This window comes from Lactuca sativa, chromosome 8 (assembly GCF_002870075.4).
Source record: "Lactuca sativa cultivar Salinas chromosome 8, Lsat_Salinas_v11, whole genome shotgun sequence".
Taxonomy (NCBI): Eukaryota; Viridiplantae; Streptophyta; class Magnoliopsida; order Asterales; family Asteraceae; genus Lactuca; species Lactuca sativa.
Window position 1 is genome coordinate 97,194,802 of NC_056630.2, and position 72,089 is coordinate 97,266,890.

Consider the following 72,089-nt stretch of genomic DNA (forward strand, 5'->3'; position numbering starts at 1 on the left):
AACACTAAAGATCCAAGATTAACCTTAATCACCATCAGTTCCACGATGAATAATCCTTCTGATCACCACTACATCATATTAGTTCAGTTCATATATAAAATCGTAACCCTAAAATCGTCTGGATATATGTTCCGCCATTGATGAAATGAAGAAGGTAATAAAATACCTTTCCAGATCCAAATTAAATCAATGAAGAGTATGATGTGCATCTCTGTACTAGCCATTCATGAAGATCGTCAATCTCGCGCGCTCTTCTTCAATCCGATGTTCAGTTCAAGCTCATTCGTGATATGCAAGCCAATATTAAGAAAATCGTCAATCTCGATGATCTCACTGCAGGTCATAACAAGAGGAGAATCATCGAGCAGGTGCATATTCTTCTTACAACCAAAGGTACATCAATCACATCCCTAAAAGCAGGCACTACAGAAGACAATTTATAAATGAAATATATTTTGTACATTGGTAACTATTAAAATGGAAATATATAATACACCAACTTACTTGGGCTTTATCCAGCTAGACGAATTAGGAATTCACAGTGTGAATAGTCCTCGGCTATCTGTATAAATTGTCATTGAGTTGAATATAGTTTTTATCTCATTTTTTTAATATAACTTGAAAAGAGAGGCAACAGAAAAGAAAAGGAACGAGATTTGATGCAGAAACACAAGCACAAGAATCACATATAGAGGAGGATCTTATTCAACATTCTAAGGTAAGGTCTAAGGACAATTACTGTTGTGCTTTTTAATATATTTACTTTAGCTTGTGCACATGAATGGACGATTATTGAATGAATGTAATTTCTTCCATTTTTTGGAATTTATGAATCGGAACAATTTTGTTAGCCCTAAAGTTGCTTATGAAACAACAACTTCTTTGCAGGAATAGTTGGATGAATTTTACTAAATTCAACTATATATATGAGAAACTAATATCTTGCTCTTTGATAAAACTATTACAAAAAAAAGGTTGCTAATTTCCTGTATTTCTTCTTGCATTTGCAGATTTGCTCTTAATATTGACCTTGATGCTTAGAATTCCTATAAGATTAAAATTCTCATCAAAGTATAACAGTCATTTTCGTTTGGATTTTGGTCATTTTACATTGAGGAAAGAGGTATATTTTAATTAATCTTTGGGATATTTTCTGTTCCATCTTTGATTTCTGATTCGGTGACCAATAAACTAATCCATTAGTATAATATATAAATGAAAATATAATTTTATTGAAGTATTTTGGTTGCAAACTTTACATATGAATTACATGTGATTCACATGTAAATCACATGTAATTTACATGATTCACATGTAAATCACAAGTGATTCACATATAATTTATATGTGATGTAATTACATGTGATTCACATGTAATTCACATATGATTAACATGTGATTCACATTTTAATCACATGTAATTCACATATGATTCACATGTAAATGTAAATTACATGTGATTCACGTGTAAATCACAAGTGAATCACATATGAATTACATGTGATTCACATGTAAATAACATGTAATTCACATATGAGTACATGTGATTCACATGTAATTCACATATGATTAATTTGTGATTTACATGTAAATTACAAGTGAATTACCTATGAATTACATGTGATTCACAAGTAAATCACATATGAATTATATGTAATTCACATATTTATCACATGTAATTCACATGTAAATCACAAGTGATCACATATCACTTACATGTGATTCACATGTAAATCACAAGTGAATTACATGTGATTCACATGTAAATCACAAGTGAATTACATGGGATTCACATGTAAATCACAAGTGAATCACATATGAATTACGTCTATATGCACACATGCATTTCGTGTAAGTGTTCTTCGTTAATTATTTTTTAAATTTTCTTGTGAATTTCACATTTAAATCTTAAAAAATACTATCACATGTGAATATCACATTATATAATCACATGTGAATCTTACATGATATATACATGTGCGTGTTCTCGCATTAATCAATTTTTTTTTCCTGTAGATTGATTAATAAAAATGAGATTTTTTATAATTTATTTACGAATATTATAGTATAAGAAATATACATATATGCATTTGAAAAAATATGCATATATGCATTTGAAAAAATATGCATATAAACACCTAAAACGTTGATTTTTTTAGCTAAAAAAATGTAGTTTTGAAAAAAAAATTGCACTTTTTTATAAAAATCACAGTATTTTTTTGTTTTGTTTTTTTTGTTTTGTTTTGTTTTTTTTTTAAATGCAGTTTTTATTCTAGAAAAAATGCAGTTTTTTTTTTTTTTTTTTGAAAAAAAATGCGGTTTTTAAATAAATATTTTTTTCATTTTTTTTGAAAAGTTATTGTTTTTTTGAAAGAAATTAAAAAATCTCCATTTTTTTTTAAAAAATCAAATTTTTTTTTTTAAAAATTAAATCCGAAATTTTGAGTTATTTTGTTAATTTTTAGACATTTATATTAATATATTAAATAACACAAAAAAAAAATTAAACATTAAATAAGATTGGTAAGATGACGATCATGTTTTTAACGAATTACTTTTGATCCAACGTTCCACTTTTAGTTCTCTGGTTTTCGGGAAACCTTGAGTTCTCAACCGATCTCAACTCTCTCTCTCTCTCTCTCTCTCTCTCTCTCTCTCTATATATATATATATATATATATATATATATATATATATATATATATATATATATATATATATATATATATATATATATATATATATATATATATCAAGGTTGTAAAAATCGTTTGACGGTAGCTCAACGATCGACTGGTATTAAGGGATTAATCGGTCTTGGCGGGGATTAATCGAGGATTAATCGGGGACCATAGATTATTAATAAAATATTAAAATTAATTAAATATTAATATATCTTAAGAAAAACAAGTACTTCAAAAATTAGAAAATAAGAAAAATTGTAATTTGGAAATTTAGAAATACGAAAATATAAACATTTTGGTATAATATTTGAAAATTTGAAAATTTTGGAGTAAAAAAAAGAAAGTTGGTTTTTTGTATTTTTTTGACATTTTTTTTCACTTTTTTGTTACATTTTTTTTTTTACTTTTTTTCGATTTTTTGACTTTTGTTGACCGATTAATCCCGCCAAGGCCGATTAATCCTAAATTTCTGATTAATGCCCTAATCCTCGACGGTTGGAGAACGCCAAGCGATTAATCCACGATTAATCGTCGGTTAATCCCGATTTCTGCAACCATGATAAATATATATATATATATATATATATATATATATATATATATATATATATATATATATATATATATATATATATATATATATATACCCTAATAAATAAAACTCATTTTCTGCCACATGTCATGTCGTCATTGATTTGGACACATGGCATTTTAATAGATTTTTAGAATTTATTTATTTCCACATGTAATTTTTTGATTTGTTCAGATATCATAACTTATTTCGGTTATAATATTAAGAGAAATAAATGCTTCCTTGAAAAAGAATTGATATATTTATAATGTAATAAATGTCATAATTAATGAGAACTCTAAAATTGATATTGATATTAAATTTAATGTTTAAATATTGATATTAAATTTTTATTTTTAATAAACCCGTGTATTACACGGGTCTTACACTTAGTGTGTGTGTATATATATATATATATATATATATATATATATATATATATATATATATATATATATATATATATGAACACATATTGTGTGGATGTAGGGATTAATATGGCCAAGTATTATTTAATTTTAATAAATAATTAATTAAATCATCCACCCTTTAATTTAGGCAATTACTTTATTTAAAACCTTATTAGACCAAGAGTCGTATCCCTCCCGCTTCTATCGACCTTCTGCCCTATCAGACGACCTTAATTTATCATCGCCTTCCCAATGAGAGCTTCTCTGAGTTTAATTCTAATCAGCGATGAAATATGTTAGTAACACCAAGGAAGAACCGGTTAGCAACAATGGTTGCCAGGTTTCCTTTCCGGCGAGTTGCTAGCAACAAAGACGAGATTAATGGGTCCGTTGTTGCCGTTGTACGCCAATACCACTAATGTTGGACAACCCTAAACCTCCACAGCCGTCGTACACCACCACCACTTATGTAACAAACCCTATACCACATCAAAGCTGTTGTTTGCTGAGGTTTTACAAACCCTAAATATTTCCAAATTCTTGAGAATTCAATAAATCAAAGAGGTTCTGTGTTATCTCACTGTTAATTGGTATTTACATATGTTCTTAAATTGAAATTTCTTGGTTTTTGTATACTTTTTTTTTTTCAAAATGATGAAAGTAGTGAATTATTGTCAATGGTATATGATCCTTCTAGCATCTCAACATATTGGGGTAAAAGGCCATGAACATTGTGACAGGTATCATTCAATTGCGATTTGTTTCAGGATGATTTATTTCATGTCTTGCTTGGGACGTGATAAATAAGAAGGTTAAAGAGGTAAGTATATATTTCATGTTGTTTGCTCATCTGTTTTGTGATTTTGATCTTTGTGAAATCCCAAAAACCATATAACTTCTAAAAGATTGATAGTTACTGTAAACCCATTTTGTTTTGCATTCTTAAAGAAGATATGGTCTTACCACTTCACTAGTAGTGGTAATCTGATTTGTGATTCTTATTGCTCCCTTTATTCTTACTAGTGTGTTGTATTTTTGTTATTTAGACCAGAATAAAGTTGTTTGGGCAATCGAGTTGAAGGAAATAGTAACCACTTTGGGTCCTACTTACATTAAATTATGCAAGCATTAGTCCAAATATTGTCCCCTGTTACAATCACTAAGTTGCAAAAGCATTGTGATAAGGTCCCATTATATTCAGATGACATTGTAATATCTTTAGAAAAATGAAATTTTGGATGCAGTTTGATTGTAATATCTTTAAATAATTGCAAAAGCTTATTCTGCATTGTTGTTGTAGGCTCTTGTAAAGAGAATTGGTCCACCTTACAAAAGCAACATCATTCTTTCATAATATCAAGGTTTATTTTACAAAAGCAACATTATTCTTTCAGAATAGAAGGGTCCACCTTACATAAACAACAATATTCTTTCAGAATAAAAGGGTCCACCTTACAAAAACAACACCATTCCTTCTTTAAGAAGAAATCTGGTAGCATGCATTCTTAAATTTTATATCAGTTTTTGTACTTTCAAAAATTGCATATATCTTTTTCATATGAATGGTTGACATTACTTAGAGAATGAATGAAATTTGGTATTATTCTTTTAGAATGTATTTATATTTTTCATGTTTGTTATAAGTCATTAAAGAATGTATATTGTTGTTTGTCAGAATGAATATTATTATTCTTCAACTCATGATTCAAAAATTTGTTATTTTTCAAAATGTTCATTCAATCAGAATATGTATTTTATTAGAATATGTATTTTAAAATTTTGGTCCACATTCATTCTTACATCCACATAATACTTACCATCCACGTTATAACCTAGCCTAGCCCTATATATATATATATATATATATATATATATATATATATATATATATATATATATATATATATATATATATATATATATATATTAAGGTGCAACTTTAATGCCAAACACCTTATGTATATTTTTGCCCAGTACTGTACAACCACCAAACTCCACCTTAAAGAACTAGAAAATCTAATAGCTTTAACTCAAATTTTCTACACAATCGGTGAGAGCTAGAATGCAATCACATTAAAACATTACCAAATTTTCTACATCCTACCATTTCAGCTGCAACACTAATTAAGTTTCCTAAATATTTAAAAGCTGCGAACCGCAAAAATTTACTCACACCCATTTCTCTTTGGTGCGGATACATCAAATTCATCATAAAATGGAAAAACAAATTGACATAAAATCTTATCAAGTTCTTGATAAAATTTCGATAATCAAAACTAACCTTCAGTCTGGTGATGCTCCTGCAGGGGCAGGGCTATCAGTTGCAGAAAAAACTGTGGTATTAATTATACGACTTTACATTGCAGAAATTCACCATGAAAACCCTTCTTCTTCAAAACCACTTTCTATTGGGAGTTTTATTTCTTATCAGTTCCGACTCAATTTTGATGTGATTCTGCACTTAGAACTTCCTGTGCCGCCTTTTTCTCCGCCTCTATTTGCTTGCAGTTGTCCTCACGGGCTTGATTAAAATTTCTCACAAACAAAAGCAAAGTTGTAACAACTGTAAACATTATCATAAAACAGAAGTTGGAGATCAACTAGTGATCACGTGAAGATAATATCACGAAAGTAGGTCGTTTTGATGATTGATTACCTTTTTCATATGGGCAACGAACAGGATCTTCTCCAAAGTAAATAATTAATGTATCCACAGTTTTATGCTATAAAAAATAAAGTTTTAAAAATTGGGGAAATGTATAGCAATCTTTGTATTTACAGGAATTTGAGATACATACCACCCCAGAGTAAAGTGTGACCAGGGACTTTACATCAGGTTCCGCAAAAGCAAGAAACTGTTGAAGAGACTGAACATGGAAAACAAAAATAAAATAGTTAACAGTCACTTAAACGTGAAGTTAAAGTCACAGGTACAAAAAGTCCAATAACCTGTGGATTAACTTATAACCATGGTGGAAGTTAATGGTTTTTTATTTTTTTTGAGAAAGAGGGAGCACCCTAAGGAGAATTATTATCAGTGGAAGTTAATGGTAGCCCATGATATAAGAAAAGCAAGTTTGGTTGGAAGTTCAGATGTATGATTTGAGATTCCATTCCATTACGTGTTTGGTTGCCAAATAGATGGAATACAATTCCATTCCATTATTTTTTCTTATTGAAGGACCAAAATATCCTCATCATCATCATCATATATAAAGGTTATAAATGAAATAGATATTCAATATTTAATATTGAATTCCATTCTATTTCCTGCCAACAAATTGCATGAAAAACTGCAATTCCTTGGGATCACAATCCCCTCAAATTCCAATTCCTTCCACATATTCCATTTATGGCTCTTATCAACTTTATGTGCATACCTGCCGAAAACGATTAGACACATGTCCATCCTTTTTACACAATTTCTTTTCTTGGACTACTTTGTCTAGTCCTTTTGTAATCGCCTGCATCTCTTCTGCCATGATTTTTAACTGTATCTGGAATAGATATATCATTTTAATCAGCAAAAACAAAACTAACATAACTTCAATTTAAGGAAAAATGTAAATCCCAGAAGGATCACCTTTGATGCAGGTTCCAAACTGCCAAGTTCCTTGGAAAAGTCTAGGACTTCAGGCAGTTTGTCTGCAAGCACCTAAACATATATATCCAACACAGATACCATAAACAAAATGAAAGAAACACAAACAAATAAATAAAAAAATCTTACCTTACAAAGATAATGCATGAGAGTTGTTTTATTACTCCAGGCACACGTTGTGTTGAGTTTTAGGAAGCTATCCAGTCTGAACTTAACAGCAGCTCCTAAAACCAAAACAATTTTCTGTAACTCCAAATAATAATAATAAAAAAAAAAGTAGTAGCAGTAACTCACCTCTTGTAGTTCCCTGGTTCAAAGCATTTCCAAGAGAAAGAATTGTCTGCATGACTCTCCTCAACTTTACAGAACTAATAAGCTGATATAACCACCATCAACATATATAAAAGAAGTAAAATTTAATCTGATCTTATTGTCACTAAACAAGTGCATAATTAAAGTGACAGATGACTAACAACTTGCCTGTTCTACTGATAAATATACAACGTTTACACAATTCCTAAGATCTGAAACCTAAATTTGCAAAAAGGAACAGTAAAGTTAAAATACAGTAAATATGAGAAAGCAGGAAATGCAAAGAATAATATCTCCTTACCAATTTACTAAACTGTAACTTATAAGAGAAAACTGTGAGCTTAGCTTCTGCACGTGGAATTCTCATTAGCTCTATAAAGAACTGTTACAAGAAATCAGAAATTTAAGTTTTTAAATTTCGGTCCCCGAGTTCATTAACATACTAATGATATAAATCCAGAAAATGAGTACTATATACCTGTTCACATTTGCCCAATTTTTCCCTTTCTCCTTTATAGCCCTAAGCATAGAAAATATTAGTTATTTTACAAAATAAATATGGATATAAAATATAATGTAAAATATTAATTGTTAATACACCTTAAGTAGTTCCATTTCCTCCTTTGTAGGACATAACTTTATAAGGCTATCCACCTGATCAACATCCATTGCTAATTCATCCAAATTAAGGACTTGTTCCTGTTAACTTTCAAAACTAGAGCATTAAAAATATATATCACAAAATCTAATTTTCGAGTAAATACATAATGTTTTGAGCTTACCATCAATTCAGGGAATGGTGTCTTCACCTTTGAAAGCATGATTTCACAGGTATATGCCCTGCTATGCGAAATCTGGAACAAGCGTGAAATATCAACATATGCTACATACAAAGATGTGTGAAGTCAACCACAAGTACACTTGAAGATTTTGCACACAATCAAGAAGGAGAATAAATTATTACCAGTTGTACTTTTTTGGTTTTCTTAGCTGCTTTAAATTTTCCTTTTGAGGCCTTGTCAGAATTTGGATTTGATGCTGAAAAGAGTGTTTCAAGTTTCGACATATCAATCTCTGGTGCCCTAATGAGGAAATGAAGAAAGAAAAACTTAGTAGGAGATGGATGTCAATATATCAAATAAACAGATGTAGGTATATTAAAGAACCATATAGACTCCGCCTTTATTTGCTTGCAGTTTTCTTGATGGGCTAAATCAAACATTCTCACAAACTTCAGCAAAGTTTCAACAACTGTAAACATTATAATAAAAGTAGAAGTTGGAGATCAATGAGTGATCACGTGAAGATATTATCATGAACATAAGTTGTTCTGAAGTTTGATTACCATTTTCATATAGGCATTTTTTAGGGTCTTCTCCAAAGTAAATAATTAATGAATACTCACTTTTACCCTATTAAAAAGTGCAATTTTAAGAACTGAGAAACATATGGCCATATTTGTATTTAATGGAATTTTTTGATACATACCATCCGAGAGTAAAGTGAAGCCAGGGACCTTACTTCAGGTTCCGCAAAAGCAAGAAACTCTTTCAGAATCTGAACACGGAAAAATAAAACAGTCACCTGAAGGACCAAAATACCCACATAATATATATATATATATATATATATATATATATATATATATATATATATATATATATATAAGTGAAAATGAAAAAAGGTATTCGATATTTATTATTTAATTTAATTTTTTTCCTGCCAACTAAACGCATGATAAACCGCAATCCCTTGGGATTCCAATTCGGTTGAAAGGTTACATTAATGGCTCTTATCAACTTTATGTGGATACCTTCCAAAAACGGTTAGACACTTGTCCATCTTTTTTACACAATTTCTTTTCTCGGACTACTTGGTCTAGTCCTTTTGTAATCGCCATCATCTCTTCTGCCATGATTTTTAGCTGTATCTGGAATACATATATCATTTTAATCAGCAAAAACGAAACTAACATAACTTTCATTTAAGGAAAAACGTAAATCCCACAGGGATATATCACCTTTGTTGCAGGTTCTAAACTGCCAAGTTCCTTGGAAAAGTCTAGGACTTCAGGCAGTTTGTCTGCAATCACCTAACATATCCCACACAACAGTTACCATAAACAAAGTGAAAGAAACACACACAAAATAAATAAATAAAAATCTTACTTTACAAAGATAGTGCAGGGGAGTCATTTTATTGCTCCTCACATGTGTTTCGTTAAGTTTTAGGAGAGTATGCAATCTGAACCCAACGGCAAAACCTAAAACCAAAACCATGTTATTCTAATTTTTGTAACTCCAAAAAGAAGGAACAGTAGTAACTCACCTATTTTAGTTCCCTCATTCAAAGCATTTCCAAGAGAAAGAATTGTCTGCATGACTCTCTTTAACTTTACAGAACTCCTTATCTGATATAACCACCAGCAACATACATGAAAATAAGTAAAATTTAATCAAATTATATTGTCACTGAAGAACTGCTTTATTAAAGTGACAGATAACTAAAAACTTGCCTGTTCTACTGATAAATACAAAACGTTTAGCTTTTCTCTAAGTTCTGTAACCTAAATTTGAAAAAAAAAAAAAAAAAAAAAAAAAAGTGAAGTTAAAATACGCTAAAAGTAAGAAAGCAGGAAATGCAAAGAATAATATCTCCTGACCAGTGTACTATACTGTAACTTATAAGAGAAAACTGTGAGCTTAGCTTCTGCACGTGGAACTCTCATTAGCTCTATAAAGAACTGTTACAAAAACTCAGAAATTAATTTTTTAGATCTCCGTCCCAAGTTCATTAACATGCTAATGATATGAATCTAGAAAATGGGTATTTTATACCAGTTCACATTTGCCCAATTTTTCCATTTCTCCTTTATAGCCCTAAGCATACAAATTACAAAATGTTAGTTATATTATGACAAAAAATGTGGATATATAAGTTAATGTAAAATGTAAATTATAAATACACCTTAAGTAGTTCCATCTCCTTCTTTGTAGGACAGAACTTTATAAGTCTATCCACCTGATCAACATCCATTGGTAATTCATCCAAATTAAGGACATGTTCCTGTTACGTTTCAAAACTAAAGCAATAAAAATGTTTATCAGAAAACCTAAGTTAAGAATTAATACATAATGTTGTTGGAATGGAAAGTCAAATCAGAATCATGATTGATCCCTAAAAATCTGTCAAAAGGAATCTTTATTTTTAATGTGAATATTTGTATAGCTAGCTTGCCTAGATTAGGAGTTCTTTCCATGTTTATTCTTGTCTATAAATTGTAGCCTTGAATGTAATATAGTGGCAGTTTTTAGTTTAATTTTCAAATTCTCTTTGTTTCATGGTATAAGAGCTATGCAACCTCTGCCGGCTAAAGTTGTTGATGCCAAATAACCATTTGTGATCATCTTATTCTTGATTTTTCTTTTCCCACCATAATGACGGGCTATGTTTAATCATCTACCACCCATCCGTCTTCAAACCCAAATTCATCTCTTTTTCCACCATCTGATATCAATCTCTCTCTTCAAATTACCCAACATAAACTTAATGGATTGAATTTCCGTTAATGGTTTCAATCGGTTCTTCTTGTCATCAGAGGGAAAGGGAAGACCGGGTACCATACCAATGAAACTAAAGCCCCGGACCAAAAGGATGCTGCTCACTACAAAGTATGGGAGGCAGAAAACTCCATTGTCATGGCGTGGTTGGTTAATTCTATGAACCCGAATATTGGAAGAACCTATCTCTATTATAACACAGCTCATTAAATCTGGATAGTTGTCCAAGAAATGTATTCCGATCTTGAAAACACCTCACAGTGTTTTGAGATTCGTTCAGCTCTTCGGAATACCAACCAAGGAGGACGATCGGTTACTAAATACTACAATGTTCTAACAGAATTGTGGCAGGAGATAGATGTGTTTTACAACATAAACTGGTCATGTCCTCAAGACGATGCTCTTCATGCAAAAATGCTTGAAAAAGATAGAATCTTTGATTTCCTTCAAGATCTCAACAAAAAACTAGACGAGGTTAGGGGCAGAATCCTTGGCACCAAACCACTTCCCTCTCTTTGAGAAGTATTTGCAGAAGTTCGACGAGAAGAAATTTGCAAGAAGGTGATGCTACATACCCCCAACAAGTATCGATATTGAAGGTTCTGCCCTTGCTGCCTACATATCAGAAGGACAAAAGAATTCTAAGTCTTCAAACGCCAAAGTCTGGTGTGAACACTAAAAGAAGTTGTATCATACAAAGGACCAATGTTGGGGCCTTCACAGAAAGCCCGCAAACTGGACTCCTCGAAGGGTACAATCCAAAACCGCATCTGCACATGTTGCAAAGACTTCATAAGAAAATAATTCTTCTCCCAACCCTTTTACAGCAGATCAATTGGAAGTACTCAGGTCACTCTTACAATCCACTAGTTCATCCTCCACTCCATTAGGTAATGGGGCACAACAAGGTAAACAAATACCTTCTTTTCTACTAAAAAATGGATCCTTTGAAGCATGGATTGTTGATACTGGTGCTTCTGATCATATGACTGGGAGTAAAAATTTACTAAAAGACTTTAAACCAAGCACCAATTACATTACTGTAACAGTTGCTGATGGAAAAGTCTCTCGTGTTACCGGAATAGGTAGTGCTATCTATGATGATGTAAAACTAAATTCAGTTTTATATGTGCCAAACCTCCGGTTTAATTTAATGTCAGTCATTAAACTTCTTAAAGATCAGAACTGTATAGTAACTTGTTTTCCTACACATTGTTAATTTCAGGAGCATTCTTCGGGGAAGATGATTGGCATAGCTAAAGAATACAACAATCTCTACTACTTCACAGGCTCTTCATTCATGTCACATTACCCTAAACACCTTTCTCTTTCTGTTACTTCTAAGTCTAATGTTTTGTTATGGCATCAACGTTTAGGTTATCCTAGTTTTGATTACTTGCGTCGTTTGAATCCAAAACTATTCATCAATAAAGATTGTTCTGGGTTTCAATGTGAAAGTTGTGTTCTTTGCTAAACAAACCAGAAATACATACCCAAGCCATGCATATCAACCATCCCAACTATTCAGTATTGTTTATAGTGATATGTGGGGCCCATCCCATACTCTTAACATAAATGGATCCCGATGGTTCATCACATTCATCGATGGCCATACACATGCTTGTTGGGTGTATGTATTAATAAACAAATCTGATTGTGGTGAAATTTTTAAAAAATTCCACAAGCATGTAGAAAATGTGTTCCAATCCAGAATCCATGCCCTTCGATCTGGCAATAGCGAAGAGTCTTTTGCTAATGATCTCAAAGCTTATCTAACTGAACATGGCATTCTCCACCCATCTTATTGTACAAAAACTCCACAACAAAATGGAGTGGCTGAGAGAAAAAACCGTCATCTTCTTGAAGTGTCTAGGGCTATCATGATAAACTGTTATGTCCCTCACTCTTTCTGGGGTGAAGCTGTGCTTACTGCTGCCTATTTAATTAATAGGCTCCCTTCAAAAGTTCTTGATTTCTCAACCCCAATACAAAGTCTTCAAAAATGTTTCCCTAAACTGAGAGTTCTAAACTCTCTTTTGCCATGTGTCTTTGGGTGTAAAACCTTTGTTTACAATACAAGTCCATCTCGAGGGAAATTAGATCCTAAAGCTATCAAATGCATTTTTTTGGGATACTCGTCAACTAAAAAAGGATATAAGTGTTATTGTCCATCTTTAAAAAGGATGTTTGTAACTTGTGATGTCACATTTTGTGAAACACAAAGTTTTTATCCCACTACATCTCTTGGGGGGGCAAACCTTAGTGAAGAAATCCATTGGGATCCCTTAATTTCCATTCCAACAGTCTAGTGATGGTAAGAAGTCGATATTACTTGTGTATGTAGACAATGTGATCATCACTGGGGATGATATTCACGGGATTGAGAACTTGAAAAGAAGGTTACAATCCTTGTTTAAGGTTAAGGACCTTGGAAAGTTACAATATTTTCTTGAATGCAAGTTGCTCGAAGCAAGCAAGGAATATCTGTGTCCCAACGAAGATATGTTCTCGACCTTTTGAAAGAAACAGGAAAACTTGGATGTAAACCAGCAAGTACTCCTCAAGAGCAAAACTGGACATCTAAAATCAGCAATAATGACCCTCCAGTTGATCGAGAGCAGTACCAACGCCTTGTAGGTAAGTTAATTTACCTATGAAGTTGTTCAACAAATTCTACGGTATTTGAAAGGCACACCTGAAGGGAATATTTTTTTAAGAAAAATGAACAACGAAACATTGAAGGGTTTGCTGATGCAGATTGGGGAGGCTCAACTGATGCCAAAGTATGGGTAAACATAGTAACTTGGAGAAGTATGAAACAAACTGTGGTAGCTAGAAGCAGTGCTGAAGCAAAGTATAGGGCAATATCTCAAGGGATTTGTGAGCTAATCTGGATTAAAAGGCTGCTGGAAGATCTTAAAATAGATGTTGATGGTCTAATGAAGTTGAATAGTGATAGTAAACCCACAATTGCAATTGTCCATAATCCTATTCAACACGACAGAATGAAGCATGTTCGAATAGACAGAAATTTCATCAAGACTGAAGTAGAGAATGGTACCATCAGTCTCAACTATGTACCAGCAAAGCAGCAGGAAGCTGACATGTTCACTAAAGCATTGCTGAAAACAGATTTCAAATGCAATGTTTCCAAGTTGGGAATGTGGGATATACATTCACCAACTTGAGGGGAGTGTTGGAATGGAAAGTCAAATCAGAATCATGATTGATCCCAAAAAATCTATCAAAGGGAATCTTTATTTTTAATGTGAATATTTGTATAGCTAGCTTGCCTAGATTAGGAGTTCTTTCAATGTTTATTCTTGTCTATAAATTGTAGCCCTGAATGTAATATAGTGGCAGTTTTTAGTTTAATTTTCAAATTCTCTTTGTTTCAAATGTTTTGAGCTTACCATCAATTCAGGCAATGGTGTCTTCACCTTTGAAAGCATGATTTCACAGTCATATGCCCGGGTATGCGAAATCTGCAACAAGTGTGAAATATCAACGAATGTTCCAGACAAAGATGAGTGAAGTCAACCACAAGTACAGTGAAAGATTTTGCACACAATCAAGAAGGAAAATAATTTATTACCAGTTGTACTTTTTTGGGTTTATTAGCTGCTTTAGATTTTCCTTTTGAGGCCTTGTCAGAATTTGGATTTGATTCCAAAAACAGCGTTTCAAGTTCCGACATATCGATCTCTGGTGCCCTAATGAGAAAATTATGAAAGAAAAACTTAGTAGGAGATCGATGTCAATATATCAAATGAAGAGAAATAGGAATATATATTAAAGAACCATATAGACTCCGCCTCTATTTGCTTGCAGTTTTCTTCATGGGCTTGATTAAACATTCTCACAAACAAAAGCAAAGTTTCAACAACTGTAAACATTATCATAAAAGTAGAAGTTGGAGATCAATTAGTGATAACATGAAGATATTTTCATGAAAGTGGTTGTTCGATGATTGATTACCTTTTTCGTATGGGCAACGAGTAGGGTCTTCTCCAAAGTAAATAATTAACGCATCCACAGTTTTACACTATAAAAAGTGCAGTTTTAAAAATTGGGAAACATATAGCAATCTACAGGACTTTTTGATACATACCACCATAGAGTAAATTGAAGTCAGGGCCATTACTTCAGGTTTCGCAGAAGCAAGAAACTTTTTCAGAGTCTGAACAAGGAAAAGAAAAACAAAGCAGTCACTTAAACATAAAGTTCAAGTCATGGTTACAAACTAGTCCAATAACAAATGGATCAACTTAAAACCATGGTGGAAGTTAATATTTTTTTCAGAAAGAGGGAGCACCCTCAGGGAAATGGAAGTTAATATTCAATATTTATAATTAGTATTTAATTTCATTCCATTTCCTGCCAACCAAATGCATGATAAACCGCAATTCCTTAGGATTCCAATTCCCTCAGATTCCAATTCCGTTGACAGGTTACATTTATGGCTCTTATCAACTTTATGTGCATACCTTTCTAAATCTTTTAGACATATGTCCATCTTTTTTACACAATTTCTTTTCTTGGACTGCTTTCTCTAGTCCTTTTGTAATCGCTAGCATCTCTTCTGCCAAGTTTTTTAGCTGTATCTGGAATAGATATACCATTTTAATCAACAAAAACAAAACTAACATAACTTTAATTAAAAAAATGTGAATGCCACAAAAATCACCTTTGATGCAGGTTCCAAGCTGCCAATTTCCATGGAAAAGTCTAGGACTTCAGGCAGTTTGTCTGCAAGCACCTAAACATATCCAACAAGATATCATAAACAAAGTGAAAGAAACACAAACAAATAAATAAATAAAATGTCTTACCTTACAAAGATAATGCATGAGAGTCATGTTATTGTTCCTGCCACGCGTTTCATTAAGTTTCAAGAGGCTGTCCAATCTGAACCCAACAGCAGCACCTAAAACCAAAACCAACTTGTTCTAATTTCTGTAACTTCAAAAAAAAACAAAAAAAAAAAAACCAAAAAAACAAAAAAACAAACATCAGTAACTCACCTCTTGTAGTTCCTTGATTCAAAGCATTTCCAAGAGAAAGAATCGTCTGCATGACTCTCTTTAGCTTTATAGAACTCCTAATCTAATATAACCACCATCAACATACATATAAAAGTAAAATTTAATCCAATATTATTGTTACTGAATAACTGCATAATTAAATTGACAGATAACTAATAACTTGCCTGTTCTGCTGATAAATATACAACGTTTAGGCTATCGTTAAGTTCTGAAACCTAAATTTGCAAAAAGAACAGTAATGTTAAAATAAGGTAAATATAAGAACGCAGGAAATGAAAAGAATAATATCTACCGACCAGTGTATTAAAATGTAACTTATAAGAGAAAGCTGAGAGCTTAGCTTCTGAACGTGGAATTCTCATTAGCTCTATAAAGAACTGTTACAAAAAATCAGAATTTTTATTTTTTAAATTTTGGTCGATGAGTTCATTAACATGCTAATGATATAAATCCAGAGAATGAGTACTATATACCTGTTCACATTTGCCCAAATTTTCCCTTTCCCCTTTATATAAATACACCTTAATTAGTTCAATCTCCTCCTTTGTAGGGAAGAACTTTAGAATATTATCCACCTTATCAACATCCATTGCTGAATCGTTAAAATCAAGGACATAACACTGTTCAGTTTTAAAACGAAAATCATCAAAAACATTTATCAGAAAACCTAATTTTTTATTAAATGCGTAATGTTTTTAGCTTACCATCAATTCAGGCAATGGTATCTTCACCTTTGAAAGCATGGTTTCACAGTTATATGCCCGCCTATGCTCAATCTGCAAAAAGCGTGAAATATCAACTAATCTTCCATACAAAGATGTGTGAAGTACAGTTAAAGATTTTGCATGCAATCAAGAAGGAAAATAAATTAATACCAGTTGTATTTTTACGGGTTCATTAGTTGCTTTAGATTTTGCTTTTGAGGGCTTTTCAGAATTTGGATTTGATGCTGAGAAGGGTGTTTCAAGTTCCGCCATATCAATCTCTGGTGCGCTATTGAGAAAATTAAGAAAGGAGATCGATGTCAATATGTCAAATAAAAAGAAATATGAAAATTAAAAGAACCATAAAGACTACGGATCTCCACCTTTCACGTTTTATAGTTCCTGGTTGTTGATTGATGGCATACACGATATCGTGATTAATACTTGGGATAATAATTCCTTTAATTTGATGGTTTTCCAGATATGACCTTTCTCAAAAAGCTCAAAGACGTGAAAAATGCAATCAAAAGATGGAGATTGGATGTTATGGAGAACGAAAACAAGGAAACAAATGAGTTCACAAAAAAAATGAAGATTTGGAAAGCTTAGCCGAGTTTCGTGCTCTTTCACCACCGGAAAGAGAAAATCGGATCACCTTGAAGATAGATTTCATTGTTTTTGAATTACCGTAAGAAATTAGATTTAAAACGAAAATCGCGGCTTGAAAAAAAGGGGAAAAAAGCATTATTATTTGCAAAAATCTACTCTAATAAATAATATAAATAATGGTTTTTTTTTTTTTTTTTTTTTTTTTTTGCTACGTGTCACCGTTTCATTTAATCTGCCAAATTTGATTTTGTGGTTATTTCGAATTAATTTTTTTTCTACATGGCATTTTATAGGTTTTTTTATTTTGATAAATTTCACATAATACTTTAATGTTATAATTACAATAAATTTAGTAATAAATAAATATCAATTTTATTAATAGACTTATATTCTTATTTCAAAATTTATAAATTAAAGCTCATTAATTAATTTGTTTATTTATTTAAATTTAAAAGATAAAAAAACAATTTTAATAATTCATTATTTTTCTTATTTTCTTAAAAATCCAAAGTTCTTAAATATTTAGACATTTATATACATATATATATATATATATATATATATATATATATATATATATATATATATATATTAACCCATGTAATACATGAGTCTCACAACTACTAAATAAATAAATAACTCTACATCAATGGCTTGCATGCAAGTTCTCACATGATTCACTTCAAACCTATAAGAATTGAAGTTTTTACACAAAATATTATCTTTTAGAAAAGTATTTACCATATACTTATACTTTCAAATCTATTTAACCAAATAATTGTATTTTTTATATAAAAAATTAAAGTCTCAGTATTCCTTTCCCGGTTTTCCTCATCTGTTTCACTACTTGCCTAATGCTCGTTGTTGCCACCCACCTCCCGCATTGACTCATATGTCGCCTCCTTCTCTTGCCTCTGCCTCATCTTCGTCAAAGCCAAGATCTTGTTTTTTTGTGTCGTTGGCCATGTCTTTCCGTTTCCATGGTCGATTGTTTCTGAAAATCTGGTGTTTGTACCATTATTAATCTTAGAGCTTGTAGACAGGTTCTTCAATTCTTAACTTGTTAGAATATGGTGTCAAGTCTGGGAACTTTCAAATTGTTACTATAAGATGGAAGAAGCTAGTTGATAGTATAATAAAAGATGAGTTAATTACTTGCTTCCTTGATTCATGCCAACAACCTCTATTGTAATCTACGAGTAGGCCCGAACTTACATAGTTTTAAACTAAGCCCTTGCTTAGGGATTGACGGTTCGATTCTCGACAGAATGTAGGCACGCAAAAACCATTCTCGGACGCTGAAATAGAATGTGACTCAGGGACTCAACGATTGTTCTTCTTCATCTTTGTCCTATTATTTCATTCTTCAACCGCAACAGAAACCATTATCACTACTAGTCTACGTCTGATTCTTGGTTCTTTCTTCCTGGCTTTGATGATCTGAAAGGCTGAATTCTATAAAGTTAAAAGGTATGTTCTTCTTCGGTTCTTCCTCTAATTCTCTATTTCTTCATAATGGATAATTTTTCATTTTTTAATGTTGATTATCTATGATTGTGAATTTGTGTCTTCTGAATTGTGATAATCTAATAGTCTATGATAATTTTGTTATTTTGATTAATCATTAAGTTGAATATGTTTAAACTTTGATGTAGAAAGTAGAATAGTCTTGACTGATTATTCTTTCTCGATTAGGGTTAAATTTTTTATCATATTTTTTGTATTATGAATTGTGTATCAAAATTTTGAGTTATATTTTCTAAAATGTTTGGATTATTGCCCTTATTTTGACAACGGAAAAAGACAGTTATTGGATTTATTTGAAAGACTTAACATATCTTCTCAACTTTGAAAGCTAAATGCATAAATGTTTCCCCATCTCCCCCCATCTTCTTTAACCATTTGGCATAATTGTAATACATAGTGATGTTAGGGTTAACTTTATTTCTTAAATATATTCAAAAAGAACATATACATAAAGAAATTAACTACGACATTTTTAAACTTTTTAGTTTATTATTGCCGATTTCAAACCTGGATAAAGTAGGAGGGTTTATAACATTAATTATAGTAAATGCTAAAGGGCCCCAAATTTTTGCTTCACTTAGAGCCCTGAAACTGGTTGAGCCACCCCTGTCTGCGAGTCACCTCTTTTTCTGTTTCCACTCTCAAAACTTCAATCTTAATTTGAGAGTAATCGTTGCAATTCAATTACAAGTTCAAGAATTATATGTTCTACTTACGTTACTAGGCCACTTTTTTCATGGGTTCTGCATTACATGTGTAGAGAGGTTATATCCACTCACAATTTCTTAAAAAGTGTGAGAAATTAATAGTTAAATTCGAAAAACACCCAAGTATTCCTAGTGATGATCATTGAAGCTTTTAAGTGCATTTCATCAACATAACTTCATTTAATTTTCATTTATGTAATGTTGTTTAATTAATATTTTTCTTTGTAGTTTTCATTTTCGTTTTGTAGCCAAAGAAAAGATGGTGGCTCGAAAAAAGTTTGTGTTTGCCGGAAACAATGATGGAAGGGGTGGAAAGTTGACAATAACTAATTATTTTAAAAGAACTAATAAAACCTAACAAAAAGAAGTTTACAATCTTATGGTAATTAAGTTGTAAACAACTCTATTTTGGTAAATACTTTTTAGAAGTGCCATAGCTTGGTATAAAAGTATAAGAATTTTATGTGTTTGGATCTTATTTTTCGATTCGTTCCGTTTGTGACCCATATCTGTTTACCCTTTTCTTAAATGGGTTGGGTATGGATCATTGTCTATTCGCTCCATGTATAACCCACTAGATAGATAGATAGATAGATAGATAGATAGATAGAGAGAGAGAGAGAGAGAGAAAGAGAGGGAGATCAAATGAGAACCAAAAAAGATTAAGAACCATAAGAACTATCATTTTTAGCTTATAATTAAAGTGTATATTAGTCATATAGCTTACAATTAAAGTGTATATTAGTCATATCTCACATACATGCTTACAAATGTTTTAAAGGGCATTTATGTCTATCACTTGTGTAAAAAAAAGAATGGCATTATTGTAAATTACATAAAATTCTAGTCTAAATTCATAAACAAACAATTACCTGATGGGTCTAAGATCTAGTAACTTCAATTTCTTCCCTTTCAACATTTAAAGCAAAAAACTTCATTTATATCCTTCAACCACCAATCTGATGAACACCATCATTGGCATCGCTTGTTGCACCACCGCCACAACCAGTGACGACGACTTCACTACCACCACCACCAGTAACGACATATCCACCACCGCTAGCATCTCCGATATGGTGTGTTTTCTCATATTCTGATCAGAATATCTTCCTCCTACCATCGATGTCACGTTATCACTACCCCTTCATGTCTAAACATCCATTGTCACCGCTTCCACACACTCTGTTCTGCAGAACTATGAGATTCGGTAGATATATGATTTTTTTATGCTAGATCTACATTTCCTCCTTCATGTCTACAACTTTTTCAGCTAGATCTCGTGATGTGGAAGGAGTTCCGATGAGATCTCGAGATATGAAAGGATTTCCGAGGAAATCTAATGTTCAGACAAAGGAGTTTTGGTGGAATCCAAGCCATGCTGGCATCTAGATGTGCGATTTCCGCTCCATATCTAAGAGATCCACCACCATTAAACCACTATAGAACCACCAGTAGCGTCTTCCTCCTCCAGATCTGTAAGTTCTACCACTAATTGCCACCAGAAACGACAACTACAATGTCACTGACGACTGACGAGGCCAGATACACGAGCACCAACAACCGACGAGACCAGATCTATGAGATCCTTCAAGTGGCAAAGCTAGATCGATGAGATTTGGTGGTGTTGTTACAACCGATGTGCCATAATGTGTCACTCATCATCTTCTCCACAGCAAGTACATTATGATGAGACTCATATGAGTGTTTTTTTAACCTTTGTACAATTATTTTCATGTTTATTTATTGTGTTTTACATCTTACTCCATCTTTGCTACCTATTATGTGTTAAAGGCTTAGTAAAAATCAAAATCAAAAGTCATTTCATGATGCACACAATGTGTTTGATGATTTGCCTGAATGATGTATTTTGTACTGTGAATAATGTATTTTGTACATTAATTTATGTATAAGTGTATAAATTTATGTATTAATATACGAATAACCTAAATCCTACTTTGATTTTTTTTGTATTTATTAATAATATGAGTTGTAAAAATATTGTTAATGGTTTTTTTGATGCACACAAGGTGTTTGATCATTTGTGTGAATGAAAATTATAAAATTTGAAAAGTGTCTTTGAGTTGTGAACATTGTAAATGAGTGTCATAAACTTCTTTATTAAACTGTGAATTAAAGTCTTGAAATGTGAGTTTAAGTAGAGAATATAGTTATGAATGTATAATTTTTGTGTATTAAACTGCAAATTTATTATACTAAGTTGTGAATTTGTGTATTAAACTGTGAACTGACTATATTTGTAACATCCCAGAATAGCAAGAGTAAAGTTGAAGGGCTAAAAGAGTAAATTGGGAAGGGGAACTCGGTGAGTCCATGGGGGGGACTCGGCGAGTAGGGTCGCGACTTTGGTCGTGTGTTAAGTAGCCGACTCGGCGAGTCAGAGGATGGACTCGGCGAGTAGGCGCTGAGTGGAGAAAACCCTAAATTCAGAGGTTTATCCCTATATAAAGAAAATCATATCGTCTCCCCAGCCTCCTTATCATTCCTTGAGTTCCAGAAGCCCTAAATTAGTGAGGAGACCCCATTGTTGAGTGAATTAGAGCTTGGAGAAGGATATTTGGTGCTTTAAGCTTGAAGATTGGAGGCTTGTATCAGGAAGCTTGGGGGAATCAGGAATCTACAGTTGGTTGGGCTCATTCTAAGGGTAAGGAACCATCTCCTTAAGCTATTTTCTTCATGGGTTCATGTGTGGTGGTTGATATGACATCTAATTTGAGATAGAAGCTTGGATCTGAGGATGCTACCTCAGATCTAAGCTTGGGTTGGTCTTGTATGTCATAAAGTCCCTGTTGATGAGTGATTGAAGGAGCTATCTTGTCCCAAACCCAAACCCTAGAGTGAAAATTCCTAGATCTCCTTGGATTCACGTAAAGTTTGCCAATTTACGTGATGGATGGCCTTAGGAAAGGTAGATCTATGGTTTGGATCATCTACATGGCTTGGAAAGCCTCTGTATGGATTCAGACCCGGTGGGACTCGGCGAGTCACATGGATGGACTCGGCGAGTTGCTTGAAGATAGGCTGGAACTCGACGAGTTGGAAGAACAACTCGGCGAGTTGGATGAAGATGGCCTGGAACTCGACAAGTTGGAAGAACAACTCGGCGAGTAGGTTGAAGATAGCCTTAGACACGACGAGTCTGTTCTTAGACTCGGCGAGTCTTGTCGAAGAGTCCCAACCTTTTCTGGTTGAGCCGAGAATCGGTGAGTCAAGGGATGATTCGGTGAGTTGTGTGTGAGTGGACTCAGAGTTGTTGAACTCGGCGAGTCTCGGGGTGACTCGGCGATTTGGGTCGCGGATTGAAGGAAATTCTGAGCATGGGGACTCGGCGAGTCACCGAGTTGACTCGGCGAGTAGAGTCAGTCAGGGGTTGACTTTGACTTTGACCAAGGGTTGACCAGTTGGTTTCCAGGGGCATTTTGGTAATTGTTGAATATTGTTTTGAGTTCAGTGCCTTGGTGGTTGTCCAGTGGTGGAGACCTTATCAGTGATCGGAGCAGCTTGGGTTATCTGTTCAGTCGGCAGTTTCGAGGTGAGTTATCCTCACTATATCAACAGGGTCTACGGCACCAAGGCCGTCCCTTTATCGGATTGAGATCCGGGTATTTGTTGTATGTTATTGCTTTGATATGCTGCATCCTGGTAGCTAGGATGGTATATGTTAGAGACCTGGTAGAGATCGGTATCCTGAGATGTAGGGTGATGCTATGCTAGTGACCTGTTAGGTCGGTATCCTGGCTAGCATAATGATGATATGTTATGTGATCTGTTTGATCGGTTTGTTGACTGTGAATTGTTATATGATTGTATGCTTATGTGCACATGGTTGTTTGGATTGGAGTTGGGTTGAGGCGGGTCCTGCTTTGTGCTGTAGGCCAAGATACCCAGGGCGGACCGGTTGTCCCGAAGGCCCAGCGAGCGGTCCAAATAGGCTGTAGGCCCCAAGAGGGCGGACCAGACGTGCCGAGGCTCGGAGAGTGGACCAGGCTGACTGAAGGCCCGGTGCGGGCGGACCAGTCATACTGTAGACTCAGAGAGTGGACCAGGTGGATTGAAGCCCGGTGCGGGCGGACCAATCACACTGCAAACTCGATGTATATGGCTAGACTCGGAGGGTGGACCAGGTGGACTGTTGGCCGGTGCGGCGGACCAGTCACACAGTAGACCCGAAGTGCATGGCTGTTTTGTGATCAGATATGATATGGAATGTTAAGCGTGTATGGTATATGTGGTTGGTATTTTGGGGATAGCTCACTAAGCTTTCGGACTTACAGTTGTGGTTTTATGTTTTTCAAGTTCTTCAGGAGACCATGGCAAGGCAAAGGCGCGATCGTACCGCTCCTCATGCTTTTGGTCGTGATGTGATTCTGGGAATACTTTAAATAAATTGTATTGAAAACCTTTTTGTAATAACTTTAATGGAATCGGGTTGTTTTTGAAAAATTTAAATTGGTTGGAATTTTTCGGTCGTTACAAGTTGGTATCAGAGCCTTGGTTTGAGTGAATTGGAGGAACACTCGTGTGACTCCAGTCTCAAATTGAGGAGAGTTTTCAAAAGAGAATTAAAAATGGTTTTCAAAATGAGTAAAGGAGGACGCGGAGGTACGATCAGCCGGAGCCAGTAAGTAACCCCAAAATACCATACATGATATTTGTTTTTGAGCTTGATAGAACAGCATGCTAGTGCTAGGCTAGGGATTTTCAGGATTTCATGATAATGCTGCCTGATTTGTGATGCCTGTAGCCTAGGGTTTCCTTGTAGGAGATTTCCAGTGTTACTCTAGTAGTGAGGGTTGAGCGTTTGTTATGCATGTTTTCACTAGGGTGTAGTGGTAGTACTTCATACAAATATGGGTAGGTGTGGAAGGTCGTATAGGCCCGTACTACTGAAAGCACAGGACCCATACGCGTATCAGGGAAACCATGACCTCTAGGGTTGGGTTGAGAGAGTTGGTTCCCGGGATAGTGGGAAGAGTCTGAGATTTTGTGGTGTTTTTCAGTACGGAGATTCCGAGGCATGTTGGGAGTGGATTCGGGTCAGGATCGGGAGCAGGAGAGGGAGTTCTGGGCAGGTCTGTACCGCCCGAGGTTATTGGTCAGATGAACACGTGCGAGTTGGATGCGAGGATTCGTAAGATCCTGCGTGATGAGATTGCTGCGTTGTTCCGGGCTGAGTTGTCGGAACTATTTGGGTCGATCAAGACCGCCATGGTTGAGTATTTTGATGAGCGCTATGCAGCCCTCACAGAGACGGCTGTCGCGACGGCTACAGCGGATGTAGCAGCGGCAGGAGGAGGAGCTGGTCGGGGTTTTCAGTATCGGGACTTCGATAATACGAAGCCTCCCACCTTTGATGGAGTTCAGGACCCGATTATTGCTATGAGGTGGTTATCGGACGTGGAAGGGTGTTTCTTCACGTGTTCATGCCCTACTGATCAGAGGGTGATGTAACAACGCAAATTTTCAAACAAAATTTTCATTTTAAAAAATAAAGTATTTCCATTCAAAACAAGGCATAAATAATTTAAGTGTCATGTCAAATACAAATTGTCTAAATCCCAAGATCATAAAAACATCCTTCAGTGTGTATCGATCATGCCGGCGCCTTCCCACGGTCCTCGCTAGTACCTGAAACACATACATAACAACTGTAAGCATAAATGCTTAGTGAGTTCCCCAATATACAACTTACGCACATACGCCTTTCCAGGCCCTGACCTATCGGTCCATGTGTCTCAGGGGACTTCCGTCCCTGCTGGGTAAACCTTCCGGTCCTACCCACGCCGACCTTCCGGTCCATCACACAACATATTGCCTTCCGGCCCATAACATATGGCCTTCCGGCCCATAATATAATCGCCTTCCGGCCCATAACATACATAGCACATATAACAAACAGCTTACCACATATAGCATACATATCACATATCATATCTGACCTTCCGGTCACACAGTCAAACCCTTCCGGGTACAGTATAGTGAGAAGACTCACCTCGTGAATGCTGAAAGCTAGCAAATCCTAAAATCACTCGTGCATAATCCGACGAGCTACAACCTCCCTATAACATCACATATCTCTCATTAACACTTATATCTTCTAAGTGTGACTATCCCTAAGAAGTCAAACTTAGGTCAACTCTGGTCAATCGTCAACGGTCAACGGTCAACTCGACCGGACTCGGCGAGTCTAGACGTCCTCCAACTCTCTGAGATTCCCTATCTACTCGTCGAGTATCCTCCTTGACCCGACGAGTTACTCCTGGAAGAATCGCGGGGCCACCCCGACTCAACTCGCCGAGTCTGAAGAACAACTCGACGAATCCCAGTTAATCTTCAAGCTACTCGCCGAGTCTGTTCATCGAACTCGGCGAGTCCATGCCATGCAACCGCTCAAACTGCATCCTAAGGTCAGAAATGCCTCGACCATTCCTAGGTCTGGCCTTCCTAGGCTGATCCATCACGTAAAGTCCTCATTTCAATGCTCATGATACACCATATGATTCATAATTTACATTTTGACCTAAGGCATAAGGATTCCAATCCAAAACCTTCATCAATTCCCGAAATGCACAGACATGGGACATTCTGGACCTCCAAAGGTCCCAATACAGGGTTACAATCGATTAGGGGACTAGGGTAACATTCAATCTATTCACAAAAGGGTTCCATAAACCCTAATTCCATAATCACATCAACATAGCAGAGTATACTCGAATTCTTACCTGGATGATGTATTCTCTGTGTCCCCAATCCTCAGAATGTGACTCCCTTGCTGTTCCTTTAGCCAATCCCTTCTCTTCCTTGCACAACAACTCTTCTATAATCAACAATGGCCTATAATCCTTGCTCCAGATGCACACAATCGATTTAGGGTTCTTCTCAGAAGGCTAAAATGAACAATGACGGCCAATAAGTCCCTTTTATACGTCCCAAACCTGAACGGTTAAGGTTTTCGCTAAACAGCGTAGACTCGCCGAGTCCATATCTGGACTCGTCGAGTCCAGTTGCGAACCCGTGACCAAGTCTGCGATCCTACTCGGCGAGTCTAGGCTCCAACTCGCCGAGTCCCCTCTTAAATCACCCCAAAACATAATTTAACAATACCTGAGATTCCGGGCTGTTACAACTCTCCCCCACTAGGATTAGACTTCGCCCTCGAAGTCTCACTCTGAAAATAGTTCCGGATGCTGCTCCCGCATCTCACGTTCCGGCTCCCAAGTCATTTCCGATCCCTTACGGTGTTGCCACTGAACCAACACCAGAGGTACTTCCTTGTTCCTCAGAACCTTGATCTTCCGATCCCTGATGGCCACTGGTCTCTCGGCATAATTCAGGCTCGCATCCACCTGAATGTCCTCTAATGGAACCACTGCCGACTCATCGGCTATGCACTTCCTCAATTGCGACACATGGAAGGTGTCGTGGATCTGCCCCAACTCTGCTGGCAACTCCAAACGATAGGCTACCCGGCTTATCCTTGCAATCACACGAAATGGCCCAATATACCGGGGCCCCAACTTGCCCCTCTTCCTGAATCGAATCACTCCTTTCCAAGGAGAGACCTTCAGGAGAACGAAGTCGCCGACTTGAAACTCAAGCTCGGATCGGCGCCTGTCTGCATAACTCTTCTGTCGGCTCTGGGCGGTCAATAACCTCTGTCTAACTTGCTGAATCTGCTCTGTCGTCTGAAGCACGATCTCTGTGCTGCACATCACCCTCTGCCCCACCTCTCCCCAGCAAATGGGGGTCCGACATCTCCTACCATACAACAGCTCAAAAGGTGGCATACCAATGCTCGAATGATGGCTGTTGTTGTAGGAAAACTCTGCCAAGGGTAAATACGCATCCCAGCTACCCCTGAAGTCTAACACACATGCTCGAAGCATGTCCTCCAGCGTCTGAATCGTCCGCTCGCTCTGACCGTCTGTCTGGGGACGGTATGCGGTACTAAAATGCAATTTAGTACCCAGCTCCTCATGGAATTTCTTCTAGAACCTGGAAGTGAAGCGCACATCACGGTCTGAAACAATCGAGATCGGCACCCCATGCCGAGATACCACTTCTCTCACATATATCTCCGCCAACTTCTCCGCTAAAGAACTCTCGCTGATGGCAAGGAAGTGTGCACTCTTCGTCAACCTATCCACAATCACCCAAATTGCATCAACTCCCCTGGCAGTCCTCGGCAATTTGGTGATGAAATCCATAGTGATCTGTTCCCACTTCCACTCGGGGATCTCCAATGGCTGTAACTTGCCATGCGGTCTCTGGTGCTCGGCCTTAACCCTACGGCAGGTCAAACACCTCTCAACGAACCATGCAACGTCCCTCTTCATACAGGGTCACCAATACTCTTTCCTCAAATCCAAATACATCTTCGTAGCACCGGGATGGATCGAGAATTTCGATCTATGAGCCTCTTCCATCAAAGTAATACGCGTACCGCCCACGAACGGTACCCAAATCCGACCCTGAAACGTCATAAGCCCTCGTCCATCCTTAACGAACTCTGAAATTAACCCCACAACCCGCTCTTTCTTCTGCATCTCTGGTCGCACAGCCTCGGCCTGTGCCCCACGAATAGCATCCAATACTGGAGTCATCACAGTCAATCTCAAACATACATCTCACAATGGAGTGCTCTCCGCCCTGCGGCTCAATGCATCGGCTACCACATTAGCCTTGCCTGGGTGGTACAGGATCTCAAAATCATAATCCTTGACCACATCCAACCACCTCCTCTGACGCATATTTAGGTTGGGCTGATCCATCAAATACTTCAAGCTCTTATGGTCCGTGTATATCGTACATCGAACCCCATACAGGTAGTGACGCCAAATCTTGAGAGCGAACACTACTGCCCCCAACTCTAAATCATGCGTGGGATATCTCGCCTCATGAGGCTTCAGCTGCCTCGACGCATATGCTATCACATGACCCCTCTGCATCAACACTGCACCCAGTCCCGAAATCGATGCGTCGCAATATACTACAAAATCTTCCATCCCTTCCGGGAGAGCTAATACCGGGGCTTCGCACAACCTCTGGCGAAGTGTCTCAAAGGAGGTCTGCTGCTCGGGCCCCCATGAGAATGCAACACCCTTCCGGGTCAATCTGGTGAGCGGCACTGCGATCTTGGAGAAATCCTTAATGAATCTCCGATAATACCCTGCCAACCCAAGGAAGCTCCTGATCTCAGAGGGTGACTTCGGCACCTCCCAACTCATCACCGCCTCAACCTTGGCCGGATCGACCAATATCCCTTCCTGATTAACAACATGTCCTAGAAATTGGACCTCCCGCAACCAGAAGTCACATTTGGAGAACTTTGCATAAAGCTTCTCCGACCTCAATACCTCAAGGACCTCCCTCAAATGCTTCTCATGCTGCTCTCTAGATCTCGAATACACTAGAATGTCGTCGATAAATACAATCACTGACCGATCCAACATCGGCCTGCATACCCTGTTCATGAGATCCATGAACACAGCCGGGGCATTGGTGAGCCTGAAAGGCATCACCACAAACTCATAATGCCCATATCGCGTCCTAAACGCTGTCTTCTGGACGTCCTCATCCCGCACTCTCACCTGATGGTACCCTGACCTCAGATCGATCTTGGAGAACCAAGATGCTCCCTGCAACTGATCGAATAAGTCATCGATCCTTGGTAATGGGTAACGGTTCTTGACCGTCAACTTGTTCAACTCCTGGTAATCAATGCACATCCGGTGTGAACCATCCTTCTTCTTGACGAACAGAATAGGTGCTCCCCACGGCGAGCTGCTCGGCCGAATGAATCCATTCCCCAGCAACTCCTGGAGTTGCGAGGACAACTCTTGCATCTCTGGAGGTGCAAGACGATAAGGCACCTTAGCAATAGGCGCGGCCCCCGGAACCAGATCGATACCAAACTCTACTTGCCTCACAGGAGGTACTCCCGGCAGCTCCTCGGGGAAAACATCTGGAAACTCACGCACCACAGGGACCTCCTCAACTGACTTCGGTCTCTCGGAAACCTCCCACGTATCCATCACATACGCCACAAAACCCTTACAGCCATGCTGTAGACACTGCCTCGCCCTAGCGGCCGAACAAAAAGCTGATCCCGAACGGGTACCCTCGCCGTACACCGAAAGAACTCCCCCACTATGGTCTCGTATAGTCACCAGCTGACGCTCACAGTCGATGACAACGCCGAATCGGCTCAACCAGTCCATGCCCACGATGACACAGACATCACCCATCACAATAAGAATCAGGTCAATCGGGAATTCGACCCCGAAAATCTCTAACACGCATCCCCGGAGAACCTCCGTGGCACAAATCACTCTCTCGTCAGCTATAGAAACTCTCAGAGGCCGACTCAACGACTCACGACTAACGCTGATATGCTGACTAAAGGCTAAAGATACAAAGGATCTACTCGCACCCGAGTCAAATAACACTAAGGCAGGCACAGAGTTCACAAGGAAAGTACCTACGCATATAATAACATAAGCATAACGTCTCGACATTAAAAATAATATACATGAATTACAGCATACCTGCCACAACATCGGGCGCAGCGCGGACCTCCTCCGCAGTCAGCTGAAAGGCCCTTCCCCGAGCCCTCGGGGCCTCGGCCTTCACTGGTTGAGTCGCAGTAGCTCTGGCAGCAGGTGCAGATCCCTGGAGAAGCTGAGGGCACTCGGCCTTCCTATGGCCTGTCTGGTTGCAATGAAAGCAAACAGTAAACCCCTTGGGGCACTCCCTAGCAATGTGCCCCTTCTTGCCACACTTGTAGCAAGCACCAGATCAACATGCCCCATCATGACCCTTGCCGCACTTTCCGCAAGTGCGGCCCTTCGAACCTCCTGTCCTCGAATCGGCGGACTTTATCCGCTTGGCTGCCGGCTAGGACTGAGCCGGTCGCCGGTCCACCCGCTGAGACTCGGCCTCCTCCCTGACCTGGGTCTCCAACTCGATCTCACGCTTCCTGGCATTCGCCTGAAGCTCAGCAAAAGTATGGTAGGTGGAGTTTGACACAAACTCCCGGATATCCCTCCTCAACACTCCCAAGTTCCGGCTCATCCGAGCCTGATCAGTGGACACCAGCTCGGGGCAGAACATCGCCCTCTCATGAAACTTCCGCGTGATCGCCGCAACCGAATCAGTACCCTGCTTGAGGGTTAAGAACTCCTGAACCAATCGTTCCCTCTCCACCGGGGGAACGTACTCGTCCCTGAACATAGCAGTAAACCCCTCCCATGTCACTGCTGTAATCTCTGCCAAAGTGAAGTTCGCCGTCACGAACTTCCACCAGTCCTTCGCTCCCAGACGGAGCTGGTTCAAAGCGAACCGTACCCTCAGGTGCTCCGGGCATGAACAAGTGTAGAAGCACCCCTCTATATCCGCGATCCACCTCATCGCAGCAATCGGATCTTGCGTCCCATCGAACTCTGGTGGCTTCGTGTTGCTGAACTCTCGGAACAGCAACGAGTCACCCCCCTGTGGCCTAGCAGCGGCCACAGCTGCGGTAGCTGCAGCGGTTACAGCCTCAGTCAATGCGGCGTACCGCTCATCAAACGTCTCCATCAGGGTGGTCTTAATAGACCCAAACATCTCCGGGATCTCGGCCCGGATCGCCGCAGCTACCTCCTCGTGAATCATCTGACGAATCTCCTCGTCACTCACATCGCTCGAACTCGCTCCGTGGCGTGGTCTAACCATGATGTCTCTGAAATACAACATAAAACTATCAGAGACTCCATCGAGTATAATCACACTCGATAACGCAACCCTACTCAGTCTCCGATATCCAGGGATTCTTACTTGGGTCTCCCACTGATCCGGTGTCTTCGGTAGTACGGGCCCAATACTACCGACCACACCGCATCAGTATTCATCCCAAATCTTCCTCCCCAAACCCCGGATAGTGAGTACTCTACTTCTGATATGCACTATCTACCTGCACGCTATCAAGCATCTCATATCGGCAACCCCCCTAGACTAAGGCATCACAAATCAGGCCACTCTAGTCCTATCATGAATACCTAGTCTTCTAGCATGCATAACAATTCATATCATAACTCATCTCAGAACATAATATTGTAAGGTATTTTGGGGATCTTTACCGTTCGGGTGCTGACTGATCGTACACACTGCTTCTTTCTTGTTCACCACAAAATCATTCATAAAAGTTTATGCCTTTATTTGTAAAAGTTTTCCTCAAATCCTCGGTTTGAGTTCAGTTACGCCCGAAGGTGCACCCGAATCCCTCAAACCAAGGCTCTGATACCAATTGTAACAACGCAAATTTTCAAACAAATTTTTCATTTTAAAAAATAAAGTATTTCCATTCAAAACAAGGCATAAATAATTTAAGTGTCATGTCAAATACAAATTGTCTAAATCCCAAGATCATAAAAACATCCTTCAGTGTGTATCGATTATGTCGGCGCCTTCCCACGGTCCTCGCTAGTACCTGAAACACATACATAACAACTGTAAGCATAAATGCTTAGTGAGTTCCCCAATATACAACTTACGCACATACGCCTTTCCAGGCCCTGACCTATCGGTCCTTGTGTCTCAGGGGACTTCCGTCCCTGCTGGGTAAACCTTCTGGTCCTACCCACGCCGACCTTCCGGTCCATCACACAACATATTGCCTTCCGGCCCATAATATAATCGCCTTCCGGCCCATAACATACATAGCACATATAACAAACAGCTTACCACATATAGCATACATATCACATATCATATCTGACCTTCCGGTCACACAGTCGAACCCTTCCGGGTACAGTATAGTGAGAAGACTCACCTCGTGAATGCTGAAAGCTAGCAAATCCTGAAATCACTCGTGCATAATCCGACGAGCTACAACCTCCCTATAACATCACATATCTCTCATTAACACTTATATCTTCTAAGTGTGACTATCCCTAAGAAGTCAGACTTAGGTCAACTCTGGTCAACGGTCAACGGTCAACGGTCAACTCGATCGGACTCGGCGAGTGCCATGGCGACTCGGCGAGTCTAGACGTCCTCCAACTCTCTGAGATTCCCTATCTACTCGTCGAGTATCCTCCTTGACCCGACGAGTTACTCCTGGAAGAATCGCGGGGCCACCCCGACTCAACTCGCCGAGTCTGAAGAACAACTCGACGAATCCCAGTTAATCTTCAAGCTACTCGCCGAGTCTGTTCATCGAACTCGGCGAGTCCATGCCATGCAACCGCTCAAACTGCATCCTAAGGTCAGAAATGCCTCGACCATTCCTAGGTCTGGCCTTCCTAGGCTGATCCATCACGTAAAGTCCTCATTTCAATGCTCATGATACACCATATGATTCATAATTTACATTTTGACCTAAGGCATAAGGATTCCAATCCAAAACCTTCATCAATTCCCGAAATGCACAGACATGGGACATTCTGGACCTCCAAAGGTCCCAATACAGGGTTACAATCGATTAGGGGACTAGGGTAACATTCAATCTATTCACAAAAGGGTTCCATAAACCCTAATTCCATAATCACATCAACATAGCAGAGTATACTCGAATTCTTACCTGGATGATGTATTCTCTGTGTCCCCAATCCTCAGAATGTGACTCCCTTGCTGTTCCTTTAGCCAATCCCTTCTCTTCCTTGCACAACAACTCTTCTATAATCAACAATGGCCTATAATCCTTGCTCCAGATGCACACAATCGATTTAGGGTTCTTCTCAGAAGGCTAAAATGAACAATGACGGCCAATAAGTCCCTTTTATACGTCCCAAACCTGAACGGTTAGGGTTTTCGCTAAACAGCGTAGACTCGCCGAGTCCATATCTGGACTCGTCGAGTCCAGTCGCGAACCCGTGACCAAGTCTGCGATCCTACTCGGCGAGTCTAGGCTCCAACTCGCTGAGTCCCCTCTTAAATCACCCCAAAACATAATTTAACAATACCTGAGATTCCGGGCTGTTACAGGTGAGGTGTGCTCTGAACCTGTTGAGGCTCGGGGCGAAGGATTGGTGGAGATTGACCACGGGGTCATATTCGATGCACAGAGGGCTGCGGTTTCATGGGATCAGTTCAGAGAGATGTTCAACACTCGTTATGTTCCGCGAGTTGAGAGGGAGAGATTGGCTCAGGAGTTCCTTGAGTTGAAGCAGGATTCGGAGTCGGTGACTGAGATCACTAGGATGTTCACTGAGAGGGCGATGTTTTGCCCTGAGTTCGCTTCGGAGCAGGCTCAGATGTCCCGATATCTGAGCATGCTCAAGAGGGATATCAGACAGTTTGTGTCTACGCAGAGGTGCGAGACTTTGTTGGAGTTGCAGGAGGCCGCCAGGCTGCGCGAGTTAGAGATTGAGGTGCAGATGCGTGAGTTGAGGCAGGCTCCGGTGCAGCTGCAGTCAGCGCCAAAACGGTCCAAGACCGTTGATTCTAGAGGGGGGATCTGAGTAGCCACACTTGTGGGAAGTGTGGGAGGAGTCACACCGGAGTTTGTAGGTCCAGTGGTGCATGCCGCAAGTGCGGAAAGGAGGGGCACTATGCGAGGGATTGTCGGCAGTCAGCGCCGGTTCGGGATTTGAGGATTTGTTATCATTGTCATCAGGTTGGACACTTGAGGGTCAATTATCTGCAGATTGCTGCAGGACCGGTGCAGGCTCCAGCACCGGCCACTTTGAGGATCACGGGGGGAGGTCAGGGTGGAGCGGAGCCCCCAAGGGCTCAGGGTCGTGCTTTTTAGCTTACAGTAGAGGAGGTCAGAGCAGTGCCGGATGCAGCTGCGGGTATGTTTCTTTATTGATGTCTTGTTATCTTGTGATTATTGTGGAGTATTGTTTATGTGCTAGTATCTTTGTGTGGTTTTCGGTGTGGTATTCATTGTTCTTGAGAGTTGTAGTATGGTTATCATTCATGAGGGTTATTAGTGGAAATCTGGCGTTGGTCTGAATGTCGGGTAGCATCTGTTTTCTGAGGAGTGGTTAGCTGCAGATTGAGTTTCTTTCGAGCGGGATGATCAGTGTGGAAATGTGATTTTTGGTGAAGGTTGTTAGTGCTAGTGGGAATCAGTCCGCGTGTCAGTGATGGTTTTGTGCAGGGTTGTTTTGGGTGGTCGGTGATAACGACCGGTGGTTGATAATCAGTGCTATAAGTGGGGGAGAATTGGAAAATTCTCCGGAAGATCGATGAGCATGTGAGGTTGCTTAGCTGTTTGGGATTCAACAGTGTTCTATCAGTCCAGAGTGTAGGCTGGTAGGAGTAAGTGTCGGGCATGCGGGGCGGGATACAGACCTAGTGCATTTGATTGTGAAAGGCCTGGGATTAGGCCGGGATCGATTATGTGTGATGGAGATAGAGTTCGGAACCCCTAGAGGGCTAGAACAGTATGCATGGGAGGGTTTCCCGGAGAGATAGCTCGGAATGATGAATGTTAGTTGAGCGTTTCCGGATAGACTGAAGGCCGGTAGACGTACCAGTCAGGCCGAAGGCTCGGAGAACGGTTCAGCCAGACTGAAGGCACTGGAGGGCGGTCCAGATTGGCTGAAGGTTCTGAGAATGGTCCAGATTGGCTGAAGGCCTGTTAAGGCGGTCTAGTCATGCTGAAGACTCTGCAGGTATTGATAGATCGGTTCGAGGAAATGGATTGAGTATCTTGCGATGTGTTAGCATTAGAAGGTCTGGCCCCGAGTATTGATCTTGATTAGTGGAGATGGTGCATGGACTCGAGAGTCCTTGCGAGCAGAGTCAGAGCATGTGTTTTGGATGGATAGCGGATACGCTATGAAGGAGTGGTGTAGCATTGGGCGAGCGCCGTGGCACTTGTGGTAGTATCAAGGCAGCCAAGTGGTTTTCCTTGGTAAGGAAAGAGAGAGGAGTGTAACTCCGAGAGGGAGTGCAAATTCACGGAAGTGAAAGCGGCAGAGCAGAGTTATGATTAGAGTGATCCAAGTATGGTCATTAAGCAGCGTGTTTGCGGCAGTGGAATGGAATCACATCCGGTTTGGGATGTCTACTGAGGTCGCGGAAGGAATTCTGCGGGTGTAGAGCCAAGAGGCTCGGAAGGGATGCAGGGAGGGAGTCTTGGGCTCTCAGTGTGATTCTGATCAGGTAATTGTGTATATAGTAGTGGTTCATCCTGGGGGATGTTTGGAAATGTCATCAGTGTAACGGGTTTTCCCAACCCGAGGGTGCTAGAGCTAGTTCAGCATGTGTATGTGATTGCAAGAGGAGAACTCATGGGAGTTGCTCTGAAGAATGTGTCTTTCTGTCAGCAGAATGGTTAGAGTTGGACTCGGATCGGGAATCCGATGGTGCATGGTTATTTTCTAGCTCATATAGGTTGAGTGATGGTTGCGATTTGGAGCAGTGTTGCTTCATGAGTAGTACTCAGTTGTTAAGTGGGGTTATCAGTGGGTAAAACCGGTGGCCGGCTTGAGACGGTGGTTAGGACACCGTAAGGAAGGAGAAACTGAGTTTCTGGTTCTATGGTTGTGTTTCGAGGAATCTGGTTGGGTTAATGCCAGGTGGCGCATTGCGGGAATATTTCTAAGAGTTGAGTTGTTGCAGGCTTCGAGGACGAAGCCTAATTTAAGTGGGGGAGAATTGTAACATCCCGGAATATCAAGAGTAAAGTTGAAGGGCTAAAAGAGTAAATTGGGAAGGGGAACTCGGCGAGTCCATGGGGGGGACTCGGCGAGTAGGGTCGCGACCTTGGTCGCGTGTTAAGTAGCCGACTCGGCGAGTCAGAGGATGGACTCGGCGAGTAGGCGCTGAGTGGAGAAAACCCTAAATTCGGAGGTTTAGCCCTATATAAAGAACATCATATCTTCTCCCCAGCCTCCTTATCATTCCTTGAGTTCCAGAAGCCCTAAATTCGTGAGGAGACCCCATTGTTGAGTGAATTAGAGTTGGAGAAGGATATTTGGTGCTTTAAGCTTGAAGATTGGAGGCTTGTATCAGGAAGCTTGGGGGAATCAGGAATCTACAGTTGGTTGGGCTCATTCTAAGGGTAAGGAACCATCTCCTTAAGCTATTTTCTTCATGGGTTCATGTGTGGTGGTTGATATGACATCTAATTTGAGATAGAAGCTTGGATCTGAGGATGCTACCTCAGATCTAAGCTTGGGTTGGTCTTGTATGTCATAAAGTCCCTGTTGATGAGTGATTGAAGGAGCTATCTTGTCCCAAACCCAAACCCTAGAGTGAAAATTCCTAGATCTCCTTGGATTCACGTAAAGTTTGCCACTTTACGTGATGGATGGCCTTAGGAAAGGTAGATCTATGGTTTGGATCATCTACATGGCTTGGAAAGCCTCTGTATGGATTCAGACCCGGTGGGACTCGGCGAGTCACATGGATGGACTCGGCGAGTTGCTTGAAGATAGGCTGGAACTCGACGAGTTGGAAGAACAACTCAGCGAGTTGGATGAAGATGGCCTGGAACTCGACAAGTTGGAAGAACATCTCGACGAGTAGGTTGAAGATAGCCTTAGACACGACGAGTCTGTTCTTAGACTCGGCGAGTCTTGTCGAAGAGTCCCAACCTTTTCTGGTTGAGCCGAGAATCGGTGAGTCAAGGGATGACTCGGTGAGTTGTGTGTGAGTGGACTCAGAGTTGTTGAACTCGGCGAGTCTCAGGGTGACTCGGAGATTTGGGTCGCAGATTGAAGGAAATGCTGAGCATGGGGACTCGGCGAGTCACCGAGTTGACTCGTCGAGTAGAGTCAGTCAGGGGTTGACTTTGACTTTGACCAAGGGTTGACCAGTTGGTTTCTAGGGGCATTTTGGTAATTGTTGAATATTGTTTTGAGTTCAGTGCCTTGGTGGTTGTCCAGTGGTGGAGACCTTATCAGGGATCGGAGCAGCTTGGGTTTTCTGTTCAGTCGGCAGTTTCTAGGTGAGTTATCCTCACTATATCAACAGGGTCTAAGGCACCAAGGCCGTCCCTTTATCGGATTGAGATCCGGGTATTTGTTGTATGTTATTGCTTTGATATGCTGCATCCTGGTAGCTAGGATGGTATATGTTAGAGACCTGGTTGAGATCGGTATCCTGAGATGTAAGGTGATGCTATGCTAGTGACCTGTTAGGTCGGTATCCTGGCTAGCATAATGATGATATGTTATGTGATCTGTTTGATCGGTTTGTTGACTGTGAATTGTTATATGATTGTATGCTTATGTGCACATGGTTGTTTGGATTGGAGTTGGGTTGAGGCGGGTCCTGCTTTGTGCTGTAGGCCAAGATACCCAGGGCGGACCGGTTGTCCCGAAGGCCCAGCGAGCGGTCCGGATAGGCTGTAGGCCCCAAGAGGGCGGACCAGACGTGCCGAGGCTCGGAGAGTGGACCAGGCTGACTGAAGGCCCGGTGCGGGCGGACCAGTCATACTGTAGACTCAGAGAGTGGACCAGGTGGATTGAAGGCCCGGTGCGGGCGGACCAATCACACTGCAGACTCGATGTATATGGCTAGACTCGGAGGGTGGACTAGGTGGACTGTTGGCCGGTGCGGCGGACCAGTCACACAGTAGACCCGAAGTGCATGGCTGTTTTGTGATCGGATATGATATGGAATGTTAAGCGTGTATGGTATATGTGGTTGGTATTTTGGGGATAGCTCACTAAGCTTTCGGACTTACAGTTGTGGTTTTATGTTTTTCAAGTTCTTCAGGAGACCATGGCAAGGCAAAGGCGCGATCGTACCGCTCCTCATGCTTTTGGTCGTGATGTGATTCTGGGAATACTTTAAATAAATTGTATTGAAAACCTTTTTGTAATAACTTTAATGGAATCAGGTTGTTTTTGAAAAATTTAAATTGGTTGGAATTTTACGGTCGTTACAATATTAAGCTATGAATTTTTTGTATTAAGCTGTGAATCGATTGTATTAAGAGTTTTAAATTGATAATATGGTTGTGAATTTATACTTTTGTGTATTAAATTATGAATTTATTGTAATAAGTTGTGAATTTTATGTATTAAACTATGATTTTTATGCTTTAAAGTATGAATTAACTGCATTATCTGTGATTTCTTTTAACTATGAATTAACTATATTAAGTTGTGCATTTTGTGTATTAAATTGTTATTTTGTGTTTAAAAATGTGAATTAACTGCATTAAGTTGTGAATTGTTTGTTTAAACTGTTAATTCACTGTATTATGCTGTGAATTTTTAATGAATTTTATGTTAAAATATAAATCATTTACGTGTGGATTTTTTGTTTTAGTTTTCTTGTGAATATATTTATTTTTTGTGTTGTATAAATATGTAAGAATGTATTAGTTTTATAATTATTTTGCAGTAAACTCATAATAAGTGAATTAATTGGTTTATTAAATTGTGAATATAGTATCTTAAGCTACTAATTAACGATTTTATATGCATATTTGATTTAGAATGAATGATGATTGCGATGGCGCCAAGTGTAGCTGGTGATGTCGTATTGTAGTCCGTGGTGATGGTAGAGTTTGAGTTTATCTTTTTTGGATTTTTGAATTATTGTAAAATGGATTGTATGAAGTTGTGAATTTTATGTATTAAACTGTAAATGGGTTGTATTAAGTTGTATATTTTATATAAAATTTGACCTAAAATATGAATGAATGTATGCATGAAAATATGAAACTGTGTATTAGTGAATTAATATATTTATTAAACTGTGAATATGCATTATCACTCCAAGTATATGTAGCTCCTTATGGGTCAAGGCTGTCAGTGGAGCAGCTATCGAAGAAAAGCCTTGGATAAACCTTCGTTAATATCCGGCTAATCCCAGAAAGCTTCGGATCTCCGTAGGACTCTTTGGTCGCTCCCATTTCATTACAACTTCATTCTTTGCTGGATTAACCATGATCCCTTCTTGGTTAACCACATGACCCAAGATTTGGACTTCTCGAATCCAAAAATCGCAGTCGGAGAAATTTGTGTACAACTTTTCCTTCTTCAGAACTTCTAACACTTCTCGCAGGTGCTTGCCATGCTCCTGGTGGCTCTTTGAGTAAACTAGAATGTTATCTATGAACACTATTACAGATTTATCGAGGAATGGTTTACAAACCATGTTCATCAAATCCATGAATGCTGCAGGAGCATTGGTGAGTAACCAAGAACTCATAGTGTTCGTACCTCGTTCGAAATGCGGTTTTCTCAATATCATGCTCTCTCACCTTCAGCTAATGATATCATAACCTAAGATCGATCTAGGAGAAATAGATCGAACCTTGCAGCTGACCGAACATGTCATCAATATGTGGCAATGGGTACTTGTTCATGCTTCCATCTTTCTTCTTTACGAATAACACTGGAGCTCCCCAGGGTGATGAACTTGGTCTAATGAAACCGTTATCCAACAACTCCTGAACTTGCGTCATAAGCTCCTTCATCTCCGTTGGTGCTAATCAGTATGGTGTTTTTGCTATTGGTGTCGTTCCTGGTAACAAGTCTATTCGAAACTCGACTTGTCTATCAGGAAGTAATCCAGGAAGATCTTCGGGAAAGAGTTCCAGATACTCCCACACCACTGGTATACCTTGCATTTCCTTTTTCTCCTTCTTAGCATCGATCACAAATGCCAAGTATGATGTGCATCCTTGGGACAAACATTTTATGGATTTCATTAGGGAAATGATTCCATAATTCACTCTGTGTTTGTCCCCATACACCATACATGACTCTTTTCCAGGCGGGTTTACCCTTACTATCTTCTTCTTGCACAATATCTCTGCATCATTGTCACCAAGTCAATCCATTCCCAGTACGATGTCGAAACCATTCAGCTCAATAGGTAATAGCTCCTTGTGGAATTCGTTTCCGTTCACGTTGAAGACTATATTCTTAATGCAATCGCTAACAAGTATGAATTTGTCTTTGGCAACTTCTACAACTAGAGCATTATCAAGTTTTTCTATACGCAATGCTAGTCTTTCACCAAATTTATGTGATATAAATGAGTAATTTGCTCTGGAATCAAACAATATATTGGCAGGCAATCCATTTACAAGAAAGGTACCTAAAGTGACGTCCGCTGCATCCTTCACGGCTTCGAGTGTCATCTGGAAAGCTCTGGCGTTTAGCTTCAGTGGGACATTAAGCCTTGTTGCCTCCTTCTTCTTCGGGCAGTCCCTCGAGACGTGCCCTTCCTCATTACACCCGTAACAAATTTCTTGTTGAATGGGCACTCATTGGCATAGTGCCCATGCTTTCCACACTTAAAACAAGCGACCTCCCCGTTACATTTCCCATGGTGCTTCTTTTTGCACTTTTCGCACCATTTCGCTTCACCTCCTCCTCCTCTTGAACCACACTTCGAGGATTTACTTTTATTGCTGGATCTCGAAGATCCATCGAACTTTCTCTTCTCACCCACCTCAGTTCTTTCCAAACCCCTTTCTTTTAACTGGGTTTCAACATTCTTGGCTGCTCTAACGGCTGCCTTCAACGTGCTTGCCATTTTGACTGTTCGGCCAAAGTCTGATGGAAATCTGTTAGCAAATTTCTCTATCTTGGCGAGTTCAGTCGGCACTAAGTAAGGAAATAGCTTCATTTTCTCATTAAACGCAATATCATAGTCATCAATGCTTATTTTCCCCTATGACCCCATGCGGTCCGTGCAAAATGTTCTGAGACCCCCCACTTTTGAAGAATGACATGGTCGATTTTAGGGGCCACACGCGGACCATTTGTTTATTAACACGGACAAATCCTTGAGTACACACTAAGGGGATTCCTCATCCATAAGGGTCCGTAAGGCAACCATGGGGGGATGGAGTACACAGGTGAACACATCGTTCACAAACACCTACAGGTTGTGAGCCTGCTAGCATTACACTGGACTTCTTAAAAAAGTCTGTGGTCGTCATCTATACTCCGTTAGATGATTGGATCTTTGTCAACACTGAGGCCTCTCATCATTTTATTTCATCACACACCAACTATTTCATCTACCCATGTTTTACCCAACATATTTGTAGATATAAAATACATATACAGCTCAGATATGAAAACAAAGTTTAAATCTTTCATACAGCATAGATCTCAAGTATAAATTATTCATGTATAAGGTTTAGATTGGAAAAGTTCAGATCTGAAGTGGGAAAGTCTAGATCTGAAAGAAAAAGTTCAGACTTTGAAGAAAAGTTTAGATCTAAAAGAAAAAGTTTAGATCAGAAGGAAAAAGGTCAGATCTGAAAAGAAAGAGGTTCAGATCTTTCATCTAGCATAGATATCAAGTAAACAGGTAATATATATATATATATATATATATATATATATATATATATATATATATATATACACACACATATCACGTAATTTATATAAAATACTTCATATCTATGTGTAAGATGAAAGTGAGTATACACTCACCTGATAAGGAGGTGATTCGGATAGCGCTGCTCGTTATAAAATAATCTTTTTTCACAAAACCGAGAGGTTTGCTTGAAAATCGGGCTCTGTGGGGGCAGAGTTTCAAACCGAAAACCTCTTTTTCTCGGAGCCTTCGGGCGCTCCGGGGCTTTCTTCTATTGCTAGGGAGGTTTCCTAGGATTCAGGGGTGTTTTGGAAGGCTAAAGAGAGAGTAGAGAGTGAAAGAGAGTTGAAAAAGTGTGAGAAATGGTGCTGCACCTCACACCTTTATATAGGCGCGAGGACTTGCAGGTACGCGGGGAGTAGAGACACGTGTTGTAATTCGGATGGAGGTTCGTGGCCGCTTCGGAATCGCAGAAAATGTCAAACCACGGGGCGTTTGCTTCTCGTACGCAGGGCATACTCCAAAACGCTTGGCGTCCGAGGATACGCTGGACGTACCCCCCTCGGTCAGTCTCGCAAATTGTCATCCCGAGTTCTAAAATTCATAACTTTTGCATACGAGCTCCGTACTCTATAACTTTCGTTTAGACCCTGTCGGCTAATTTTGATACTATTTTTAAAGTTATATTTTTAACAGGCCGGGACAGGAAAATTACGTTAAAAATTCATAATTCCTTCATCCGACGTTCGTTTTCGTCTGTCTTTTTACCATTGAACAACTATTAACGAGACCTTCGATTCTCTTTTAGATTGTGTTGGCCAGAAATCGTTCGATCTAATATTCGAACTCCGAGTTGCATACTGCTAAGTCGAAACTTAGAAAAATCATAACTTCCTTATACGAAGTCAGATTTGGGCGTTCTTTTGATGCACGTTCTTGGTTTGACGAACACTACAACTTACGTTTAGATCGCCAAGGGTAAAAAGTCCTATATTGCAAATTCACTATTTACGTATCACAGCGTCGTGCCGGTTCTATCGCGAAACTTCGACATGTCATAACTTATTCATTATAATTCGGGTTTCAGCGTTCTTCATATGTCCGAAATCCTTGTCATGATCACTACAACTTTCTTCATAGACATTGAGTTACCTAACGTTTTATTTTTTATGCTTATTTTTTATTATATCTTTATAAACAAATATATAATCACATAAAAGCACATAATTCACATAATATTCAAGTAATTCGTCTTTATTACTTTAAAATAGGTTACAACGGTTGACCTAGACTATCATGTCATCGCATCAATGCTTAGTCTCGAAACACGGGCGTTACAGTAAAGATAACTTATGTTGATACTTAATTAAATTTGTATCTCTAAAAGTCAACAATGGTCGTGTTAATATTTATAAGCGGTGACATTAAGTAAACATCTATCACCCTATAAGAAAAAAACCCATCAGTATAAGTGTATTATTAATGATGATTATCAAAATAAGATAAATACATGTTCAAACACTCCCTGCCATATAATGATAGATTTTTCCTGTGATTATGAGTTTTCATGGGTTATTCTCACCATAAATAAATGACATCGTAACTTATCATCAATGACATGACATTTCCATACACATTGAATGAAAAAAAAAAACACAACATAATATGTCTATAATGACATGTTTTTCGCATGAACATAGCCCAATTTTGTATTAGTGAAACAATCATAGTACATCAAAATCAAGTGATGTCCAACTTAGCTGGGTTGATGCACCGGGTTTTATACCCATGTGGGACGTGAGGTTGGGAGTTCAATTCCTTTAAACTACCTCTTGTCGTGCCACACGAGAGGAATTGTTCCCTAGAAATTCCCGTGGGGGCTGGGTTTGTAAAGTAAAGAAGCTCGAACTCGAGGTTCTTGTTTAAATATTGCGAGTAGACTTCCTCTTAATTCATTTATAGTTTCCAAAAAAAAAAATAGAAACTAACTTCTTTTCTTCTTCTCCCGTGAAATGAGAGACTGAACCTTAAAGGCTTAAGACATTCACTATTATCCCACTTATATCCAAATGGTCTCTCAACTTAGAGTATTTGCTAAACTCATCGAAGTTACGGAATTTATAATATTAGAAGTCTAACAATTAGAGGATAAGAAACCTTTGCACTTTCAAAACCAAAATACAAAACATTTCACATTTTTTAGCATACAACTTATAACTAACGTAATTTTCATCATGTACTTCAGCATACTTACATACATATTTATAAGAGTAACCAATATGTGTCCACTTACTAATAATATTCAATCATCAAGTCCTCAAGATCTTTGATGTTACATAAGGGATGGGGTTATCACATAAAAATGTATTGGCATCCACAACTTGACAAAAAAGAAAAAAAATGACAGCCTCAGTCAAAGCATTGTCAGAATTTGGCCATCATAATGATGACAACGGATCCCATACAAATTCAACAATTAATCATGCTCATGAGGCGAGAGTAGTGAGAGTAGTGCTACATGCATTGAACCCTATGAAGTATTCATGGCGAGTAGCTTAAATCGGACAATATTTTAATACATGCATATGAAACATTAAAAAATATATCAAAGTGAAGTTCTATTTGTCTAATACTAGCATGATAGTTTGTACTTGGTTAACATTTACAAAGATGATATAAAAGCTTTTTGAAACATGCTACTTTAGGCCATAATAGAATGTTACAAACTTGGTATCATTAAGAGGGCTAGCCAGAATGTTGGGTTCCATATGGGGGTGAATGAGAGTGTAAAACCATTCCCACATCGGCTAAAGTGGAAAACCAAGCATTCCTTATAATATTGTCGATACATCCCCTACCAAGACACATTTTAAAAGGAAGGGGCAATAGATCACATAAAGACTCTATAATTTAAGCGTGTTACCTGGTCCTGAAGAACTACAAAATCTAATATATATAAGTCACTGCATCTAACTTGAAATAACTCATATATGTTGGTCCTGAAGAACTACAAAATCTTATATATAAGTCAATGCATCTAACTTGAAATAACTCAAATATGTAATAATGTGTGGTCATTTATCATCCGAAGTCTCATGTTCCATAAAAGAACTACAAAATCTAAGAGAATTTAACTTTAATTGTCTGCAAAATCAGTGAGACCTAGGACGCTATCACACTAAATTATTACAAAATTTTCTACATCTTACTGTCTCAACTGCAACACTAATACATCAAATTCATCATAAAATTAAATGGAAGAAAAATCTTCTCAAGTTATTGATAAAAGTTTGATAAAGAAGACTAACCTTCTGGTGATCCTCCGGAACTATAGAACTATCAGTTGCAGCAAAAAACTCTACATTGCAGAAATTCACCATGGGAACCCTTCTTCTTCATCAATCAACACCAGATCATTACCCTTTTTTTCATCAAAGAAGGCTGGAACACATGCACTGGCTGCTGCAACCAGAACGCCGCTTCTATTTTTCCACCATTTTTTAATTATATAGAAAGGGAAAAATAAAAAACAGTATTCAGCACTTTCTATAGGAGTTTTATTTCTTATTAGTTCGGACTCCATTTTTGAATGATTTTGTACTTTTGACTTTTCGTTTTCTTCTGCCTTTAATCTTTCTTGTTCGGCTGCTTTTTGTGCTGCCTTTTTCTCCGCCTCTATTTGCTTGCAGTTTTCATCACGGGCTTGATTAAACATTCTCACAAACTTAAACAAAGTTTCAACAACTGAAAACAATATCACAACTTAGAAACTGGAAATCAATTTGTAACAAATGAATATTTTATCATGTACGTAAATTGTTCTGATGATTGATTACCTTTTTCATATGGACATTTCATAGGGTCTTCTCCAAAGTAAATAATTAAACCATCCAATCTTTTACCCTGTGTAGAGTGCAGTGTTAGAAACTGGGATACTTATAGCTAATAGCAATCTCTATATTTACAAGAACCTTTTACCTACCACTTGAGAGAAGAGTGAGGCCATGGACTTCATGTCAGGTTCCGCAGAAGCAAGAAATGTTTTCAGAGACTGAAGATGGAAAAAAAAAACAGTATTACCGATAAGTTAAAGTGAGTGTTAGAGTCCCCGTTCTATCTAAGACTGCTCTCTTTCACAACCAAATCCAACCCAATTTTTTTTTTTAATTTTATTTTAAACATACTCCATCAACATTATCATTTTGTAGAAAATATATATACGTATCTGAGCATATTTTATTTATTTATTTTTTAAATATAAAACCAAATTATTTATTAGAAAAAACTAATAAACGAAATAAACCAAAAGGAAAAATAAGAAAATTGCATGACATGTTTGGTTGCCAAATAAATGGCATACAATTCGGTATTCCATTCAGTGCCAAGTAACCTCATTATATATCTATATAAAAAACTATATTTTAAGTAAAAACGTAAAAGATAATCATTTTTATCATTGAATTTCATAACATTTCCTACCAATGCATATATAGACTGCAATTCCTTGCAATTCCAATTCCCTCAAATTCTAATTCCTTTGACAGGTTCCATATATGGCTCTTATCAACTTTATGTGCATGCATACCTTCCGAAATTTTTTAGACCCATGTCCATCATTTTTACACAATTTCTTTTCTTGGATTACTCTCTCAAATCCTTTTGTAATCAATTGCATATTTTCTGCCAAGTTTTTTATCTGTATCTGAAATAAATATAACATATTAATCAACATAAAAGAAACTAACATAATTTTAACTAAAATAAATAAATGTGAATGTCACAAAACCTTTGATGCGGGCTCCAAGCTGCCAAGATCCTTGGAAAAGTCTAGGAGTTCAGGCAGTTTGTCTGCAAGCACCTAACATATATAGCAAAGATATGTAACACAAACAAAGTTAAAGAAATACAAACAAATGAATAAAAAGTCTTACCTTACAAAGATAATGCATAAGAGTCATTTTATTGCTACTGCCACATGTTTCATTAAGTATTAAGAGGCTGTCCAATCTGAACCCAACAGCAGCGCCTAAAACAAAAACAATTTTCTGTAACTCCAAATAAAATAAACAAAATAAAACTAATAGTAGTAACTCACCTCTCGTAGTTCCCAGGTTCAAAGCATTTCTAAGAGAAAGAACTTTCTGCAAGACTCTTCTCAGCTTTACAGAACTCATAAGCTGATCATATAACGTATATACATAAAAAGGTAAAATTCAATCCAATCCTTTTGTCTCTGAGTAACTGAATAATTAAAGTAACAGATAACAAATAACTTGCCTGTTCTACTGATAAATATAAATCATTTAGGTTTTTCATCTGATCTGCAACCTAACTTTGCAAAGAGAAGTGTTAAGATAAAATACAGTAAATATAAGAAAGCAGGAAACGCATAGAATAATATATATCTCCTGACCAGTGTAGTAAACTTTAACTTATAAAAGAAAACTCTGAGTTTAGATTCCCAACGTGGAACTTTCATTAACTCTAAGAAGAACTGTTACAAGAAATCAGATATTAAAATTTTATATTTTGGTCCCCAAATTATTGACATACTAATGATATAAATCAAGAAAAAAAGGTACTATGTACCTGTTCACATTTGCCCAACGCCTCAGGTTCTCCTTTATAGCCCTAAGCATATAAAATATAAGTTATATTATAAATAAAAGATGTGGGTATACAATGTAATGTAGATCGTAAATACACCTTAAGTAGTTCCATCTCCTCCTTTGTAGGACAGAACTTTATAAGGTTATCCACCTGATCAGCATCCATTGCTAATTCATCCAAATTAAGGACATGTTCCTGTTAAGTTTCACAACTAAAGCATTAAAATTATTTATTATAAAAATTATTTTTGAAAGAAATGCATCATATTTTGTGCTTACCATCAATCCAGGCAATGGTGTCTTCACCTTTGAAAGAATGATTTCACAGTTGAATGCCCGCCTATGCTCAATCTGCAAATGTGTGAAATAACAACTAATGTTCCATACAAAGATGTGTGTGAAGTCAACCATAAGTACATGCAGTTAAAGATTTCGTATGCAATAAAGAAGGAAAATAAATTATTACCAGTAGTACTTTTTGGGGTTTATTAGCTGCTTTAGATTTTGGTTTTGAGGGCTTTTCAGAATGTGGATTTGTTGCTGAAAAGAGTGTTTTAAGTTCCGACGCATCACTCTCTGGTGCCCTAATGAGAAAAATTAAGAAAGAAACTTAGTAGGAAATCGATGTCAATATGTCAAATAAAAAGAAATATGAAAACTAAAAGAACCATAAAGACTTCGGACCTCACCGTTTAAGTTTTATAGTTCCTGGTTGTTGATTGGTGGCATACATGATGTCGTGATTAATACTTGGGATACTAATTCCTTTAATTTGATGGCCCTCCGGATATGATATTACTCAGAATGCTCAAAGATGTGAAAAATGCAATCAAAGATGGAGATCGGATGTTATGGAGAAGGAAAGCACAAGGAAGTAAATGTAAATGAGTTAACAAAAGAAAATTGGAGATTTGGAAAGCTTAGCCGACTTTCGTGCTCTTTCATCACCGGAATAAGCAACAAAATCGGATCACCTTGAAGAAAGATTTTATTGATTTGAATTACCGTAAGAAATTAGATTTAAAACAAAAATCGTGGCTTAAAATAAAAACGAAAGGATTATTAATGGTAACTAAAAAAAAAGTCGTATGTCTTGTCTATCAACCGTACTTGGGAAAGGCAGCAGTCTATAAAAATAAGAGTAAATTACACGAATGGTCCCTATGGTTTAAGGTAATTTGCACATTTGGTCCCTAACTTATTTTTTTAACTCGGAAGGTCCCTACTGTTTGTTTTTGTTACGTACTTGATCCCTGTCTTACCTAAAAAGACTATTTTTTCCTTGCTTTATTTATTTATTTAAATAAACACACCTCCAATTCCACCTTTTTCATCTTATCTTACCTACCTTATCATTTCCCCCTACTTAAATAATAATACTTTTAGGTAAAACCGGGACCAATCGTGTAATAAAAACAAATAGTATGGACCAAGTAAGTAACAAAAACAAATAGTAGGGACCTTCCGAGTTAAAAAAATAAGTTAGGGACCAAACGTGCAAATTACCCCAAAGCATAGGGATCATTCATGTAATTTACTCTAAAAATAAAGTTTTTGGGCAAATTTCTGGAGCACAAGGTCTTAGACCAAAATTCAGCAGCAATTTTCCAAAATAATAATAATATAATAATAATAATAATAATAATAATAATAATAATATTAATAATAAAAATGGTTAGTGGAGATAGCGAGTTTCTTGATGTACCATTTTCTATCTTGGAAATCAAGCATGTGTTAGGAGTTGTTCTAACGACAAAGCTATCAGTCCGATGGCTTTCAAGTTTTTAATGAAGTTATGGAATAACATTCAATCGGAAATTCATAAGGCTATTAAACATTTTGGTGGTTCGGGAAATATAAATCGTGGATGTAACGCTTCTTTTATTTCACTTATTCTGAAAATTATAGACCCGACTACATTGAAACATTATCGTCCCACGAGTACCATTGAATGCCTTGCTAAAATTATCTCGAAGCTTCTGTTTATTGCTTACACTACAAGAAATGTTGGCATTACCGTCGACACCTTTATTTAGCAGCGACATGTAATTGACGCGTTACATGTCGCCGCTATTTCCCGGAGTCCCCGCTAATAATGTCGCAGCTAATACTCACCTATAGCGATCCGCGTCAACTTAAAGTAATTTTAATTTAATTATAGAATAAAGTTAAATTAATTTAAAAAAACAATAAAAAATAATAAATTAATTGTAAAATCAACTTAAAGTAGTTTTAAAATCAAGTTAATGTTAATATTAAAATAAAATAAAATTAGTTTAATAAATTAAGCTAATAACAAAAAAGAAAATATTAAATTAATTAGAAAATCAAATTAATTTACCTTTAGAATCAAATTAAGTTACCATTATAAAATCAAATTAAATCAATTATAAAACCAACTTAATAGCAACATACTTTTAGTGACTTAATGTTGGTCATTACAACTTTAGTTTTAATTAGGTTATTAATAGCAACGTACTTCTAGTAATTTTAATTTAATTATAGAACAAAATTAAATTAATTTTAAAAAAATCAATAAAAAATAATAAATTAATTGTAAAATAAAATTAAATTATTTTTAAAATCAAGTTAATATTAATGTTAAAATAAAATAAAATTAGTTTAAAAAATTAAACTAATAACAAAAAAGAAAATATTAAATTATTTAGAAAATCAAATTAATTTACCTTTAGAATCAAATTAAGTTACCTTTATAAAATCAAATTAAATCAATTATAAAACCAACTTAATAGCAACATACTTTTAGTGACTTAATGTTGGTGTTCCCGTGTTGGGATACTTTTTGAATCATCAACTTTATCAATACTCTACTTGATTTTTGTTTCCCGTAGAGTAAACCTTAAACAATAAATTATGTTTCAGTTGTGTCATGTATATTGATAAAAGCTGGACTACTAATCCACATCGTCAATCTCCTGAGTTCCAGCTAGGACTCGACACTTTTGTCGAGAGATCCATGCTACACCTAGATTGTAAAGGTGAAACCAGATATCCGTGTGAGAAATGTGATAATCGTTACTTCATGGATCCGAAAGCAATGAGACGTCATGTTCGTATATATATGGTTTCAGTAAATCATACAAAATGTGGATATAACACGGTGAACCTTTAATCCTTGCAGTTGTAGATGTCGTATCGCCAAGTAACGAGATGGCTGATGTTATTGACGATGTTATGTGGGAGTCGAGAGAAAATGATACAAACCTCGATGAAGGAACCTCGAATACAGGGGGTAGCGGTGTCGATGATGATTTTGAAGAGTTGTTAGACGCATTCGAAACCAAGTTATATCCTGGTTGTACGTTTTCTTTCCTTGAGTTTTTAGCAAAGTTGATGCATATCAAGGTCAACAACAAATGGACTGATAGTTCATTTGATCAACTCCTTGAGTTGTTGCATTCAACATTTCCACCAAACAACAAGGTCCCCCGTTCATATTATTTAGCAAAAAAGAAACTGAAGAAGTTAGGTTTGGGGTACGATTCAATACATGTGTGCAAAAATGATTGTTTTCTCTTCTGGAAGGAACACAAGTCATTGCAAGTTTGTCCCGTTTGTAAAGAGAGTCGGTGGATTGATAAAAACACCAAAGGTAAGAAAGTGGCTCATAAGGTGTTACGGTACTTTCCAGTGGCCCCTAGACTACGCCGTTTGTATTATTCATGGTACACTTCCAAAAATATGATATGGCATAGTTTAGGGGGATCAAAAGATGGTATGATGCGTCATCCCATTGATGGAGAGTCTTGGCAAAAATTTGATGTAGATTACCCTAACTTCTCGAGTGAACCTCGCAACGTACGTCTAGGGCTGGCAGCTGATGGCTTTAATCCATTTGGTAACATGTGTAATCCGCATAGTACGCGGCCGGTTGTACTCACCACATACAATCTGCCACCATGACTTTGTATGAAAGAGTCATCATTCATGTTGGCCTTATTGATTCCCGACCCTAAAGCGCCTGGAAAAGACATAGATGTTTTCCTTAGACCGTTAGTGGAAGAGCTTAAGTTTTTGTGGCAATCAAGCGTATGTATTAAAGACGCAGTGACAAACACATTCTTCACGATGAAAGCTATGTTTTTATGGACAATAAACGACTTTCCAGCTCGTAGTAGTTCATCGGGCTGGAGCGAACAAGGGTATAGAGCATGCCCGACTTGCAATGAAGACACCCCCTCGTACCGTGCAGTAAATAAGAGTAAAGACACATCAAATGCACGTGAGGACTTGAGAAATCTGAATATCTGGTGTAATCAATGGTTGCAAAAAAAGGGTAACAAGTTCACTAGACCACATGCAAGGTACTCATTCAAGAAACTTGACTGCAAAATCTTTTGTCAATTTATAAGAGAGGTTAAATTGCCTGATGGGTTTGGATCTAACATCAGTAAGAAAGTGGTAGATAATGATACTAACATTATTGGGTTGAAATCTCATTACTATTACAGTCTTATGCAACGTTTGATACCGATTGAAGTTAGAGTGGTATTGGACAAAGAAACTTTTACACCAATTGTAGATCTTTGTATGTTTTTCAACCAAATTTGCTCCAGAACACTAAAGGTGGAGGATATGAGGAAAGACAATATTAGAATCTTGTGAAAGTTAGATTTGATTTATCCTCCAACGTTTTTCGACATTATGATTCATTTAGTTTTGCATTTACTTGATGAAGCGATTGTCGGAGGCCCGGTATGTATGAGATGGATGTATCCGTTCGAAAGGTATATGAAAAAACTAAAAAACTATGTCAGAAATAAGGCGAGGCCAGAAGGTTGTATAGCTAAAGGTTATGTTGCCGAAGAAGCTTTGTCATTTTGTTCGATGTACCTTCGAGATGTCAATCGCCTTGAAAGAAACGAAGACGTTGTCATTGAAAAAAACAAAGTTTTGGATGTTTGAGTCCAAGTGTCGACCGATGAGCGCAACGAAAATCAAACATCTTGATATAAGAGAGAAACGTCATATATAATGGTTTATATTGAATAGTTTTCAAGAATTCAGACAATACATCGAGTAAGTGTTCTTAATTTTAATTATCTTTCATTATTTATTGTTACTTTTTTCCATTCGTTATATATATATATATATATATATATATATATATATATATATATATATATATATATATATATATTCATCGATACAGAAAATTCAAATCTTAACATCCTAAAAGTGACGAAAAGACCGAATTTCTCAATTGGTCTCTTGAAAAGGTAATAATAATTAACAAATAAATATCTTTGATAAATATAACGAATCAAGAATACATAACACATCAACATATGTTTAATAGGTTTTTCAGATGGAAAAAGAAAACTCTCCAGAATTCCACAAAGAGTTGTCAGCCTTTTCAATGGGTTCACAAATGGATATTTATACTTACACCGCGTGCATAGTCAACGGTGTTAGGTTTATGGTACTTAGTCGTGATGCACAACGCAAAATGCAAAACTCTGGTGTTCTAGCAGTTGGTGAGAATGGAGAGAAATATTATGGCCAGTTAAAAGAGATTATGGAAGTGAAATATCCATATGATTATTCGACTGTAATATTTCGGTGCAAGTGGTTCGATACGGGAGATATTCCTGATGATAATTTCATCAGGATCGACACAGAAAAAGAAGCATACCAAGATGATCAACTCACATATATATATATATATATATATATATATATATATGCTTTGCAAGCCAAACAAGTGTTCTATATCCGTGAGCCTGTTAATCATCGAAGAAACCAAAACAACAACCCTCGTTGTGTCGTCGAGCATGTTAATCATTGAAGTATTTGAGATCTACTATCCGAAAATGCTCATGTCCAAAATGCTTACAGTGACTCTGTCCAAGATGTCGACAATGTGGAGGCTGAAAATGTTGACATAGTTCAAAACAACTCTTCATCTGGAGCTAGACTTTTTATCGCGTTCTCAAAATACTTTCAAAACAATGTTGATGTAGCTCAAAACAATGTCGATTATGATGATGAAGACGAGACTGAAGTACCTCCGCCAACGGGTAGAATCGATAATGTTTCTGAGGAAGAGACTGAGTTTGATGATGACGATTCTGATTATGATACTGATGAAGAAGACATTGAAGTATATGATGAAGATTCTTATTAAAAAAATCAAATGTTTTTTTTTGTAATAGAAATTTTATGTGAAATGTACCTTTAATTCATATTGTTTGTCTAACTTATATTTATGTTGTTTGCCTATATTGTATATCTTACAATTTCGCAAGGTAACTAACTTTTATTCATATTGTATTTCTATATTGTACATCTTGTAATTTACAGGCTACATATGAGGTTTACTTGGACGATACTCTTTGCCATGATGGCCGATGTTATGGGGCTTGGACATGGAGGTGATGGAGCCGGGGATCCACCACCTCCAGTAGGCTTTGGTCATGGTCAGCACGAACAAGATGGTAAGTTTTATTATGACATATTTATTAACTATTTTTTATTATTTTATTATAAGTTATCATGACTAAAATTTTTAATTGTATTTTTTCAGCCGAGCTTCCAAAAAAAATGGGCATGTCAAAAAATATCGACCTGGGAAAGTTGATACGGGCAAACAAGGGAAAGCCCGTGGATTTGGATTTCGACAGGTAGATCACATATTCCCCTGTCGGGAAGCGTGGTAATTGGTTCACACATGAAATTGGGAGGTATTTGTGGAACAACGTCCCTTTCAACGTATCTGGTTGGGACAATGTTTCCCCCGCCTTAAGGAACGCAACAGTTCTGCATCTAAAGGTAACTTGGATATAATTTTAAGTTTAGTTGTGATTGTTATTTAATTAACTAAATTTTTTGTATTTTGCAGAATAAATTTGATTTGGATAAGGTTAACATGGATCCGGAGCGTGTTCAATTGTTGCGGAGCATTGATTCTAGTCTTGCAAAAGTTTACAGAGGTCGAAAAAGTAAAGCTCATTCTTATTTTAAGGAAATCGGGGGGCCTGCAGATATCGCAGCCACATTAAACAACCCCCAATGGTATGTCACATGAAAATTGGTCGAAGGCAGTCGAACATTTTCAAACGCCAAAATTTTTAAGGCGCTCGGCATCAAACAGAGAATGTCGTGCAAAACAAGTAGTTGTAAACAGAGGGGGTCGAGCTCATACAACAATGCATGTTTCAAAGAAGTAAGTTATGATATTTTTTTAATATTTATTTGAAGTATAAGTAATCTAATTTTTAATGTTAAATAGGATATCAGTCGAATCGAAGTTTTTCGTAAGGCTAATTCCAATCGCCAAGGGTATTTTATAGTCCTGTAGTCGAGCAACAATACGTAAGTGGTTAATTTGTATTTTTCATATAAGTGTTTATATCGTCAAGGGTATTTAGTAATCTAATTTTTATGATTTTTATTATTTTTTGAAAATACAGATTGCTTTACTCGAGGAGATCAACCAACGAACCCAAGCTACTTCTGAAGCAAGGGGTCTAACACCTACTGATATAAAAAACTGTTTTGAAAGATTATTGGGTGTTCGACGGGACATATCAGAGGCATTGGGCGTAAACCCGCTACCGTTGTGTCCATGTACGATCAGGAACAACCAGTGACACAAGAACAACCACAATCACAGGTAATTGTTAGTTTAAGTTGAAAAATATAATGATATAATGGAAAGTAGATGTATGTTTAACTGTATTTGATATGTTGATATGTTGATATTGTTGGATTAGTGTCTAAGTCCATAACTATTTTGGTATGTACTTGACCCGATGGTGCATGGTCCTTTTGGGTTGCCTTCACCAAAGCAACTTGATAGGATGAATTATGGAGAGAAATGATTAAATATGATTTATTAATATATTATGAGAATAATATATTAAATGAGAAATCATATTGTTTAATTAATATTAGTCAAGAATTAATAAGAATTAAGTTTGTGCTAAAAGAGATTAATTAAACTTAGGGGACTGGAATTGTAATTATAAGATAATTGCAATTGGGTTATGGATTACCTTATAATATAAGGTTGGACAAATTCTATGGGGAAACCCATTAGAAATTGTCCAAGGCTTATTAAAAAAGGGGTTCATGGGTTGCTTAGGGCCTAAGTATCCAAATTAGGGTTTCATTGTTAGATAACCCTAATAGCCTCACTATTTAAAGAATCCTTAAGCCCCAAAAACATGGTGAACTTGTTCACTAGGGTTTCCACACGTTTTGGGCAGCCACCTTCTCTTCTCCTCTTCATCCTCTTGCTCTTGGTGTTTGTGAACCATTAGAGGAGGGACATTTGTGACTCTAAGCTTTCTAAAGTCATTACAAGGAGGATTTGAGTTTGTTATTACTACATAACAATCAAGGTATGATCTAAACCCTTATTCATATGTTATATTGATTATCATATACTAGATCTAGGGTTTAAAGTCTTGGATGAATAGCATGTACAATAGAGAAACCTAGATCCAGGCATTAGGGTTGCATTAGCACATAGGATGTTCTGATGGCTAAAACCCATCAGATATTTTGTAGAATGGTATAATTTTTGGAAATTATAATGTTATTATGATATGTTGGTAATATATTTTGTTTTCATTGTAGTTGAAAATGCTGCAAACAATACTACAGGACCCGACCTGTTCTGTATCATTGGAAAAATGGTTTCGCTCATTACCGCCACCAAATAATGAAGGAAATGATGAGAACAAGTAGTTACTTTAGGATTTTATGAAAATGTTTTGTAATTTGGAAGAATACTTTAATTAGGTGGTATGGATTAATATTTTGGATTTTGTTGTGTATCAATTAATATTTTGGATTGTTTGTGTATGGATTAATATTTCTATAAAAAGTTATCAAATTTTATAAATGTTATATTGTTTTTTATAAATTTAATGTTAAATAAGAAAAAAAAAACAAAACATTTTTTGTAGCGACATTTTTTGTGGCGACAGCTGCGTATTAGCGGCGACGAGTACAATAGCGGCGATGAGTAACCTTTAGCGGCGACTATATGTGTATTAGCGACGAAGCATTACCGGCGACGCATCTACAGTGACATGTCGCCGATAAAGGTATTAGCGTTTACAACCCCCACCATTAGCGACGATACGCGTCGCCGCTATTACCCAGACTTCTTGTAGTCTTAGTGATCATCACGTGTTGTCGGTTGTGAGCAACCAGCTTACATTGAGGGGCAATACATTCTAGATGGCTTGTTTATCATTAGTGAACATTATAGGTGGGTGAATTAGTCCAACCTAAAATGATGATTTTCAAAATCGACCTTGACAAAGCTTTTGATTCGGTTTCGTGGGAATTTATAGATTCGGTTATAAAACCAATGGACTTTAGCCGTAAATAAAGGTCTTAGTTCTCGAAATTCTTAAATCCATTTGTACATTAGTGCTCACCAATGGGTCACGTAGAAACAAATTTGCCACTTCCAAATGGGTGAAGCAATGTCACCCCCTCTTATCCCTTTTTTTTGTTGTGGCCATAGTCTGAAATTACTAAAAGGATTTCATTCATGAAACAACAACATAATCTCATCATCAACCATCATAAAATGCAAAACTAAATATTGTTTTGTAACGAAAACACAATATATATCACTAACAAATGCCATGCCCCAGAGAATGTTGAAATATCTCAATCAAGTCAGCTCCTTGCCCTTCGAACCTGAATGAAATGCAACTAAAAACATAAACTAGCAATTATAAGCCTAAGGCTTAGTGAGTAATCACAACACTCGCCCATTATACATATCATATGAATTTCACATCATAACACATAACATCAAGCTACAACCACTTCTTTCTGAGAGGTCTGTCATGGTCTTGACCACTTCCCTCCAAGAGGTCTGTCATGGCCCCACATTCTTATAATTCAAGTAGATTTCCCTAAGGGCTGATCTCTAGTTAACATACATTTAACACATAGCCTACATAATAAATAAGTTCGTGAAAAATCACTTAAGTGAATGATAAAGTAATCCACACACATTGAGTTGAGCGGTACCGATACTATCTTGAACCACTACACAAATAATGACCCTAACTAATATTTAAGGTATAAATCTAACAAACTTTTCACTTTAAACCTCCTTTTTTAGGGCATAAGACCATTTTTTCGTTAACCAACCGGTATAAGATACCATTTTACTAATAACTGAAAAAAAGTCAAACTTGGTCAGAAGTCAACGGTAAATAGTTAACGTCCACCGTGCTGTGGTGAGACCTTGATTGAGCCATCGAACCATCATGATGAATCTGCCCACCATGGCATGGTTAGTCCTTGGCTACGCTATGGTTTGGTGGGTAGGTTCCAAACCTTATTCAATCCTTAATCCATTAAGACAAATCCTAATACTTTCCATCAAGCTACATGACACCCTAATGGTTAATAAAAGTTATAATTGTATGTTCATGCATGTCCTTCATCATAATAGGTCAAAATGACGTAAAATGGGGTCAGAACCCCATGCATGGCAGCAAACAAAGTTAAGAATTTATACCTGAAACATATAATACCCCCAAGGACTACATAGAGTAATAAAGTTTGCAACGAATCTCTCAAAACCTCATAAACATGGAGAAACTAGCTAAAAACCTAGATCTACTAAGAATAAACTAAAGTAAAAACCTTAAGGACTTATATACGTCCAGAAGACTACTAGCAACCAGATTCTAACAAGTTTCTTTCTTCCTTGCTTCTAAATGAGCACTTAAAAACCTTGAAGGAGAAAAACAAGCCCAAAAGTACTTAAAATAGAGGATAGAAGAGAGAGGAGGCTCATAGTTGTGACAAGGAGGTTAGTGTTTGCTCCCAAGGAGCTCTTGATGTGATGGAGGCTGAAAAATTAACTAAAACGCAGAACAATGCCTTTAAATATGGAGCAAAACCCTAATTTTATGGCATTGGGATGCACACTCACCATGTCGTGGTGACCTTCTCACCATGTTGTAATGCCCATGATTTCATACCACGTACTCCCCAAAAATTTGATTTTTCATAAAGGAAATTACAACAATTTTGGTGTACATTATCACTCTGAAATACAAGTAGTTATCACAAGTATCGTACTTGCCTCAAGTGCAAGATCGAGTCGGGCCTCACAATAATATACTTGCAAAATAAATCATCACAACATAAGCCTCACTACTTAGTGAACAATAGCTACATTAACATAATCACACTGATTATATAAATCATAATCAAGTAATCATCATAAATAGGTAACAAATAAATTACTATAATTACGGGTATTCTCATGTCCTCCTGTCATCTCTAATAATAATAATCAATTTCTTAGTAGTAATCTCTTTTTTTTCTCTCTCTCTCTGTATCTCTCTCTCTCTCTCTCTCTGTGGTATATCTCTTAGTAGGGATCTCTCTCTCTCTCTAGATCTCTCTTTATCATAATTAATGTCTCAATCGAAATCAATCTCTCAATCGTGACCTGTCTCGATCATGATCGTTTTTTTATTCAAGATTTCTCTCTCTCTCTCTCTCTCTCTCTCTCTCATAATCTATTTATGTTAATATTAAATGTCTCGAGCAAGATCTATCTGTCACAACATAAATCACTCTCTCTATCAATATCTATCTCTCTTAATGGGAATTAATCTCTCAATCATGATTTATCTGTCGATCGTAATTAATCGATTAATTTAAATATATTTCTCTATAATAATACGATTCACAGTAATGATTAATTTCTCAAGAATAAATCAATTATTTAAATCTATATATAATTCACATATTGTATCTTACATATATCATAGATATCGCAAATATCATAAATAGAATATCAACAATTACTTAGAAATGGTCTACCTTTTATTGTGATCTATCTCTTGGTTATAATCTATTTAAATCATAATTTGTTTCATCAATGATCTATTTATAAATTATCTTTGAATTAATAAGTTATCTCTCAATTAAGATCAATCTTTCAATAAGATATAAACTCTCAGAATAATCAATCTTTCTAATATTCAATGGTTACACGATAATAATTAATCACATCAATCATTTAATGTATATCATAGATAACACATCAATGGATGCTAGAGTAGTATTACTCACTTGGTTATTCATCAGACTTATTCCAGTTTCCAATTTCAATCCTTCATTGTCTATTAGCTCATCATATGGTAGCACCTAATCATCAAATAACAAGTTTTCTCAAACCTTGTCATTACTCACTACTAGGTACCATCTGGGACCTCTTGTCACCTAATTAATCAAATCTCCTAAAATAATCATAATAGGCTTAACTTGTAAGCCATTAGCTAAATCTCTCATGCCGACTATTTCTCAAATATTAGGGTTTATAACCCTCATAGTCTCGACTAAATCTTTAATTGTAAGATTCACTCACTGATCTTACCAACAAGATCATAACAACACCATATCACGAACACCCATAATACACTCAGGTCTATCAAATCTTAATAATAATGAAATATCGTAAATATATACAATTTAACAGGTAAAAGATATATCAATGTATCCCATAACTCGACCCTATATCATCCGTACAATGGTATAACTTCATCGTAGTAATCTCCTGCAAACGACTCTAGAGCAGCATCTACGATCTCGCGTGCCAAAACTCTTTCAGATGACACGGGTATTACACATTTCATGGTGACGATTTTTCCCATATTCCATTCCAGCTTCAAAGAGTCATAACTTCTTCGTTCTAAAACTATTTTTAGTGATCATTATATGCACACATAGGTATTAACAAGCCTCACAATTCTACTGAATTATTTTTGACTTAAAGCATACCGAACTTAATTCATTAACACATTTGAAATTTAACCTATGTAGTCCGAGACTTGTACTTGATAAAATCATGGTTCACTATCCCGAAATAAGAAACATCCTGAAACGGGATGTTATAGTTCTCCCCCACTCAACTGGATTTTGTCTTTGAAATCCATCTCGGTTAGCATCTCAGGAAACAACTTCGTACTCAATCCATATGCTTCCTTGAACCACTTATTAAAGTCAATATAGCCTTTACAAACTGTGAGACCACTTAGAACCTAGCATATTCCATCAAAACAAGTCAGTCTCCTAAAATTACATAACTGCAAAAACCACCTTCCCTACTCGACAGTTTGCTCAACTTCGATGAAACTACATAGAGTGGGGAAACTCCTAATACTACAAACACAAATCAATTCTAACAGTAGACTTCCCAAGATCTTAATCTATCAGTATGAAATCTCAGTAGTCATACCCAAGATTGATGTTCTACCCCCATATACACATCAACTAACCTCCACCCCTTTCGATGAGAATTACCACGACTATGAAGAAATAAGTTTCATAAAAATATTACAAACAAACAACCTAAAACACTTCTAATTTTGAAACCATGTTCAAAAGAATTTCTAATTCTATCTTGACTTCATGACAAGTCGTCACTATGTTACTAGTTCTAAAAGTATAACAATAAGCGAACCATGACATCTTACATATCTAGATGTTTATCCCAGATTAGGTGTATGTCTATCCCAACCGATCAATAAAGGGCATTACTGTGAACCTCAGGGTTAAAAAATTTCTAGAATCAATATTCTACTTTGATAACCGATCTAGAAAGGAAATTATGTCGCACAACCATAACTTCCAACTCATTAATATCCACTAATGCAATACATTCCTCACACATCACATCTCCATACCAGCATACTGATTTTCCCAAAGGGACTTGTATCGTCCCAAAAATTACAAAGAGATTTTTCATTTTAAAATAGATTAACCGATTAAAACCTTTTACTTAAAAGCACTAAGTGACATTCATCTATGAAAAAACATAATGTTATCATAGTTGAGTTACAAAATGAGGAAATAAAATATTTAATGCGTGTGCATAGTCTTGCCAAGCTTTTCTCATGAACGACCTACAAGATGTTTAATCGACAACTATAGTATAAAGCTTAGTGAGTTCCCCGGTATACCATATATTCCACCATATATATAATGCATAAAATAAAAGTCATCGATTGTAGTGCCGAACATCCAAATCTCTTATCTATGTACATGTATCATACATAATGGGTCCAGTCCAAGAGTATAATAGCCCCCACCCATAAACATAACGGGACCCACCCACAAAATAGAACCCGCCCTCGTCTCGAGCCCTGCCCATATAATGGGCCTAGCCGATAGAGTATAACGGGCCCAAACCAAACTCATGGAACAAGCCCATCCTAACATACACAATAAGTCAATGCCAGGGGCTGATCCTAGTCTTCCATAGAATACATAAAATCATATGCGGTCCACAAGCAAGACCCTACCAGTCTAGCATACCATGACACTAAGTGTCCTAAAATACACATGCATAACAAGGATTGTAAAGTCAAACCTTAGAATCTGGTGAGGCAAAACCATGACACACCGACTTTAATAAGTTCCAGCCTCTTACCAACGCCAATGTGAAGACTTTTTCTATGAAGCCGTGCCAGCATGTTAATGTATTACATTGTATTTATGGTTATACGCGTAGTCAAGTAGCATATCCGTTATCTTATGGATATTGGATATTCTTTACATTCACATAGATTAGGTAGGATCCATGAATTGTAGGGATTATCACAAGCTTGCTTTACTATAAAACAATATATTAGGGTTCGTAACATTATTTGATTTACGAACCCTAAATCTTAGTGCTTGTTCTCTTTGTGATAACGTTTTCTTTCTGAAAAACCATTGTGATAAAATCTTTTGACTCTTTTTATTTATCTTTTCTATTAATCAATCATGATCCAGGAACCTACAACTGATATCAGAGCATGTTACTGTTCTCGATTAATAGCGTCTTTTATTCTTCATGTAATCTCTCTAAAACCACTTCTAGTCACATGATCACTCAGTTCAATGAGACAAATTTCAGTATGTGGAAGTCAAAAGCCAAGAGGGTTCGTGAAACCAAGGACTGTTCCATGTTGAGCATTATCAATTATGGTCCTCACATTCCTATGTACCAGACCATGAAGGAAAATGTCAAGAATAGTGATCCAATAGAAAAACTTGTTCATGAATTCAATGTTGAAGATAAGCATCTTGTTGCTCTTGATGTCAAAACTCATGCCACCATAGGAAACACTCTTCCATACAATATCTATCATTATGTTTGAAACTGTAGATCTACCAAGGAGATAATGAATAAACTGAGGGTTGCATATGAAGGAAATGATAAATTTAAGTTTACCAAGAAAGACAGCTTAAATAGTCGTTATGATTATTTCTTTGAACAAAAAATGAACCTTTTAGTCAATTCTTCAATCATTTAAACTGTTTATTGAATAATATGTGTCGTCTTAGTATGCACAAAACTAGAAACTCTTTGATTCTCAAGTTTCTTGACATACTGAATGATAGTTGGGAACATCACGTTGATGTTTTAAAAAATAGTGAGAATATTGCAACCATGGATTTGTCTCTATTGTTTGGCAGTTTTTGTAATCATGAAGAAATAAAGATCCTGTGCAAGGAAATCACGTGATACACTCAAAGGGTCAAATATATGGCACACTATTCAAAGAAGTCAACTCTAAATAGCGACATAGACTTCTTTGATGAATCTGAAGGCGAAGCCATAATTTTCGAATGCTACGTTAGTCGCAGTGGCAAGAAATCATTTAGACCTAGAAGGTTTAAATCAAAGCTTGACTCATCAGCATCTAAGGATTATAACGTTGGGAAAAAATCTACAAAAGAGGGTTCATAGTGCTTCAACTATGGAGGTGTTGATCACTTTCTTAAGGAATGCAAGTCCAAAAGAGTGAACACTAGTGAATATTATAAAGTGACATATAAAAAGTTACTAGCCTTTCTGAAAAGGAAGAACATTGATGTGAAAATCTTGGTTGCTGAAGTGGAGAATTGGGTGGATGATGAAGAATCATCCAATGAAGATAAATGTAATGATAATTGTTTGATGGAACGCACTGATGCAACAATCATTGATGAAGGAAGCAGCAAAATTGAGCTCTTTTAAGGCACCAAGGCCGGCCCATTGGTTTAATAACCTGATATTGTATGTTGAGTACAAAGTAAATATGCATGCTAGTTTGGTAGATCTGTAGGACTACCTGTGATACTACCTGTTATCTGAATATGATTTTATCTGTTATATATCGACATATGATGTGGGTTGGGTTGAGGTTGTACTGCTCCGTGCTGTAGCCAACAAACCCTAGAGCATACCTGATATGAAAATATGAGATGTGGGAAAGATAGGGCATGCCAGACTCATACTAAGGGCTAACGAGCGTTACAAATACGAGCTGAGGGTCAGATAAAGCATGCCAAACTCGTACAGAGGCTCGGTGAGCAAGCCAGACATAAGTTGTGGGCCCATGGGGCAAGCCATACTTATGATGTGGGCTTAATGGTAATCTAGTCTGTTAATTGTTGACCCATTACATGTTGTTATTATAGTTGTGCTATTTTCTATGTGTTGGTATTTTGGGGGAACTCACTAAGCTTTGGGCTTGTGGTTTTGGATTATGTTTCAGGTACTTCAGAGGATCACGGGAAGGCGAAGGCGTGATCGTGCGCCTCCTAATGTTTTTATTTCATGATTTTGGGGTTTCTCTGATGTTGAACCTATTTTAAAAACAATTTGTAAATAATGATGGTTTTAAGTAAATTTTAAAACTTGAAGTTTTTTTTTTAGAATTTTAGGAATGTTACATTACCTAAACTATGAATAGGACCCCTTAGCTTGCAAATTTCGTTCACCACATTACCTATAAGCATATGAATGAATTTTCCCTAATATCTCCTATCCCCTCGTTAATCTAGGGTTTATGGTCTTAGGTGCGAGCTATTAGAGGTAGCATCCTTTTGGTGCTAGCTTTCCAAGACCAACAAACATAAGGGATTGAAGTGATTTATTTACTACAACAAATCAAATGTATGTAACCCTAACCCCATGTATATTTCGATTATAATTGGTTTCCATTAAGATTGTTGATGTTCATAAGGGGATGCGGTTATCGAATAGAAATGTATTGGCATCCACAACGTGGCAAAAAAGAAAAAAAAAAGACAACCTTAGTCGAAACTTTGCCGCAATTTGGCTATCATAATTGTCACACCCCGAAAACCAAAGGCGGAAACATTTCCGGGGTTGACTCCACGTTGAGTATCAAATCCAATGTACATAGTAATCACAGTAAAAAACCATTACATTACATATATTTGAAAGTTTACATTGGTTTCAAAAGTAAATTGTACAAGTGTTATACATATATCATATGAACAAAAGTTGAGACGAGTCTTCTGAGCACTCCGTCTTCTCCAAAAGATATTGTCGGGTAGCTGTCTAACATGGACCTGAGAATACAAGCGGTTTGAAAATCAGCATAAAGCTGGTGAGTTCATAAGCGGTTTTGTTTTGTGAAAATGTACCAGTTTCCTTTAGTTTTCTGAAAAGGTTTGTTATCCAAGAAAATCCCATATTTTCTTATGTAAAACAGTTTAGTTATCTTTCATTACAGTTCGATTACGTGTTATATGTTACCCCAGGAAAATCCCATATTTTCCTAAATACAAGACAAATTGAATATTACAGAGTATAGTTTAATACACAAAACTATATATTGAGAATCATGAGATTACTATCTCGAATTAAGTATAAAATACTTTAACTATACGAACTGTAGATGGAAAGTAATTTGAAAACCTTGGGACTAACATCCCGTACTACAAATAGATTTAATATCATAGGACTATCATCCCGAACTAGATACAAGATAGTTTGATATACTTAAAAATATAGACTAAAACCATGGGACTACTATCCCGGACTAGATACAAAATAGTTTGATAAAACCATGGGATTACTATCCCAAAATAGATATAAGATAGTTTGATAAATTCATGGGGTTACTATCCCGAACTAGATATAAGATTGTTTGATAAAACCATGGGATCATTATCCTGAACTAGATATAGATTCTAACCATAGGAATAACATCCTGCAATCGATATGAACCCTATAGACTATAAACCATGGGATTACCGTCCCAAACTAGATATAAGATCTGAAGATAGAAGATTGATATAAAATCAAATCCAAAACCAAAGCCGTGAATAAACTTATATTAATACATATTGTGAGTCGGGTAACCATGCTGATACGACAACGAGACCTCATTGACGCTTGTCAGACGTCAGACGATATCCATAATTTGTCACCCCAGGCGTGCCCGCCTAACTGTAGCTAGCAGTTAAGGTGTGGGATTGTCAGTCCTGAATAGATCTATTCACAAATTCCTCGCTCTCCCTCCAGGAGACTCTGGTTACACTTCCGGGGAGGATTTACTGATCATCCATAAAGGGTAGTGACTAACTCACAAACTAGTACTAAATTATTCACAGGGTTCTCATACGATATCAAACATACAAAAGACTATGAAACATAATACAGTGAATATAGATACATACAATGAAATTATCTGGCAATACATTCAAATGATACAGAGATAAACTGAATCAGACATAGTTTATCTAATAACTTTATACACATATCAGTACATGATAAAACGAGAACTAAAGAACCCCCAAATTATTCCCATAATAATTTGATTAGTTTGGTTATTTTCTTAACTAAAATCCATTTAGTTGTAGTTGATAGATCATCCCTTATGCTCAGCATAATACATAAGGAGTAAAAGTGTTTATAAATTTGCCAGATGTTATTTGAAACACATCAATGTTATGTTTTGTAAAACAGTTATAGTTTGCTTGTATTCCCCCCTGAAAACATTGAAAAACACGGAAAAAACGTAGGGGTATGAGCTCACCGGACGAGAAACGTGACGATTTCGGACGCTAATCGATGGTTCGGGACTTGTAAACGCATGAGGTTCCTATGTATAATGAAAAGATACACATTTGTATCTAATTAGGACTTAGATTAATTAATTGTTAGGGACCAATACTTCTAGTCGCGAAAACACTCCATTACAAGTGTTTGGAGGGACCCGGGTGGCGTTTAAGGACTTGAATGACTAGGAATTGGAGTTTACTCTTGAAGAGTAAACTTATATATGAGTTTTCGGCCTAGAACACCCATTCCCCATGAGTTTACAGCCGTAAACTCATGGTGGGGTGGTTTATGGTGCAACTTGGCTTGAAACACTTAGGGGAAAATTTATAGGTTTGGTTTAAGGGCTTGGAATGAATTTTAAACACCAATGAACATAATTAAGGGAGTTTACGGCCTAGCATGGGACTCATGGCCGTAAACTCCTATATACTCATGAATAATTGTGTTATTGATTCCAAACAAATCACATGTGATTGCTAAAATTGTTCCAAGGCCTTACATGAATTTTTATGGAACTTTTGAGGTGTTTTTGGAGTTTACGGCCCATGAGACCCCCCTCATGGCCGTAAACTCTCCTAGAGTGTGATTCATTATGTTTTAAGGCCAAAAACTTGTTTGTATACACTTCTAAAAATTATTCTAAGGCTTTAGGGGTGTTAAAGTGGCTTTCTAACACCTTTAAAGGAGTTTACACCCCAAAATGAAGGGTTTACGGCCCAAGCATAAGTCTTGGCCGTAAACTCTCAATTGTCCCTCAAATAATATGTTTAAGGTGTCCCAAGGCTAAAACCAATTATTCTAAAATTCATATCTAAGCCTTATTAGTGTTTTGGAAGGGTTTAAGGTCATAAAAACCCCATATATATGAGTTTACGGCCCAAGCATGTGCCTTGGCCGTAAACTCCTTCAATTCCCTCAAAATCCATGTCTAAAATGTTTTAAGTCTATTCCATGAAGTCATTTAGCCATATCTAAAGTCTAGTTGCGGTTTGGAAGGGTTTTAGAGCTTAAAAACACCTTAACTATGTGTTTACGGCCTAAGCTTCAATCAAGGTTGTAAACTCACATTCAAGGCCTTAAATCATGATTAAATCCCGAATTTGGAAGCCAAATATGCTATACATTAAGGTTAGGAAGGTACCTTAGGGATTTGAGGCCTTAAAATTGAGTTTTGGACCCTTAAATTTGGATTTAGGAGAGAGGTTAGAGAGAGAGTAGTGAGAGAGAGAAAAAGCTTCAAATGAAAGGTTTAACACGTTTATATAGGTTGCAAAACTTGGACACGGTGGAATTCTACCCGATACCGGCATTAAACGGGGCTTTTGGTCGCACCCGATTAAGTTTCCGTAATCCGGCGAGGACATTTCTAAAATTTATGAAATAAACATTTTGGGCTAAATTCATGAGTTCCTAAGAGGTTTGGACACTCATTAGCATCAATTAAACATATAAGTTTGATTAACTTAACCCAAAATTGATATCGGAACGTTTCGATATACGGCGAGTTATACGGGTAGAATGGGTTTTTGGCGATGAACAACTTCGGGTTGTTACAATAATGTTGACAACGGATCCCATAAGAATTCAACAGTTAATCGCGCTCATTAGGTGAGAGTAGTGCTAGATGTATTGAACCCTAGGAAGTACTCATGGGGAGTCGCCTAAAACAGACAATATCGTGATACATGCATCTGACACATTAAAAATTATATCATAGTTAAGTTTTACTTATCTGAAACCAGCATGATAGTATATACTTTTCATTACTTTTCCAACAATCACTCTTTTTTACAATGCAACTATATACTTGGTTAACATGTATATTGATGATACTATTTTTTTTAAATGCTACTTTAGGCCAGAATAGAATGAGACAAAATCGATATCATTAAGCGTGTTAGCGAGTTGGGTTCCATATGGGGGTAGATGATAATGTAAAACCATTCCCACATAGGCTTCAGTGGGGTGCCTAGCATTCCTAATAATGTTGTAGATACATCTCCTTAATAGGACACATTTTAAAAGCAAGTGGCAATAAATCACATAAAAACTCTATAATTAAGCTTGTTAGATGTAAATGGTCCCATGCATGGGCCTCTGATTCATAGATAACCCAATGCGTGCAAAATGAAATAACTCAAATTTCTAAAAATGTCAGTGGTGGTCGTTTATCATCCAAAATCTCATGTTCCATAAAAGAATTAACAATCTAAGAGATTTAAGTGTAGTATATACTATAATTTTCTGCAAACTCAGTGAGACCTAGGATGCTATCACACTAAATTAATACAAAATTTTCTACATCTTACTGTCTCAGCTACAATGCTATATATTACATCAAATTCATCATAAAACTAAATGGAAAAAAAATCGAAATAAAATATTCTCAAGTTCTTGATAAAAGGTTCATAATCAAGAATAACCTTTAGTCTGGTGATCCTCCAGCACTATCAGTCGGAACCCTTCTTCTTCCTCAATAAAGACCAGATCATTATCATTTTTTTCATCAAAAAAGGCTGGAACACATGCACCGGAAGCTGCAACCAGTAAGCTGCTTCCACCAATTTTTAATTACAGAGAAAAGGAAAAAGCAAAAAAGTATTCGGCACTTTCTATAGGAGTTTTATATCTTATTAGTTCTGACTCCATTTTTTAATGATTTTGTGCTTTTGACTTTTTTTCCCTTCTGCCTTTAAAATCTTTCTTGTTCAGCTGCTTTTTGTGCCACCTTTTTCTCTACCTCTATTTGCTTGAAGTATTCAACAACTGAAAACAATATCACATCTTAAAAACTGGATATCAATTTATTACAAATGAATATTTTTTCATCAACGTAAATTGTTCTGATAATTGATTACCTTTTTCATATGGGCACTAGGCGAATGCCCGCGCGTTGCGCAGTGGGATAATTATGTAGTTTAATATGGTTATATATGGTTTAATGTATTGTGAATAAGCCATACAAACTTGTATGTGATTAAATAACATGTATGTTTTTTGATTTACAGATTTTTTATCATAATAAATAATGCAATTTTTTTACTATTAGTTTAAAATTTTAACTGTAATTTTTATGTACACATTAGTATCTAATGTAATTAGTTGATGATTGATTAGATATGGATTCTCATTTGTGGTCGTCTACTTATGTTGAACCTCATAAAAATACATATTTAACGACTTTTGTTAGTTTTACTATTGAATACAAAATTATGTTGTATTTTAAGTAAATATTAAAAATCTCATTCTCAATCTATTTTAAGATAGTGACATATTTTAAGTTAATATAAAATATCATATTCTAGAACTAATTCCAATTAGAAGATAATATCATTCAATAAACATCATAAGATATTACGTTATATTCAAATTACAAACATTATTTTTGTAAAAGTCATTCAAAATATATGTGACTATAGTGCCTAATACAACAATGTAATAACCAAATGACCCTAACATATTTTAAATGAAATATAATTATAATATATTATCTATGCAACTAAATTTCTGTACAACATGTGGGATTCGTCTACTATATAGTATTCTTCTAATATATTATATTATAGTATAAACATTATATTTGGAAAAGCACTTGAGTTTTATTGTAGTTTATAACATTAACTTTGTGATGGGCTGTATTTGACACACATTTGTGTATTTATATCTATATTATATATTTAAAACAAATCTTATATAAACATCCAACCTAAATATTCATCTTCAAGTTTTCTTTCTTCGCCACGTAAACAAACTTTTGTTATAAAGCCAAAAATGGAATAAAAGACATTTAATTGTATGATCATGATATATTGTATTTTGATTGGGGCTTGTACAAAACATGCATGAGCATATATTATTAATTTATCTCTTGTTTTGGGTAATTCGAATAAGATAGCTTCAAATCCATAGTATCAAACGGATTACCAATTTACTAAAGTCTAAAACCCAAAAACTCAAACATGTTCTAATACCATACAAATGCATGAGGTTTTAGCAAATTATTATCTCATACGAATTACCATTGATTATGTGTGATTAATTATTAAGAAGGTGAAAAGGTTTGGGGGTTTCAAATGCATGAGGTTTTAGCAAATTATTGTGGGGGGTTTCTAATGCATGACAATCAAGGAAAAATGCAAGCTTTATAAGTATATAAAATTTTCTAGGGTCTTCTCCAAAGTAAATAATAAAAGCATCCACACTTTTACCCTGTGTAAAGTGCAGTGTTAAACTGGGATAGTTATAGCAATCTTAATTTATATTTATAGGATTTTATTATACCTACCACACTAGCGTAGAGTGAGTATAGGGACGTAACGCCAGGTTCCACAGAAGCAAGAAATCTTTTCATAGACTGAACATGAAAAACAAAAAATAAAACACTTACCGCTAAAGTTACAGTAAGAGTCTGCATCCCGGTCAGTCTAGGACTACTCTCATTCTAAATCCAACCCAACTCTTTTATATATATAAAAAAATCTACTATAATAAATCTGAAATTTTTTTGCCACACATCAATCTTTCATGAGTCTTAACACTTGTTATTTTATAGTATTTTTGAAATAAATAATATCCACATGTTAATTTATGGGTTTTTTTTTTCAATTTTAAAAATCAAAAAGCCACATAACAGTTATACTTATATATGTAAAGTATAAGTATAACAAATTTGATAGTAAATTGCAATAAGTACTTTTCTTCCTTATTTATTTTGAAATTTAACTTTAAAAAAACTTATTATATACAATTAAACATTTTTTTTAAATCAACATGTACAGTAGTACACAGGTCTCACACCTACCATACCAACCACATCTGATTATATTTATATAAAAAACTACATTTTATGTAAAAATACAAAATATAATAATTTTTATCATTGAATTCCATTTCATTTCCTACCGACGCATTATAGACTGCGAGTCATTGCGATTCCAATTCCCTTAAATTCTAAATCCTTTGACAGGTTCCATTTATGGCTCTTATTAACTTTATGTGCATACCTTACGAAATTTTTTAGACACATGTCCATCTTTTTTACACAATTATTTTCTTCGACTACTTTCTCTAGTCCTGTTCTAATCGTTGACATCTCTTCTGCCAAGATTTTTAATTGTATCTAAAACAAATATATCATTTTAATCGAAAAAAAAAGAAACTAACATAACTTTAATTAAAAATAAATAAATGTACGTGAATGTCACAAAACCTTTGATGCAGGCTCCAAGTTGCAAAGTTCCTTGGAAAAGTCTAGCAGTTCAGGTAGTTTGTCTGCAAGGAGCTAACATATACAACACAACAGATAAAATAAACAAAGTGAAAGAAATGCAAACAAATAAATAAGAAATCTTACCTGACAAAGATAATGCATGAGAGTCATTTTATTTCTCTTGGCACGCGTTTCATTTAGTTTTAAGAGGCTGTCCACTCTGAACCCAACTGCAACACCTAAAACCAAAACTTTTTTCCTCTAACTCCAAATAATATATAAAAAAGATAAACGTAGTAGCAATAACTCACCTCTTGTAGTTCCTTGGTTTAAATCATTTGCAAGAGAAATAATTGTTTGTATGAATCTCCTCAACTTTATAGAACTAATAAGCTTATATAACCACACCTTCAACATATATA

The 72,089-nt window shown here is 36.8% G+C and overlaps 2 protein-coding genes across 2 annotated transcripts; both read right to left on the bottom strand.

Annotated features, from left to right (window-relative positions):
- Nucleotides 1-5,618: 5,618 nt before the first annotated feature.
- Nucleotides 5,619-17,540, bottom strand: LOC111893583 (uncharacterized). Its single transcript, XM_023889661.3, has 39 exons — nt 17,271-17,540; nt 17,059-17,176; nt 16,888-16,959; nt 16,657-16,803; nt 16,480-16,560; nt 16,348-16,398; nt 16,163-16,244; nt 15,971-16,065; nt 15,826-15,897; nt 15,626-15,742; nt 15,250-15,318; nt 15,117-15,183; nt 14,940-15,024; nt 14,734-14,851; nt 14,552-14,623; nt 10,546-10,644; nt 10,416-10,457; nt 10,241-10,321; nt 10,094-10,144; nt 9,907-9,988; nt 9,747-9,841; nt 9,599-9,670; nt 9,392-9,508; nt 9,067-9,135; nt 8,924-8,990; nt 8,745-8,829; nt 8,543-8,660; nt 8,361-8,432; nt 8,179-8,277; nt 8,057-8,098; nt 7,880-7,960; nt 7,747-7,797; nt 7,561-7,642; nt 7,396-7,490; nt 7,249-7,320; nt 7,046-7,162; nt 6,464-6,532; nt 6,322-6,388; nt 5,619-6,228 (listed from the first exon to the last, which is right to left on the bottom strand). Exons 2-39 carry the CDS (start codon nt 17,158-17,160, stop codon nt 6,104-6,106), a joined length of 3,180 nt encoding a protein of 1,059 aa, XP_023745429.1. The 5' UTR covers nt 17,161-17,176; nt 17,271-17,540; the 3' UTR covers nt 5,619-6,103.
- A 27,489-nt stretch (nt 17,541-45,029) lies between these two features.
- Nucleotides 45,030-48,557, bottom strand: LOC111893584 (formin-like protein 13). Its single transcript, XM_042897255.2, has 14 exons — nt 48,280-48,557; nt 48,057-48,174; nt 47,870-47,941; nt 47,688-47,786; nt 47,571-47,612; nt 47,395-47,475; nt 47,259-47,309; nt 47,077-47,158; nt 46,913-47,007; nt 46,768-46,839; nt 46,567-46,683; nt 45,964-46,032; nt 45,818-45,884; nt 45,030-45,725 (listed from the first exon to the last, which is right to left on the bottom strand). The coding sequence occupies exons 1-14, from the start codon at nt 48,321-48,323 to the stop codon at nt 45,355-45,357; spliced, it is 1,380 nt and encodes a 459-aa protein (XP_042753189.1). The 5' UTR covers nt 48,324-48,557; the 3' UTR covers nt 45,030-45,354.
- Nucleotides 48,558-72,089: the final 23,532 nt, after the last annotated feature.

Coding starts and splice junctions, on each gene's coding strand:
- LOC111893583 (XM_023889661.3), bottom strand. CDS start 17,160: ATGGCGGAACTTGAAACACCCTTCTCAGCATCAAATCCAAATTCTGAA. Junction 16,066..16,162: donor GAATCAAGGAACTACAAGAG/GTGAGTTACTGA, acceptor TTTTGGTTTTAG/GTGCTGCTGTTGGGTTCAGA. Junction 8,661..8,744: donor ATAAAGGCGGAGTCTATATG/GTTCTTTAATAT, acceptor TTTCCTCATTAG/GGCACCAGAGATTGATATGT.
- LOC111893584 (XM_042897255.2), bottom strand. CDS start 48,323: ATGTATGCCACCAATCAACAACCAGGAACTATAAAACTTAAACG. Junction 46,684..46,767: donor GCTTGGAGCCCGCATCAAAG/GTTTTGTGACAT, acceptor TATTTATTTCAG/ATACAGATAAAAAACTTGGC. Junction 46,033..46,566: donor GGTCTAAAAAATTTCGGAAG/GTATGCATGCAC, acceptor TTCCATCTTCAG/TCTCTGAAAACATTTCTTGC.